Source organism: Oncorhynchus mykiss, chromosome 5, assembly GCF_013265735.2.
Source record: "Oncorhynchus mykiss isolate Arlee chromosome 5, USDA_OmykA_1.1, whole genome shotgun sequence".
In the NCBI taxonomy this organism is placed as follows: Eukaryota; Metazoa; Chordata; class Actinopteri; order Salmoniformes; family Salmonidae; genus Oncorhynchus; species Oncorhynchus mykiss.
In genome coordinates, this window is record NC_048569.1 from 4,648,980 (window position 1) to 4,721,068 (window position 72,089).

General features: G+C 44.3%; 1 protein-coding gene across 1 annotated transcript; it reads left to right on the top strand.

The window, feature by feature from the left end:
• The first annotated feature begins 5,166 nt into the window (after positions 1 to 5,166).
• On the top strand, positions 5,167 to 21,606 carry LOC110523121 (thioredoxin-like protein 1). The gene is made up of 8 exons (XM_036976633.1): positions 5,167 to 5,419; positions 6,399 to 6,495; positions 6,768 to 6,941; positions 15,400 to 15,522; positions 16,631 to 16,700; positions 16,938 to 17,110; positions 17,803 to 17,907; positions 21,142 to 21,606. Exons 1-8 carry the CDS (start codon positions 5,322 to 5,324, stop codon positions 21,169 to 21,171), a joined length of 870 nt encoding a protein of 289 aa, XP_036832528.1. The 5' UTR covers positions 5,167 to 5,321; the 3' UTR covers positions 21,172 to 21,606.
• The last annotated feature ends 50,483 nt before the right edge of the window (positions 21,607 to 72,089 follow it).

A 72,089-nucleotide genomic window follows, 5' to 3' on the forward strand; every position in this document is an offset into this window, starting at 1 on the left:
TATCGCTGCTCTGGCTAGTATCACTGCTCAGGCTAGTATCACTGCTCAGGCTAGTATCACTGCTCTGTCCTAGTATCACTGCTCAGGCTAGTATCACTGCTCAGGCTAGTATCACTGCTCTGTCCTAGTATCACTGCTCTGTCCTAGTATCACTGCTCTGGCTAGTATCACTGCTAGTATCGCTGCTCTGGCTAGAATCACTGCTCAGGCTAGTATCACTGCTCAGGCTAGTATCACTGCTAGTATCGCTGCTCTGGCTAGTATCACTGCTCAGGCTAGTATCACTGCTCTGTCCTAGTATCACTGTTCTGTCTAGTATCACTGCTAGTATCGCTGCTCTGGCTAGAATCACTCCTCAGGCTAGTATCACTGCTCTGGCTAGTATCACTGCTAGTATCGCTGCTCTGGCTAGTATCACTGCTAGTATCGCTGCTCTGGCTAGAATCACTGCTCTGGCTAGTACCACTGCTCTGGCTAGTACCACTGCTAGTATCGCTGCTCTGGCTAGAATCACTGCTCTGGTTAGTACCACTGCTCTGGCTAGTACCACTGCTAGTATTGCTGCTCTGGCTAGTATCACTGCTCTGGCTAGTATCACTGCTAGTATCGCTGCTCTGGCTAGTATCACTGCTAGTATCGCTGCTCTGGCTAGAATCACTGCTCTGGTTAGTACCACTGCTCTGGCTAGTACCACTGCTAGTATCGCTGCTCTGGCTAGAATCACTGCTCTGGCTAGTACCACTGCTCTGGCTAGTACCACTGCTAGTATTGCTGCTCTGGCTAGTATCACTGCTCTGGCTAGAATCACTGCTCTGGCTAGTATCACTGCTAGTATTGCAGCTCTGGCTAGTATCACTGCTAGTATCGCTGCTCTGGCTAGAATCACTGCTCTGGCTAGTACCACTGCTAGTACCACTGCTCTGGCTAGTATCACTGCTCTGATTTGTACCACTGCTAGTACCACTGCTCTGGCTAGTACCACTGCTAGTATCACTGCTCTGGCTAGTACCACTGCTCTGGTTAGTATCACTGCTCTGGTTAGTACCACTGCTCTGGTTAGTACCACTGCTAGTATCACTGCTCTGGCTAGTACCACTGCTCTGGCTAGTACCACTGCACTGGTTAGTACCATTGCTCTGGTTAGTACCACTGCTCTGGCTAGTACCACTGCTAGTATCACTGCTCTGGTTAGTACCACTGCTCTGGTTAGTACCACTGCTCTGGTTAGTACCACTGCTCTGGTTAGTACCACTGCTCTGGTTAGTATCACTGTTCTGGTTAGTACCACTGCTCTGGTTAGTACCACTGTTCTGGTTAGTACCACTGCTCTGGTTAGTACCACTGTTCTGGTTAGTACCACTGCTCTGGTTAGTACCACTGTTCTGGTTAGTACCACTGCTCTGGTTAGTACCACTGTTCTGGTTAGTACCACTGTTCTGGTTAGTACCACTGCTCTGGTTAGTACCACTGTTCTGGTTAGTACCACTGTTCTGGTTAGTACCACTGCTCTGGTTAGTACCACTGCTCTGGTTAGTACCACTGCTCTGGTTAGTATCACTGCTCTGGTTAGTACCACTGCACTGGTTAGTACCACTGCTCTGGTTAGTATCACTGCTCTGGTTAGTATCACTGCTCTGGTTAGTATCACTGCTCTGGTTAGTACCACTGCTCTGGTTAGTACCACTGCTCTGGTTAGTATCACTGCTCTGGTTAGTATCACTGCTCTGGTTAGTACCACTGCTCTGGTTAGTACCACTGCTCTGGCTAGTACCACTGCTCTGGTTAGTACCACTGCTCTGGTTAGTATCACTGCTCTGGTTAGTACCACTGCTCTGGTTAGTACCACTGCTCTGGCTAGTACCACTGCTCTGGCTAGTACCACTGCTCTGGTTAGTACCACTGCTCTGGTTAGTATCACTGCTCTGGTTAGTACCACTGCTCTGGCTAGTACCACTGCTCTGGCTAGTACCACTGCTCTGGTTAGTACCACTGCTCTGGTTAGTATCACTGCTCTGGTTAGTACCACTGCTCTGGTTAGTACCACTGCTCTGGTTAGTATCACTGCTCTGGTTAGTACCACTGCTCTGGTTAGTACCACTGCTCTGGCTAGTACCACTGCTCTGGTTAGTATCACTGCTCTGGTTAGTACCACTGCTCTGGTTAGTATCACTGCTCTGGTTAGTACCACTGCTCTGGTTAGTACCACTGCTCTGGCTAGTACCACTGCTCTGGTTAGTACCACTGCTCTGGTTAGTATCACTGCTCTGGTTAGTACCACTGCTCTGGTTAGTACCACTGCTCTGGTTAGTACCACTGCCCTTTATTATGTATCGACCTCAAGGCCTTAGTCAGAGCTTTTGTGAGTTTTGAAAAAATTATTAGCACCGTTATGCATACATAGCTCCACCCACATTCGTTCAATGTATCGAATGGGGGTTGGAGTCGAGGGAAAATAAGTAAGTGTTACCAAATATAACAATGTTAATTTCCTAATTATTCAAATAAAGTGTGTACATAAAACGTATTAAACACGTCTGTAAAACCACAATGAGGACATCGACCCATCAAGCAAGTTTTTATAAATCATTGGGAACAGCGCAAGAAAAACGTCAAAGTAATCTGAAATGGTGCCATTAATTCATGTTCACATTTACAACATAACATACATAGGGGTTTCATCATTAAGACCTTGAGGAAATAATGTCTGGAGGGTGAAAATCCAAAAACATTCCCTTTAACTCAGAGTATTATTAATATCACCTCCCCCTGTCTGATATCGTAACTTTCTTTATGCCACAAAATCTAAAGGTAGAAATGTAATATAATTTGGAATCGTTTCCTGTACGTGGGAGAAATATTCACACTTCATCATATTGTTGCACTGTGCGCGACCTCTGCATTTATAGCTACCATTCGGAAGAGGGCATGAAAGAGCCTGGCTCGTTTTCTTTTGTGGCTGGCAGTTGGCATGGACCAATTTATTGCGTAAATTGCGACCACTTATACGTAGAATACATTGTGGATTCCTAAATTCAGCTGGCAAAGCTGGGTCCGATGATAAAACATACCAGGGTTTCTTGACAGCATCTCCCACTTTGCGCGAGTTCAAAGTGTATGGGGTGGTGGACAAAGTAAAATCAACAATACAGCGTGTTCTTTAGCTTTAGTGGGTATTCTTTTGTATCAGTTAATCTCGTGTTTTCCCTAATGCCAAACGAAGAGCTTCATTCACACATTGTGGAGAGTAGCCTCTTCTTAGAAACCTATTGCTCATCTCCGCTTCTTTTTCTAGATACTCCTCTGTGGAGTGGCATATACGGCTCAGTCTGAAAAACGGACTTCTTGGAAGTCCTCTTTTTAATGGCTCAGGGTGGAAGCTGTCCCCCTGGAATAGAGTATTTCTGTTTGTTTCTATACACGTTATACAGACGTGTTTAATACTGTTTTGTTCACACTTTATAAGAATATTTATGAAATGCACATGGTTATATTTCGTTAAACGTAATAAAGAGCAGTGATAGTAGCAAGAGCAGTGTGCAGGTTTCTTATTTTTTCTTTCTCATAAATGTATCAGTAAAATCTAGTGAACCTGGCTAAGTAAGCCGCTAATCAGAGTGAGCAAAGACTACAAATGAAGTGTGTATTGGGCCTAATTTGAAAAAGGGGGAAAAAACTAAGTGTTTTCTAAGTGATGAAGCATTTTAAAATGGTGATGCCCCATACTCAATGACAATATATGAAATCCCCAACCAGAATCATGTTTTATATAGCTTAATTCATAACAAAGATGCTCTACAAATAACTTACATCACTGGCTTGCTTTCCTTTTACATTAGTTGCAGGATCCTTTTTAAGGAAACAAGGGAATTTCAAAAACTCCTGTCTTTCTCCTTGCCACCTCTTCTTCAATTCTTGGACCCTTGAGTCTGTGAAACCAAAACCATGATGGATATTTGGTATGACACTGAACAACTTTTGAACAATGCAGGATGGTGACTGAAGGCATGCTCTTTAAAATTCTCCCTGTTGTTCATTGGTCATTCATTTCAATGTATGTGAAATATATACCACGAACATGAGACACTATTTAACCCTATCATGACCTCGAAAAGTCTCAAGGTCAGACCAAATTAGTAAGGGCCTTTGATGGTCAAAATACATAGCTATCAGTGGAGGGTGGTGGGAGGTGCTATAGGAGGACAGGCTCATTAATGGTTGGAATGGAATGGTATCAAATAGATCAAACATATAGAAACCAAATGCTTGACTCCGTTCCATTGATTCCATTCCAGCTATTCCTATTGTTCCTCCCACCAGCCTCCACTAATAGCTAACTAGCCAGAGTCAAAAGTCAACTTACCACCTGAGTCTTTGGAGTCGGTTGTTTTCGGAGGATCTGTTAGAATAGAATTAGAATGCGTTGACATGGAAAGCTAATGTTAGCTTTGTCTTTGCAAAGACCCAAACATAGAAACAAAGATTCACCTCAACTAACACTATTTCACACGTCAAATAAACTTGTTGACCAATCAGGAACTGAATATGACCGCGCTTCATCATTTTTTTATGTAGTTAAAAACATAAATATTTATGCAAAAATAAACACTTGTCTCTCAAAGACATCGTTACAGTTTTTTTTTTTTAAATGACAGAAAGTTAGCTAGTTGGCTATGTCTACTTACCCATTGCTCTCAAATTCACGAAAACATTTGTTAAAAATACAAGTGAAATTAGTATTTTTGACACCATCTTGGACAGTTATCAAAAGCCACTGTAGAGATGTGTTGTTGCAGCTTAGCTTTTAAGCTAACTAGGTTAACTGGCTATGCTATGGGAAGAAATACAGTTGCTCAGCTGGCTGTGTTGACTGAGAGACTAGGAAATAACAAAAAATATCAAAAAAAATAACAAAAATAATATCAAATAAATAAAAAAAAATTAAATTAAAAATCCATTAAACCGTTCATTTTTGAATGACAAGTCTCGTGTGGGACATTCTATCTGAATGTTTTCTCTAAATGTTGTGTCGATATTCAATGTGTTTCTGGGTCAGATGGAATGTAAAATATGTCATCGTTAAACTACCCTTTAAGGTTTTTAAACCAGACCTTGGATCAGTACTTATTTGAGCTGTGGAGTCAAGTTGACCACACCCTGCTTGGTTTTCATTGGTTACTGGCCAACTTTCGTCAAGGAACTCAGGAAAGTGTTTTGATTCGAGAGAGGAGTTGAGTTTTGGACAGTGTCTACACAGTGTGACACTGTTTTCTATATAATCGGAAGTAAATAAAATACTATATTTACAGTTGTATTCTGTAAAAATGGTCGGGGTAAAAGTAATCGGGAATGATTCAGAATTTCAACCTGAGTTAACAGCCGCCGGTTCGAGACTTGCCGTAGTGAAGTTCACAATGGCAGGGTAAGGTTCAAAATATATTCCCAGGCCTTGGCTAGCATACTAGAACGGATCTAAACTGAAGTGGGTGATCCAATTTCATTGGCAAATGTATAATTACCTAGTAGGTCAACTGGTTTCGGGTTTTCGTAGTGTATCGGGAATACTTTCAAAGAATCTACTCAAAAACGTGAGAAAATAACTCAGGACAACACCACGCTGTTAGCTACGCCAACGTTGGCTAACTAGCTAACGGTGGTTAGCTTTAGCCAGCTATGACTTAGCAATATCAGACAGGCTAAGATAGCATGTTAAGCTAACTCCACAGAGTAGCTGCGGTTCTTAGCAACCCAGTAGTCTGACAATTACTTTGCAATAGAGTGAAATGTTTTCTGTATAATTTGTGGTACAACAATGCTAGCTATCTGTTGGTTTTGATAGGCATCTACAATGAATTTCCCAGTGAAAGGGGGACACACATCTTTTAACTAGCGGGGTGTATTCATTCCGCCAAAACAGTTGCAAACTGAAACGATAGTTTATATTGGACAAATTCAGGGGTGTATTCATTCACGCACATTCTGCGAAAAAAAAAATCCTCTGTTCCAAAACGTGCAACAGACACCGTTTACTCCAAACGGAAAACGCAAAAAACAAGAGTTTCTATTGGACAAAATCATGTAGGCCCCTCCACGTATTGTTCTGTTTGTTTCCCGTAAACAGAACAAAACGCAATGAATACACCCCAGGTAGGCACGTTTTGTTTGTTTCCGTTTAAGAAACGTTTTGCAACCAAAAAAGCCAGAAGGAATACACCCCGGGGTGAAGAACACGTACCTAGCTACTATTTTAGCTTTAGTTAATCCACGTGTATGGCTTACAACTTTTTAGTTCTAGTTTGGTTCATAAACAGCCCATTTTGATGATCGCTAACGTCAAAAATAACAACAACAACAGTAGTCGCGACAATACCAGCTTCCTAATAAACTCCTTCTCTCCCCAGGTGTCGACCCTGTGTCAGAATATCCCCTGCTTTCAACATGTTGAGTAACAAGTACCCACACGTGGTTTTCCTTGAAGTCGATGTACACGTCTGTCAGGTGAGGTTCTTTTTGCGTAAAGAGTTTTAATAATACATCCTACTGTATCGTAATCAAAACACCAGGTACTCCATTATGTTGTTGTTGTTGTTGTTGTTGTTGTCGTCGTCATAGGAGACGCTGTAAACATTTAAAAAAAAAGATTTATAGCCTCAAACATGTCAACCTCCTCATGTCATTCATTGAGCAATACAGATGAAGAAATCTAGTGTGTGTGGGGTTAGGCATGTGACTTCAATGTCAATCTCCCCTCGTTTTTTTCTCTCTCTCAGGCAACGGCTGCCGCCAACAACATCTCTGCCACGCCGACGTTTTTGTTTTTCCGTAACAAAGTGCGCGTCGACCTCTATCAGGGTGCCGATGCCTCAGGACTAGAGGAGAAGATCAAGCAGCATGTAGAAAACGACCCTGGAAGCAACGAGGACTCGGACATTCCCAAGGGATATGTGAGTATATGATGAATTGGTATCACTCAGACATTCCCAAGGGATATGTGAGTATATGATGAATTGGTATCACTCGGACATTCCCAAGGGATATGTGAGTATATGATGAATTGGTATCACTCGGACATTCCCAAGGGATATGTGAGTATATGATGAATTGGTATCACTCGGACATTCCCAAGGGATATGTGAGTATATGATGAATTGGTATCACTCAGACATTCCCAAGGGATATGTGAGTATATGATGAATTGGTATCACTCAGACATTTTTTTTTGTCTATTTTAAACTTCTGTGAATGACTGAAGCAAGGGGTCAAAGTTGTCAGTCACTGCAACAGATTTCCGTCTTATGCATTCTGGAGAGATTAGTTTTTGAGTTCAGAGTAGCAATTCACATCTCCAGGGGGTCTGACTGGTTTGGAGATGGCATAGCCTTCCTTATACATATAATTTCCAAATTAATAAATATATTAAAATCAAATCAAACTTTATTAGTCACATGCGCCGAATACAACAAGTGTGGAACCTTACTGTGAAATGCTTTACTTACAAGCCCTTAACCAACAGTGCAGTTCAAGAAGCGTTACAAAAATATTTACCAAATAAACTAAAGTAAAAAAAAATAGTGGCAAAGTAATACTGAACAAAAATATAAACGCAGCATGCAACAATTTCACCGAGTTACAGTTCATATGAGGAACTCAATCAATTGAAATAAATTCACTAGGCCATAATCTATGGATTTCACATGACTGGGCCATGGTGGAGCCATGGGTGGGACTGGGAGGGCATAGACCCACCCACTTGGGAGCCAGGCCCGCCCTCTGGGTAGCCTGGACCAGCCAATCAGAATGACTTTTTCCCCAGAAAAGGGCTTTATTACAGACAGAAATACTCCTCGGTTTCATCAGCTGTCCAGGTGGCTGGTCTCAGACGATCAGGTGAAGAAGCTGGATGTGGAGGTCCCGGGCTGGCATGGTTACACATGGTCTGCGGTTGTGAGACTGGTTGGACATACTGCCATGTTCTCTAAAACCACGTTGGAGGTTTAAGGTAGAGAAATTAACATTCAGTTATCTGGCAAAAGCTCATTCATATAGTCAGCATGCCAATTGCACTCTCCCTCAACTTGAGACATCTGTGGCATTGTGTGACAAAACTGCACATTTAGTGGCCTTCTTCCCAGCACAAGGTGCACCTGTGCAATAATCATGCTGTTTTAATCAGCTTCTTGATATCCCACACCTGTCAGGTGGATGGATTACTTGCAAGTGCTACTATTTTTATAATGTTATTAAAACAGAAATCAGACAACCTCGTAGTAAAATAGTTAATTTATTTACCTAGTTGGCTTGTTGTTGTGTTCAATGCAAGGTAAATAATATACTCTTTTAAATATTCCTCTCCACGCACATTCAAGTTGTGAGACCCATAGCGTGGGAGACACGTGTTCTCACCAGCAGTCAATGCACAACAATTGGTAATGCAATTACGTGAAAAACTCTTTTGAAATCAGTTTTGGTTTGTTAAAACAAAAAGAGGGGCGGGGCATCCCAGTTTTCCATTTCTACCACGTTTATTTCTCTACTCCTTCAATTCTGGGATCATCTTACAAAAATACAATGACAACCAGAGTTTCAAGAATGTCTTAGAGGCAACATTGCTGGTCATTTGTGCACTAAAGGCTTTTTTTTTGTTTGTTTTTGTGGTGAACGTCAGGAACCCGAATCACGTTCATTTGGCTCCCTCATCCGCATTCTGTTACTACTGCTTTATGTGCTCCAGACAGAGATGATCTGTAGATTATAATTACAAAAAACATTCTCTGAAGACGGTAATTCCTGTGAAGGAACAATATAGTATTTCTTTCTGTGCGTTTTTAAAATTGAAAAAACATTTTTGCAGGCCATCTAATCATTTGGTTAGATAAAAAATGTGTTTGAACTTGTGTTTCATGATCTGACGTCTTAGGCTTTAATTAAAGCTGAAATATGTGTACCCCTTTTTTTGGGGGGGGGGGGGGGGGGTTGACCCGACCAAATTCACATAGAAATGTGTGTTTTATAGATCTGTCATTCTCATTGAAAAGCAAGTCTAAGAAGCTCGTCGGTTGAGTTCTGTGAGCTTCTGTAGCCTACTACTTCGTGGCTGAGCTGTTGCTCCTATTTTTTATTTTGTTTATTTTTTTATTTCACCTTTATTTAACCAGGTAGGCCAGTTGAGAACACCTTTATTTAACCAGGTAGGCTAGTTGAGAACACCTTTATTTAACCAGGTAGGCTAGTTGAGAACACCTTTATTTAACCAGGTAGGCTAGTTGAGAACACCTTTATTTAACCAGGTAGGCTAGTTGAGAACACCTTTATTTAACCAGGTAGGCTAGTTGAGAACACCTTTATTTAACCAGGTAGGCTAGTTGAGAACACCTTTATTTAACCAGGTAGGCTAGTTGAGAACACCTTTATTTAACCAGGTAGGCTAGTTGAGAACACCTTTATTTAACCAGGTAGGCTAGTTGAGAACACCTTTATTTAACCAGGTAGGCTAGTTGAGAACACCTTTATTTAACCAGGTAGGCTAGTTGAGAACACCTTTATTTAACCAGGTAGGCTAGTTGAGAACACCTTTATTTAACCAGGTAGGCTAGTTGAGAACACCTTTATTTAACCAGGTAGGCTAGTTGAGAACACCTTTATTTAACCAGGTAGGCTAGTTGAGAACACCTTTATTTAACCAGGTAGGCTAGTTGAGAACACCTTTATTTAACCAGGTAGGCTAGTTGAGAACACCTTTATTTAACCAGGTAGGCTAGTTGAGAACACCTTTATTTAACCAGGTAGGCTAGTTGAGAACACCTTTATTTAACCAGGTAGGCTAGTTGAGAACACCTTTATTTAACCAGGTAGGCTAGTTGAGAACACCTTTATTTAACCAGGTAGGCTAGTTGAGAACACCTTTATTTAACCAGGTAGGCTAGTTGAGAACACCTTTATTTAACCAGGTAGGCTAGTTGAGAACACCTTTATTTAACCAGGTAGGCTAGTTGAGAACACCTTTATTTAACCAGGTAGGCTAGTTGAGAACACCTTTATTTAACCAGGTAGGCTAGTTGAGAACACCTTTATTTAACCAGGTAGGCCAGTTGAGAACACCTTTATTTAACCAGGTAGGCTAGTTGAGAACACCTTTATTTAACCAGGTAGGCTAGTTGAGAACACCTTTATTTAACCAGGTAGGCTAGTTGAGAACACCTTTATTTAACCAGGTAGGCTAGTTGAGAACACCTTTATTTAACCAGGTAGGCTAGTTGAGAACACCTTTATTTAACCAGGTAGGTCAGGCTAGTTGAGAACACCTTTATTTAACCAGGTAGGTCAGGCTAGTTGAGAACACCTTTATTTAACCAGGTAGGTCAGGCTAGTTGAGAACACCTTTATTTAACCAGGTAGGCTAGTTGAGAACACCTTTATTTAACCAGGTAGGCTAGTTGAGAACACCTTTATTTAACCAGGTAGGCTAGTTGAGAACACCTTTATTTAACCAGGTAGGCTAGTTGAGAACACCTTTATTTAACCAGGTAGGCTAGTTGAGAACACCTTTATTTAACCAGGTAGGCTAGTTGAGAACACCTTTATTTAACCAGGTAGGCTAGTTGAGAACACCTTTATTTAACCAGGTAGGCCAGTTGAGAACACCTTTATTTAACCAGGTAGGCTAGTTGAGAACACCTTTATTTAACCAGGTAGGCTAGTTGAGAACAAGTTCTCATTTACAACTGTGACCTGGCCAATATAAAGCAAAGCAGTGCGACACAAACAAACAACACAGAGTTACACATAAACAAACATACAGTCAATAACACAATAACACTTACAGTTGACCGGGGGGGGGGGGGGGGGGGTTGGAGGGCAGCTCTAGCAGGGCAGAAATTTGACGAACTGGCTTTAGAACCGGAAAGCATAGAAATAGTGCATATATAACACGTATACATACCGCTTCTCAGACTTGCTTTCAATGAGAGTGACAGATCTATAACTCACGTTTCTATGTGAATTTGGTAGCTTTAATAACAGTCAGGATGCTGTGTCCAATGGGGTGAATGCAGATGGACAAACCCCAATGCCCATTTTATGGCCACTATGCTTCATCAGTTGGGCTACAGGTAGTAATGCTAATTGCTAATAGCACATCTAATCATACAAGACCATAGGCTATGTGATCCAATATTTTAAGAAATTTATTGTAACATTTTTTTTTTTTTTTTAAACCAGTATGTTTTTGGGCTCATTACTGGAGGTGGAAATTATATTTTATATACTTTTTTTCTCAATTCATTTTTAGAATGTACTTTTTTAAAAAGTCACCAGAACTGAGCTTTTCAGTCCTTCTACAAATAAATTATCCCGTCGAGGACCAGGGTCAGATTTCTTTTACCTTGTCAGCTTCATCCAGCAACTAGTCCAAGGCTCCTACCCGCCAGGTTACCCGCCAGGTTACCCGCCAGGTTACCCGCCAGGTGAAAGCTATGATCCCTGTTAAATCCACTTCAAGCAATGTAGATTTATTTATTTTTTACCTTTATTTAACTAGGCAAGTCAGTTAAGAACAAATTCTTATTTTCAATGGCAGCCTAGGAACAGTGGGTTAGGGGGCTAGGGGGCAGGGGCAGGGGCAGAACGACAGATTTGACAGACCTTGTCAGCTCGGGGATTCGATCATGCAACCTTTCGGTTACTAGTCCAACACTCTAACCACTAGGCTACACTGCCGCCTCCCCAGATGAAGGGGAATTGGTCCAGTGCTGCAAGGATAGACCTAGTTAAGCTTGCAGCTGGTCCAGAACAGAGAGGCACATTTAGCTCTTAATTGTAATCAGAGGGCTGATATAAATACTATACAGTCAGTCTCTCTTGGCTAAGAGTTGAGGAGAGACTGACAGCATCACTTCTCTTTACAAGAAACATTGGTGTTGAAAATCCCAAATTGTTTTGCATAGTCAACTTACACACAGCTCTTGACACACACACTTCTCCCACCAGACGTCCCACCAGGGGTCTTTTCACAGTCCCCAAATCCATAACAAATTCAAGAAAACGTATAGAATTATATAGAGCCCTCATCTCATATTGCTCAAATAAACAGCAAACCTGGTTTCAAAAAACAGATAAAAGAACACCTCTCCCCCATGTGACCTAGATAGTTTGTGTGTAAACATTGGTATGTAGGCTACGTGCACTTTCTTTAAATGCATGTCGTTCTGTCTTTGATCTGTTCTTGTCTATTGATGTTCTGTATAATGTCATTCTGTATTATGTTTCATGTTTTGTGTGGAACCCAGGAAGAGTAGCTGCTGCTACTGCAACAACTAATGGGGATCCTAATAAAATACCAACAGCCAATGGGGATCCTAATAAAATACCAACAGCCAATGGGGATCCTAATAAAATACCAACAGCCAATGGGGATCCTAATAACATACCAACAGCCAATGGGGATCCTAATAAAATACCAAAAGCCAATGGTTATCCTAATAACATACCAACAGCCAATGGGGATCCTAATAACATACCAACAGCCAATGGGGATCCTAATAAAACACCAACAGCCAATGGGGATCCTAATAAAATACCAACAGCCAATGGGGATCCTAATAAAATACCAACCAGCCAATGGGGATCCTAATAAAACACCAACCAGCCAATGGGGATCCTAATAAAATACCAACCAGCCAATGGGGGTCCTAATAAAATACCAACAGCCAATGGGGATCCTAATAACATACCAACAGCCAATGGGGATCCTAATAAAACACCAACCAGCCAATGGGGATCCTAATAAAATACCAACCAGCCAATGGGGATCCTAATAAAATACCAACAGCCAATGGGGATCCTAATAACATACCAACAGCCAATGGGGATCCTAATAAAATACCAACAGCCAATGGGGATCCTAATAAAATACCAAATTGAGACATGGATTGTGTATATGTGCCATTCAGAGGGTGAATGGACAAGATAAAATATTTAAGTGCCCTTTGAGCAGGTTATGGTAGTAGGCTCCCAGGCACACTGGTTTGTGTGAAGAACTGCAACGCTGCTGGGGTTTTCACGCTCAACAGTTTCCTGTGTGTATCAAGAATGGTCCACCACCCAAAGGACATCCAGCCAACTCGACACAACTGTGGGAAGCATTGGAGTCAAAATGGGCCAATATCCCTGTAGAACTCTTTTGACACCTTGTCTTGCCCAGAATTAAGGCTGTTCTGAGGGGAGAAGGGGGGGGGGGGGGGGTTGAACTCAATATCAGGGAGGTGTTCCTAATGCTTAGTATACTCAGTGTATAAGGGGGGCAATTCCACTGTAAAATAATGATGCCGAGACTCCGAATGTTCCTATAATAAGTTACAATTTATTCACTTAGCAGACGCTCTTATCGATAGCGACTCACAGTAGAAATGAGGTTTCAGTGTCTGAACATCGACAGACTATTCACCCAGTCGGCTTGGTGATTAGTTTCGGCATCATTCTGTTTCCAGTGGAATTGCCCCATAACAGAGCGGGTTCCTTTTCCCGTTCTTCCCGAGGCGGGACGCCAATCTCAGAAGCTTCTGGACCGTACCACAGCGTACTGCGGAAGTTTCGTTAATACGACAAGCCAATTCTGGGTCCAGTATGGCAGTACTTTGGGACAGGCCTCGGGACAGGCCTCTGACTAGCTCTGATTTTGCTGATAGTTACTTCATTGAGGAAACGTGTCGTTTCTATTAGGGCTGGGATTATACCAGTATCGCTGTACAAAACAGATTTCACTTCTTTAGGAGAATACCGTGTTGGAAACAAACGTCACTATGTTGTCAGAGAGAGTCATATTTATTTATTTATCCGAGCTATAGCACAATATTTTACGTACAGCAGGTTTTTTTAAAGGACTAAAGAGTTTGGTCTGTTTCGTGTTTTCATTTTTTTGCCAGTAAAAAAAAAAAAAAGACATTGAGATTCTGGTATCGTCCCGACTCTAATCGCTATGACTTAGCTAGGTGGGACAACCACATGTCTATCTTTTTAAGATGAATTCTCTTAAAAAAACGTCAGTCGCTCTGCATTAGAACATCTGCTAAATGACTCAAATCTAAACATCTCAGAAGAGACAGAAGCAGAGCTAACCGGCCACTACAAAAGGATACTGCGTTTCTCTAAAGCAAAGTCAACATTTCAGGCAGTGCTGCTGCACGCTGTGAAGCTGCTCTTGTGTTTGTAATGTGGCCTTAACATGGCCTTGTAATGTGGCCTTAACATGGCCTTGTCATGTGGCCTTAACACGGCCTTGTCATGTGGCCTTAACACGGCCTTGTAATGTGGCCTTAACACGGCCTTGTAATGTGGCCTTAACATGGCCTTGTAATGTGGCCTTAACACGGCCTTGTCATGTGGCCTTAACACGGCCTTGTCATGTGGCCTTAACACGGCCTTGTCATGTGGCCTTAACACGGCCTTGTCATGTGGCCTTAACACGGCCTTGTAATGTGGCCTTAACACTGCCTTGTAATGTGGACTTAACACGGCCTTGTAATGTGGCCTTAACACGGCCTTGTAATGTGGACTTAACACGGCCTTGTAATGTGGCCTTAACACGGCCTTGTAATGTGGACTTAACACGGCCTTGTAATGTGGCCTTAACACGGCCTTGTAATGTGGCCTTAACACGGCCTTGTAATGTGGCCTTAACACGGCCTTGTAATGTGGACTTAACACGGCCTTGTAATGTGGCCTTAACACGGCCTTGTAATGTGGCCTTAACACGGCCTTGTAATGTGGCCTTAACACGGCCTTGTCATGTGGCCTTAACACGGCCTTGTAATGTGGCCTTAACACGGCCTTGTAATGTGGCCTTAACACAGCCTTGTAATGTGGCCTTAACACGGCCTTGTAATGTGGCCTTAACACGGCCTTGTAATGTGGCCTTAACATGGCCTTGTGGCCTTAACACGGCCTTGTGGCCTTAACACGGCCTTGTGGCCTTAACACGGCCTTGTAATGTGGCCTTAACATGGCCTTGTAATGTGGCCTTAACATGGCCTTGTAATGTGGCCTTAACATGGCCTTGTAATGTGGCCTTAACATGGCCTTAACATGGCCTTGTAATGTGGCCTTAACATGGCTTTGTAATGTGGCCTTAACATGGCCCTGTGGCCTTAACACGGCCTTGTAATGTGGCCTTAACATGGCCTTGTAATGTGGCCTTAACATGGCCTTAACACGGCCTTGTAATGTGGCCTTAACACGGCCTTGTAATGTGGCCTTAACACGGCCTTGTAATGTGGCCTTAACACGGCCTTGTAATGTGGCCTTAACACAGCCTTGTAATGTGGACTTAACGTGGCCTTAACATGGCCTTGTAATGTGGCCTTAACATGGGCTTGCCGTGTCTGAATAATTTTGATTCTGTGTGTTCAGATGGACCTGATGCCGTTTGTGAACAAAGCTGGCTGCGAGTGCCTAAACGAGAGCGACGAGAGCGGCTTTGACAACTGCTTAGTCAAGGACACCACCTACCTGGAGTCTGACTGCGATGAGCAGGTGAGTCTGAGGATGGATCGCCGTCAGCGTCTCCTTCCTTAGTTCAGAGCGGTCTGAATGTGCTGAAATTGTTCACCCCCAGTGTGGCTACTTTCTAGTAGACTTTACAGGTGAGAACTTGCATCTGTTGTCCCTTTTCTATATTTACGAGGATAAAAATATCACTCACCTGGTGAAAAACAATGTCTTGTCTGTTGGGTTACTTTTTCATATGTATGCTTCTCCTGACTGGTGTTACCTTCTGTTACCTCAGGCCAACCTGCAGGCTAAACAGTCTTCCTGACTGGTGTTACCTTCTGTTACCTCAGGCCAACCTGCAGGCTAAACAGTCTTCCTGGCTGGTGTTACCTTCTGTTACCTCAGGCCAACCTGCAGGCTAAACAGTCTTCCTGACTGGTGTTACCTCAGGCCAACCTGCAGACTAAACCGTCTTCCTGACTGGTGTTACCTTCTGTTACCTCAGGCCAACCTGCAGGCTAAACCGTCTTCCTGACTGGTGTTACCTTCTGTTACCTCAGGCCAACCTGCAGGCTAAACCGTCTTCCTGACTGGTGTTACCTTCTGTTACCTCAGGCCAACCTGCAGGCTAAACCGTCTTCCTGACTGGTGTTACCTCAGGCCAACCTGCAGGCTAAACAGTCTTCCTGACTGGTGTTACCTCAGGCCAACCTGCAGGCTAAACAGTCTTCTTGACTGGTGTTACCTTCTGTTACCTCAGGCCAACCTGCAGGCTAAACCGTCTTCCTGACTGGTGTTACCTTCTGTTACCTCAGGCCAACCTGCAGGCTAAACCGTCTTCCTGACTGGTGTTACCTTCTGTTACCTCAGGCCAACCTGCAGGCTAAACCGTCTTCCTGACTGGTGTTACCTCAGGCCAACCTGCAGGCTAAACCGTCTTCCTGACTGGTGTTACCTCAGGCCAACCTGCAGGCTAAACCGTCTTCCTGACTGGTGTTACCTCAGGCCAACCTGCAGGCTAAACAGTCTTCCTGACTGGTGTTACCTTCTGTTACCTCAGGCCAACCTGCAGGCTAAACAGTCTTAGTAGATTTAGGTGTCAGTGTGTAGTTTACACTCCTCAGGTAACCCATATTTTCGCCCCCTTCAGCTCCTCGTTACGATGGCCTTTAACCAACCTGTCAAGCTGTACTCCATGAAGCTGCAGACCTCTGACTTCGGTGAGTCCTTCCTCTCCCCGGGTGTTTCATAAATGTTTCTCCGTTTCCCTAGTAAAACACCCGTACTAGTCTAATTTTATTCAGGAAAAGCCTTTGAAATATCATCCTTTGCCCATTGAGTAGATAGATGTTGGCGTTTTATTGGAACGATCACAGTCATGTGTTGTGTTGAGTTTCCCCATGCCAGCTTGGGTTGCCTTGTTGTCTCATACGTCCCATTTGTCCCTCCCCCAACAGCCCAGGCTCCAAAGTGTGTGAAGATCTTCATTAACCTTCCTCGCTCCATGGACTTTGACGATGCCGAGCGGAGCGAGGCCACCCAGACCCTGGACCTGGCCGAGGAGGACTTCAAGGACGACGGGTTGATTCCGCTGAGATACGTCAAGTTCCAGAACGTTCAGAGCGTCACCGTAAGTAGGTCGATGCGCTGCTCGTTCATAAAGAGAACTGACTACTTCGATATCATTTATTGTTGTGTTTTATGTTGTCTCCCAGTGTAACATATATATATATACACTGCTCAAAAAAATAAAGGGAACACTAAAATAACACATCCTAGATCTTTATTTTTTTTGAGCAGTGTATATTCTACTTTCTCACTTGAAAAAGAGATGTACGTTCTCTTCTTAAATAACTGATGAATAAAAATGTTATATATATATATATATATATATATATATATATATATATATATATATATATATATATATATATATATATATATATATATATATATATATATATATATTTATATAGTTTAAGCCTTTCAGGAAACTCCTTTTAGCTCTGTTTTTGATGGAGGAGAGGGAGGAAGCCACATTTAACTATTGAGATGTTGCCCAGGTGTAATTAGTTATGTAAATATAGGACAATGCTGCCATCTAGTGGCAAAACGTGGTACTCTCCTGTTCAACTGCAGTTTATTACGCTCTAGCTGTGATATAAAGAATCTCTCTTATTGCATATAGTGAGTTTCAATACTTCTTGATTTGCAATTTAGGTTCCAACCAAACGTGCGTGAATTGAAATCCTTTCGTTTCTACTGGCTGTGTCCCCTTGTAATGATATAATCTGTGGTTCTTCCGGTTTTTTGTTCTAACAGATGTTTGTGAAGAACAATCAAGGGGATGAAGAGACGACTAAAATCAATTACCTTACTTTTATCGGGACCCCTGTACAAGCAACGAACATGAACGACTTCAAACGGGTAAGATCTGGCGTTTCTACCAACAGAGTATCGGGATGGAACCTGTCTACTACAGTATGTTCACAACGTCCTTGTCGAGATTGTACGAGATCTGCAATGATATATATATATATATATATATATAACACAAATACAAATACTGTGACTATAACCGCATAGTGTTTTTCTGAGAGTAAAGTAATTCTGTATAAATAAAAATCACGATGTCTGTGATGAAAACGGGTAGTTTTCGGTCCGATTTGATAAACGGGGACTCGGGGAAACACTGCAGTTTATTAGGCTACAGAATAAATAATTTAGAAACGTCACAGGGTGGTGAAAGTGCAGTGATCTTGATGCTCCTTTCCAATAAATATCGAGGGTCTTATTCTGGTGACATGACGATCGATGCTTGACTGCCGTTTTGACAAATAAAACCATTCTCTCTCTTATCCATAATGTCATCATGTAGGCCTGTGTCAAGACCAGAGTAGGCCCGTGACAAGACCAGAGTAGGCCTGTGTCAAGACCAGAGTAGGCCTGTGTCAAGACCAGAGTAGGCCTGTGTCAAGACCAGAGTAGGCCTGTGTCAAGACCAGAGTAGGCCTGTGTCAAGACCAGAGTAGGCCTGTGTCAAGACCAGAGTAGGCCTGTGTCAAGACCAGAGTAGGCCTGTGACAAGACCAGAGTAGGCCTGTGTCAAGACCAGAGTAGGCCTGTGTCAAGACCAGAGTAGGCCTGTGTCAAGACCAGAGTAGGCCTGTGTCAAGACCAGAGTAGGCCTGTGTCAAGACCAGAGTAGGCCTGTGTCAAGACCAGAGTAGGCCTGTGTCAAGACCAGAGTAGGCCTGTGTCAAGACCAGAGTAGGCCTGTGTCAAGACCAGAGTAGGCCTGTGTCAAGACCAGAGTAGGCCTGTGTCAAGACCAGAGTAGGCCTGTGTCAAGACCAGAGTAGGCCTGTGTCAAGACCAGAGTAGGCCTGTGTCAAGACCAGAGTAGGCCTGTGTCAAGACCAGAGTAGGCCTGTGTCAAGACCAGAGTAGGCCTGTGACAAGACCAGAGTAGGCCTGTGTCAAGACCAGAGTAGGCCTGTGTCAAGACCAGAGTAGGCCTGTGTCAAGACCAGAGTAGGCCTGTGTCAAGACCAGAGTAGGCCTGTGTCAAGACCAGAGTAGGCCTGTGTCAAGACCAGAGTAGGCCTGTGTCAAGACCAGAGTAGGCCTGTGTCAAGACCAGAGTAGGCCTGTGTCAAGACCAGAGTAGGCCTGTGTCAAGACCAGAGTAGGCCTGTGACAAGACCAGAGTAGGCCTGTGACAAGACCAGAGTAGGCCTGTGACAAGACCAGAGTAGGCCTGTGTCAAGACCAGAGTAGGCCTGTGTCAAGACCAGAGTAGGCCTGTGTCAAGACCAGAGTAGGCCTGTGTCAAGACCAGAGTAGGCCTGTGTCAAGACCAGAGTAGGCCTGTGTCAAGACCAGAGTAGGCCTGTGTCAAGACCAGAGTAGGCCTGTGACAAGACCAGAGTAGGCCTGTGTCAAGACCAGAGTAGGCCTGTGTCAAGACCAGAGTAGGCCTGTGTCAAGACCAGAGTAGGCCTGTGTCAAGACCAGAGTAGGCCTGTGTCAAGACCAGAGTAGGCCCGTGTCAAGACCAGAGTAGGCCCGTGTCAAGACCAGAGTAGGCCCGTGTCAAGACCAGAGTAGGCCCGTGTCAAGACCAGAGTAGGCCCGTGTCAAGACCAGAGTAGGCCCGTGTCAAGACCAGAGTAGGCCCGTGTCAAGACCAGAGTAGGCCCGTGTCAAGACCAGAGTAGGCCCGTGTCAAGACCAGAGTAGGCCCGTGTCAAGACCAGAGTAGGCCCGTGTCAAGACCAGAGTAGGCCCGTGTCAAGACCAGAGTAGGCCCGTGTCAAGACCAGAGTAGGCCCGTGTCAAGACCAGAGTAGGCCCGTGTCAAGACCAGAGTAGGCCCGTGTCAAGACCAGAGTAGGCCCGTGTCAAGACCAGAGTAGGCCCGTGTCAAGACCAGAGTAGGCCCGTGTCAAGACCAGAGTAGGCCCGTGTCAAGACCAGAGTAGGCCCGTGTCAAGACCAGAGTAGGCCCGTGTCAAGACCAGAGTAGGCCCGTGTCAAGACCAGAGTAGGCCCGTGTCAAGACCAGAGTAGGCCCGTGTCAAGACCAGAGTAGGCCCGTGTCAAGACCAGAGTAGGCCCGTGTCAAGACCAGAGTAGGCCCGTGTCAAGACCAGAGTAGGCCCGTGTCAAGACCAGAGTAGGCCCGTGTCAAGACCAGAGTAGGCCCGTGACAAGACCAGAGGAGGCCCGTGTCAAAACCAGAGTAGGCCCGTGACAAGACCAGAGGAGGCCCGTGACAAGACCAGAGGAGGCCCGTGTCAAAACCAGAGTAGGCCCGTGTCAAAACCAGAGTAGGCCCGTGACAAGACCAGAGTAGGCCCGTGTCAAGACCAGAGTAGGCCCGTGTCAAGACCAGAGTAGGCCCGTGTCAAGACCAGAGTAGGCCCGTGTCAAGACCAGAGTAGGCCCGTGTCAAGACCAGAGTAGGCCCGTGTCAAGACCAGAGTAGGCCCGTGACAAGACCAGAGTAGGCCCGTGTCAAGACCAGAGTAGGCCCGTGTCAAGACCAGAGTAGGCCCGTGTCAAGACCAGAGTAGGCCCGTGTCAAGACCAGAGTAGGCCCGTGTCAAGACCAGAGTAGGCCCGTGTCAAGACCAGAGTAGGCCCGTGTCAAGACCAGAGTAGGCCCGTGTCAAGACCAGAGTAGGCCCGTGTCAAGACCAGAGTAGGCCTGTGTCAAGACCAGAGTAGGCCCGTGTCAAGACCAGAGTAGGCCCGTGTCAAGACCAGAGTAGGCCCGTGTCAAAACCAGAGTAGGCCTGTGACAAGACCAGAGGAGGCCCGTGACAAGACCAGAGGAGGCCCGTGTCAAAACCAGAGTAGGCCTGTGACAAGACCAGAGGAGGCGCATTTGCAATTTAACGTTACAGTTTTATTTGCTTATTCATTGTTATTCGGTACGTGTGAACTTCAGTGAAAGTTCATTTTTGTCGGCACTACCTCATCACATACTGCTTTTATTCTGCAACACGTCTGTTGGTTGGAAACACACTGGTGGGAATTTAAAAAAAATAAATATTTACATTAAAATCTCTAGAACAATTGGATGGAAACGTATAGTTTTAATTGTTTGTTATTTTTCTTCTTTTCTCCACACGGTTTGTGTTTTTATTTGACCAGGTTGTGGGCAAGAAAGGAGAGAGTCACTGAGGCGGCGGAGAGGAGAAGAATGGCCATATTGCTGTGGTGATCGCTGTCTGTCTGCCAAGTCTGCTGGCTGGGTCCGGCTCAGAGTCAGCTCTACTGTAATACAGCACTGACCAACAACCATGTGTCCCAAATGGCAACATATTCCCTTTCATAGTGCACTGCTTTTGGACCCTTTTTTTTATAGTACAATACTTGTTTTGGACCTGGTATCCCATCCTGAAGTTAGGGCTTTGATTCGGGATCCAAAGACATGTCTGAGGTCTAAAGTAGTGCACTATATAGGGAAATAGGGTGCCGTTTTGGATGTGAAGTCTATGAGCTGTAGTCCATGTCCGCCAGTGAAATCACCAAGATGAGGCATCTCAAACAATTCATTCAAGCATTTTTATTGTAATTCAGACAAACACTGTAAATAAAAACACAAACAAAAAGGCATATATTGGTATTTGATGTCTCTTGAATAAAAAATGAAATGAAAAGTAAGGTTGCTCCGCACCACCTCCCAAAGACAAGGAGAAGAGATCTCCGACACCCAAAGACCAGGGGAAGAGATCTCCGACACCCAAAGACAAGGAGAAGAGATCTCCGACACCTAAAGACAAGGAGAAGAGATCTCCGACACCCAAAGACAAGGAAAAGAGATCTCCGACACCTAAAGACAAGGAGAAGAGATCTCCGACACCTAAAGACAAGGAGAAGAGATCTCCGACACCTAAAGACAAGGAGAAGAGATCTCCGACACCTAAAGACAAGGAGAAGAGATCTCCGACACCCAAAGACAAGGAGAAGAGATCTCCGACACCCAAAGACAAGGAAAAGAGATCTCCGACACCTAAAGACAAGGAGAAGAGATCTCCGACACCTAAAGACAAGGAGAAGAGATCTCCGACACCTAAAGACAAGGAGAAGAGATCTCCGACACCTAAAGACAAGGAGAAGAGATCTCCGACACCCAAAGACAAGGAGAAGAGATCTCCGACACCTAAAGACAAGGAGAAGAGATCTCCGACACCTAAAGACAAGGAGAAGAGATCTCCGACACCTAAAGACAAGGAGAAGAGATCTCCGACACCCAAAGACAAGGAAAAGAGATCTCTGTCACCTTAAGACAATGAAAAGAGATCTCCGACACCCAAAGACAAGGAAAAGAGATCTCCGACATCCAATGTTCCCTCAAATTTTCAGCACTGACCAAATTTCAGGTCTGCTGAGTCAAACTTGGAACGTTGTGAAATTTTTGTGCAACTTCCAGGGCACGTCTACTGTGAACACAGAAACTACCTGCTTTAAGTTACAGTTTTACTGTGAACACTGAGGCTCTACCTGCTTTAAGGTACCGTTTTAACAGTGGCCAAGTAGGATGCTGTGACTATTTGATCGTAATGTAGTAGACCTATCAGAGTGGCCTACCATCAAAAACAATGGAGAAAATGCATCCCATAATATTTTAACATGGAAATAGCTGTTCTATCAATCAGACTACAGTAGCAGCCAATGTGTGGTGTTTCAGTGTAGGCCTACAGTAGCAGCCAATGTGTGGTGTTCAGTGTAGGCCTACAGTAGCAGCCAATGTGTGGTGTTCAGTGTAGGCCTACAGTAGCAGCCAATGTGTGGTGCTAAGTGTAGGCCTACAGTAGCAGCCAATGTGTGGTGTTCAGTGTAGGCCTACAGTAGCAGCCAATGTGTGGTATTCAGTGTAGGCCTACAGTAGTGTAGGCCTACATTCCATCAGACTTCTGAAGAAAAACAACATGCAGGGCTTCACATTAAACCTGTTTATCCACTTCAGACAAGGATGTAACCGAAAATGTTCTGTTGTTTGATGCAAGAAACCACTTTCACAGAATAAAATGCAGTATTCGCATACCGTTATTACAGAGAATGAGCCACATTATTCTACCCTCTGCCTATTGGCTACTTAGATTTGAATCAGCTGTCTCAAAATACAACACTGCCACTTTAAGACAAAAAATAAAGCTCTTGGCTTTTCAAAGATGTCTAGAAATGTACACGTTTTTGTGCTCTTGTAATTCAAATCAAACTTTATTAGTCACATGCGCCGAATACAAGAAGTGTCGATCTTACAGTGGAATGCTTTACTTATAAGCCCTTAACCAACAGAGCAGTTCAAGAAGAGTTAAGGAAATATTTACCAAATTAACAAACAACAAAAAAAGTCTAATTATAATAAAAAGTAAAACAATAACATAACAATAACAGGGTGTACCGGTTCAGTGTGGAAGCTATATACAGGGGGGTACCGGTACCGGGTCAGTGTGCGGGGTTACAGGTTAGTTGAGGTAATTTGTACATGTAGGTAGGGGTGAAGTGACTATGCATAGATAATAAACAGCGAGTAGCAGCAGTGTACAAAACAAATGGAGGTGGGGGGTCAATGTAATAGTCCGGTGGCCTATTATATAGGTCCTGGATGGCAGGATGCTTGGCCCCAGTGATGTACTGGGCTGTACGCACTACCCTCTGTAGCGCCTTACGATTGGAAGCCAAGCAGTTGCAATACCAGGCGGTGATGCAACCGATCAGGATGCTCTCGATGGTGTAGCTGTAGAACCTTTTGAGGATCTGAGGACCCATGCCAAATCTTTTCAGTCTCCTGAGGGGGAAAAGGTTTTGTCATGCCCTCTTCACGATTGTCTTGGTGTGTTTGGACCATGATTGTTCGTTGTTGATGTGGACACCAAGGAACTTGAAACTCTCGACCCGCTCCACTACAGCCCCGTCGATGTTAATGGGGGCCTGTTCGGACCGCCATTTCCTGTAGTCCACAATCAGCTCCTTTGTCTTGCTCACATTGAGACACAGGTTGTTGACTTGGCACCACACCGCCAGTTCTCTGACCTCCCTATAGGCTGTCTCATCATTGTCGGTGATCAGGCCTTCCACTGTTGTGTCGTCAGCAAACTTAATGATGGTGTTGGAGTCGTTTGGCCACGCAGTCGTGGGTGAACAGGGAGTACAGGAGGAGACAAAGTACACACCCCTGAGGGGCCCCCCGTGTTGAGGATCAGCGTGGCAGATGTGTTGTTGCTTACCCTTACCATCTGGTAGCAGCCCGTCAGGAAGTCCAGGATCCAGTTGCAGAGGGAGGTGTTTAGTCCCAGGATCCTTAGCTTAGTGATTAGCTTTGTGGGCACCATGACTACAGCTCAGTGTTTAACACCAATGAACAGCATACTCACATGGTGTGTGTGTGGAGTGCAGTGTGGAGTGCGATTGAGATTACAATACCTGTGGATCTCTTGCGGAGGTATGCAAATTGGAGTGGGTCTAGGGTATCTAGGAGGATGCTGTTGATGTGAGCCATGACCAGCCTTTCAAAGCACTTCATGGCTACCGACCTGCTACGGGTCAGTAATTATTTAGGCAGGTTACCTTCGCTTCCTTGGGCACAGGGACCATGGTGGTCTGCTTGAAACATGAAGGTATTACAGACTCAGTCAGGGAGAGGTTGATAATGTCAGTGAAGATACTTGCCAGTTTGTCCACGCATGCTCAGAGTACACATCCTGGTAATCCGTCTGGCCCCGCGGCTTTGTGAATGTTGACCTGTTTAAAGGTCTTGCTCACATCAGCTACCGAGAGCATTGTCACACAGTCATCCGGAACAGCTGGTGCTCTCGTGCATGCTTCAGTGTTCCTCACCTCGAAGCGAGCATAAAAGGCATTTAGCTCGTCTGGTAGGCTCACGTCACTGGGCAGCTCGCGGCTGGGTTTCCCTTTGCAGTCCGTAATAGTTTCCAAGCCCTGCCACATCTGACAAGCGTCAGAGCCGGTGTAGTTGGATTCAATATTAGTCCTGTTTTGACTCTTTGCTTGTTTGATGGTTCGTCTGAGGGAATAGCGGGATTTCTTCTAAGTGTCCGGATTAGTGTCCTGCTCCTTGAAAGTGTCAGCTCTAGCCTTTAGCTCGATGTGGATGTTGCCTGTAATCCATGGCTTCTGGTTGGGATATGTACATTGTGGGGATGACGTCTTGATGCACATATTGATGAAGCCGATGACTGAGGTGGTATACTCCTCAATGCCTTTGGATGAATCCCGGAACATATTCCAGTCTGTGCTAACAAAACAGTCCTGTAGTGTAGCATCCGCGTCATCTGACCACTTCCGTATTGAGGGAGTCACTGATACTTCCTGCTTTAGTTTTTGCTTGTAAGCTGGAATCAGGAGGATATAATTATGGTCAGATTTGCCAAATGGAGGGCTTGGGAGAGCTTTGTATGCATCTCTGTGTGTGGAGAAAAGGTGGTCTATAGTTTTATTTTCCCCTCTGGTTGCACATGTGACATACTGGTAAAACTGATTTAAGTTTGCCTGCATTAAAGTCCCCGACCACTAGGGGGCGCCACTTCCAGATGAGCATTTTCTTGTTTGCTTATGGCCTTATAGAGTCGGTTGAGTGTGGTCTTCGTGCCAGCATCGGTCTGTGGTGGTAAATAGACGTCTTCAAATAATATAGATGAGAACTCTCTTGGTAGATAGTGTGGTCTACAGCTTATCATGAGGTACTCTACCTCAGGTGAGCAATACCTCGAGACTTCTTTAATATTAGATGTCGCGCACCAGCTGTTATTGACAAAAAGACACACACCCCCACCCCTCGTCTTACCAGACGTAGCTTCTCTGTTCTGCCGGCGCATGGAAAATCCCGCTAGCTCTATATTATCCGTGTCGCCGTTCAGCCACGACTCGGTGAAACATTAGATATTACAGTTCTTAATGTCCCCGTTGGTAGGACCTACGTAATCGTAGGTCATCAATTTTTATTTTGCAATGATTGCATGTTACCAAGTAGGACGGATGGCAGTGGGAGTTTACTCGCTCACCTATGGTTTCTCAGAAGGCAGCCCGACCTGCGTCCTCTTTTCCTCCATCTTTTCTTCACGGAAATGACTGGGATTTGGGCCTGTTCCCGGGAGAGCAGTATATCCTTCTCGTCTGACTCATTAAAGCAAAAAGCTTCTTCCAGTTCGTGGTGAGTAATCGCAGTTCTGATGTCCAGATGTTATTTTCGGTCATAAGAGACGGTAGCAGCAACATTATGTACAGAATAAGTTAAAAAATAAGTTACAAACAAGGCAAAAAAAACTAACAAAATAGCACAATTGGTTAGGAGCATGTACATGTCAGCCATCCTCTTTTACATCTTAACGATGTAGGAAGCAATCACTGCCTTATTGTGACTAAAAATGATCTATAACCAGGCTACTAACTCACTAACTAGCAAAGGATATGAACAAAATGTGCACACGTGGCTAAATGCAGCTCTCGCTTTGATCTGAAAACAAATACATTTTCTCAAGACCACTCATTCTGTAAACACAGTCCAGTTCAAAGTAAATGGCACAGATCCATAAATGGCAATGATCTATTTGCATATAGGCCTACTGCAGCTCTGATTGGTTATGCCTCACCAGTGAGTCGTGAGCAATACAATCCTACTCCTGATGTGTTCTGCCTACATCAACATCTCTTGCATAGTTTGTTTTGTTTAGGTATGTTGCACTGAAAGTGGCTAATAATTGCGTTGATCACAATTGCCACTGTAAAGGGAAACGTTGATAGTGTTAACTAACGGGGAAGTTCAATATTCGTGCTTCTCTGTGTGGGCTGATATTTCTAACGTGCTCTGCGTGGATGTCCGGGGGGAGCTGCGCGGCAGTCTTGGGGTTACTGCGTGCGTGGTTAGTGGTAACGTTGCCGGCACCTCACTTTATGCTACTTGAGTTCCTGGATCTCTTATAAAATATTGCAGTTCCGGCACAGAAACGTAAACTACCCCGCACCTATATTTCAGTTCGCTTCAAGGACGGAGCATCCCTGTGGAAATAATTTTGACTAATTCCATGTTTACAATAATGCCTGGTGAAGAAAATGGATGAGCTGCATGTGCTTTGAGTCCACTTCTAAACGGGGATGAGATGTAAATGCCATTTGTGACCGCATGATGTCACCAAAGCCTATGTTATAGCCTCTTACGCAACAGATGTAGCCGAGCTCACTCCAGAGAGCCCTTCTTTCCATTGAACGGTTGATTTCATCATTTCTCCGGTTTGGTCGTTATGAGGTTTTGGTAAACCAATATTTGTATGAAGGGTTTTCAGATATTTGTGAGCTATATTTACAGTACCCCTTCTTAAGTTTTTGTTTTTAACATAACATACAGAAAGTCCATGATTTTTAAATTTTGCAATTACACAGGATTATTTAGGAATTAAGTAACATGTATACTATGAATTAAAGCAACAAATGTTGTTTGTAATTTTTCTGTGGATACCAAAATATTGGTTTAATTATGTTTTCATTTGTTTTAAATAACAAATGTCAATATGTTTATATCACAAAAATATGATTATTGGTGATATTTCTATTAAAAACAATCTAGTATAATTATTATTTCAGCTGGAGAAAAAAATATAATAAACATAGTGGTAATATTAAAGACAATTGTTGACGATGCTTCTCTTATTCAAACCGTTGTAAAAAAAAAAAGCTGCCAGACGGCTGCATTTGTTTTTTTTGTTACTTAGGCTATTTTAGGTATATTTATTTTAATTCTTAGCTTGCCATTTTGTCTGTTAATTTATGGTGAAGATAATTTACTGTGAAAAAAGCCTTGTTGTTTTGAATAGTCGATCATCCTGCCAATTTGCATTGGCAGTCGAGGCCTATAGGTCTATTTTCTTCATCAAATTATATTTTCTCTGACTAATGTGTACCGTTCGTATTTGTCATTGTATTTAATTATTCGAATGTGATTTATAAATTGAATGATTGAAGAGGACAGTAGTAGCCTATATTATCAAGGGTTTTCATAAATTGTGTTATGACAAAAACATTATTTGGTAGCTGTGGCTGTTGCCTGAAGTCATACCAGTGCCTTCAGAAAGTATTCACCCCCCTTGACTTTTTCCCCCATTTTGTTGAGTACATCTTGAATTCAAATAAATAAATAGAGATGATTTAAAAAAAAATTATGTTTCTAGACTTTTTTTTTTTACAAATTACGAGAAAAAAAATGAAAAGCTGAAATGTTTTGAGACAAAAATATTCAACCCCTTTGTTATGGAAAGCATAAAGTTCAGGAGTAAAAATGCGCTTAACAAGTCACAATAAGTTGCATGGACACACAGCAATAATGATAGTGTTTAACGTAGTTTTTGAATGACTACCTCATCTCTGTACACCCACACATACAATTATCTGTAAGGTCCCTCAGTCCAGCAGTGCATTTCAAACACAGATTCAACCACAAAGATCAAGGAGGTTTTCAAATTCCTTGCAAAGAAGGGCACCTATTGATAGATGGGTAAAAATGTAAAAAGTAGACATTGAATATCCCGCTGAGCCTGGTGAAGTTAGTAATTACACCTTGGATGGTCTATCAATACACCCAGTCACTACAAAGATACAGGCGTCATTCCTAACCTCAGTTGCCCGAGAGGAAGGAAACCGCTCAGGGATTTCACCAAGAGGCCAATCGTGACTTAAAAACAGAGTTTAATTGCTGTGATAGGAGAACTGAGGATAGATCAACATTGTAGTTACTCCACAATACTAACTTAAATGACAGTGAAAAGAAGGAAGCCTGTACAGAATAAACATATTCCAAAACATGCTTCCTGTTTGCAATTAGACACGAAAGTAAAACTGCAATAAATGTGGCATAGAAATTATGTTTGGGGCAAATCACTCTTTATATTTTCAAGCATGGTGGTTGCATCATGTCATGAGTATGTTTGTCATTGGCAAGGACTAGGGATTTTTTTGGGGGGGTGGTGAAAAATAAACTGAATATAGGTAAGTATGGAATAAATCCTAAGAGAAAACCTGGTTCAGTCTGTTTTCCAACAGACACTGGGAGACGAATTCACCTTTCAGCAGGACAATAACCTAAAACACAAGGCCACATATACACTGGAGTTGCTTACTACGACATTGAATGTTGCTGCAAATCTATGGTAAGACTTGAAAATGGCTGTCTAGCAATGATCAACAACCAACTTGAAAGAGCTTGAAGAATTTGTAAAATAATAATGTGCAAATATTGTACAATCCAGGTGTCCAAAGCTCTTTAGACTTACCCAGAAAGACTCACAGCTGTAATCGCTGCCAAAGGTGATTCTAACATGTATTGACTCGGGGGGTGTGAATACTTATGTAAATGACATTATTTAATTTTCAAAGATTTCTAAAAACATGTTTTCACTTTGTTATTATGGGGTTTTGTTTGTAGATGGGTGAGATGCAAAAAAAAAAAGAGAAAAGATTTAATACATTTTGAATTCAGGCTGGAACAACGAAATGTGGAATAATTCAAAGGGTTAGGAATACTTAAGGCTGTGTTTTTTTTTTTTTAAGAAGAAGAGAAGAAGAAGCCAAACTGAGTTCTTCAATAAATCACAGCCATTTTAAATGGCAGAAAAGAAAACTTAATCCATATAGGCCTTAATGTGAACCACTGAGAGTAACGGAGAGTAACTGAGAGTATCTGAGACTAACGGAGAGTAACGGAGAGTAACTGAAAGTAACAGAGTAACTGAGAGTAACAGAGTAACTGAGACTAACGGAGACTAACGGAGACTAACAGAGTAACAGAGAGTAACTGAGAGTAACTGAGACTAACGGAAACTAACGGAGACTAACTGAGAGTAACTGAAAGTAACAGAGTAACGGAGAGTAACTGAGACTAACGGAGACTAACGGAGAGTAACGGAGAGTAACGGAGAGTAACTGAGAGTAACGGAGACTAACGGACTGGGAACAACGGTGAAAACTAATTATGTTCTGAAACGATCAAAAAACAACTATACCTTTTCTAAAATCTGCCATTTATTGGTATCCAGTTGTTTGACTGTTTTCCAGATGCGGCTGCTGTTAGCTACATATACAGCATTAATCCATTCATGTGGCATAATTTAGATATCCTCAAACAAAGTAAAACGTGTAGGGGCGTATGTTAGAGGCATATAAGTCTCTAATCACATCGTAAAGAATAGATCCTAATGCTCAGTAACATCCTCTCCTCACAGGTTGTACTCCTGTCTAATTTCGGGGAGAGAATGGAAGAGAATAGGATGGAAGAGAATAGGATGGAAGAGAATAGGATGGAAGAGAATAGGATGGATGAGAATAGGATGGAAGAGAATATGCTGGATGAGAATAGGATGGAAGAGAATAGGATGGAAGAGAATAGGATGGATAAGAATAGGATGGATGAGAATAGGATGGAAGAGAATAGGATGGAAGAGAATAGGATGGATGAGAATAGGATGGATGAGAATAGGATGGAAGAGAATAGGATGGAAGAGAATAGGATGGAAGAGAATAGGATGGAAGAGAATAGGATGGAAGAGAATAGGCTGGATGAGAATAGGATGGAAGAGAATAGGATGGAAGAGAATAGGATGGAAGAGAATAGGATGGAAGAGAATAGGCTGGATGAGAATAGGCTGGATGAGAATAGTATGGAAGAGAATAGGATGGAAGAGAATAGGATGGAAGAGAATAGGATGGATGAGAATAGGATGGAAGAGAATAGGATGGAAGAGAATAGGCTGGATGAGAATAGGATGGATGAGAATAGGATGGATGAGAATAGGATGGATGAGAATAGGATGGAAGAGAATAGGATGGAAGAGAATAGGATGGATGAGAATAGGATGGAAGAGAATAGGCTGGATGAGAATAGGATGGAAGAGAATAGGATGGAAGAGAATAGGATGGAAGAGAATAGGATGGAAGAGAATAGGATGGATGAGAATAGGATGGAAGAGAATAGGCTGGATGAGAATAGGATGGAAGAGAATAGGATGGAAGAGAATAGGATGGAAGAGAATAGGATGGAAGAGAATAGGATGGAAGAGAATAGGCTGGATGAGAATAGGATGGAAGAGAATAGGATGGAAGAGAATAGGATGGAAGAGAATAGGATGGAAGAGAATAGGCTGGATGAGAATAGGATGGAAGAGAATAGGCTGGATGAGAATAGGATGGAAGAGAATAGGATGGAAGAGAATAGGATGGAAGAGAATAGGCTGGATGAGAATAGGATGGAAGAGAATAGGATGGAAGAGAATAGGATGGAAGAGAATAGGCTGGATGAGAATAGGATGGATGAGAATAGGATGGAAGAGAATAGGATGGAAGAGAATAGGCTGGATGAGAATAGGATGGAAGAGAATAGGATGGAAGAGAATAGGCTGGATGAGAATAGGATGGAAGAGAATAGGATGGAAGAGAATAGGATGGATGAGAATAGGATGGAAGAGAATAGGCTGGATGAGAATAGGATGGAAGAGAATAGGCTGGATGAGAATAGGATGGAAGAGAATAGGATGGATGAGAATAGGATGGATGAGAATAGGATGGATGAGAATAGGATGGATGAGAATAGGATGGAAGAGAATAGGATGGAAGAGAATAGGATGGAAGAGAATAGGATGGAAGAGAATAGGATGGATGAGAATAGGATGGAAGAGAATAGGATGGAAGAGAATAGGCTGGATGAGAATAGGATGGAAGAGAATAGGATGGAAGAGAATAGGATGGATGAGAATAGGATGGAAGAGAATAGGCTGGATGAGAATAGGATGGAAGAGAATAGGATGGAAGAGAATAGGATGGAAGAGAATAGGATGGAAGAGAATAGGATGGAAGAGAATAGGATGGAAGAGAATAGGATGGATGAGAATAGGCTGGATGAGAATAGGATGGAAGAGAATAGGATGGAAGAGAATAGGATGGATGAGAATAGGATGGAAGAGAATAGGATGGAAGAGAATAGGATGGAAGAGAATAGGCTGGATGAGAATAGGATGGAAGAGAATAGGATGGAAGAGAATAGGATGGAAGAGAATAGGATGGAAGAGAATAGGATGGAAGAGAATAGGCTGGATGAGAATAGGATGGAAGAGAATAGGATGGAAGAGAATAGGATGGAAGAGAATAGGATGGAAGAGAATAGGCTGGATGAGAATAGGCTGGATGAGAATAGTATGGAAGAGAATAGGATGGAAGAGAATAGGATGGAAGAGAATAGGATGGATGAGAATAGGATGGAAGAGAATAGGATGGAAGAGAATAGGCTGGATGAGAATAGGATGGATGAGAATAGGATGGATGAGAATAGGATGGATGAGAATAGGATGGAAGAGAATAGGATGGAAGAGAATAGGATGGATGAGAATAGGATGGAAGAGAATAGGCTGGATGAGAATAGGATGGAAGAGAATAGGATGGAAGAGAATAGGATGGAAGAGAATAGGATGGAAGAGAATAGGATGGATGAGAATAGGATGGAAGAGAATAGGCTGGATGAGAATAGGATGGAAGAGAATAGGATGGAAGAGAATAGGATGGAAGAGAATAGGATGGAAGAGAATAGGATGGAAGAGAATAGGCTGGATGAGAATAGGATGGAAGAGAATAGGATGGAAGAGAATAGGATGGAAGAGAATAGGATGGAAGAGAATAGGCTGGATGAGAATAGGATGGAAGAGAATAGGCTGGATGAGAATAGGATGGAAGAGAATAGGATGGAAGAGAATAGGATGGAAGAGAATAGGCTGGATGAGAATAGGATGGAAGAGAATAGGATGGAAGAGAATAGGATGGAAGAGAATAGGCTGGATGAGAATAGGATGGATGAGAATAGGATGGAAGAGAATAGGATGGAAGAGAATAGGCTGGATGAGAATAGGATGGAAGAGAATAGGATGGAAGAGAATAGGCTGGATGAGAATAGGATGGAAGAGAATAGGATGGAAGAGAATAGGATGGATGAGAATAGGATGGAAGAGAATAGGCTGGATGAGAATAGGATGGAAGAGAATAGGCTGGATGAGAATAGGATGGAAGAGAATAGGATGGATGAGAATAGGATGGATGAGAATAGGATGGATGAGAATAGGATGGATGAGAATAGGATGGAAGAGAATAGGATGGAAGAGAATAGGATGGAAGAGAATAGGATGGAAGAGAATAGGATGGATGAGAATAGGATGGAAGAGAATAGGATGGAAGAGAATAGGCTGGATGAGAATAGGATGGAAGAGAATAGGATGGAAGAGAATAGGATGGATGAGAATAGGATGGAAGAGAATAGGCTGGATGAGAATAGGATGGAAGAGAATAGGATGGAAGAGAATAGGATGGAAGAGAATAGGATGGAAGAGAATAGGATGGAAGAGAATAGGATGGAAGAGAATAGGATGGATGAGAATAGGCTGGATGAGAATAGGATGGAAGAGAATAGGATGGAAGAGAATAGGATGGATGAGAATAGGATGGAAGAGAATAGGCTGGATGAGAATAGGATGGAAGAGAATAGGCTGGATGAGAATAGGATGGAAGAGAATAGGATGGATGAGAATAGGATGGATGAGAATAGGATGGATGAGAATAGGATGGATGAGAATAGGATGGATGAGAATAGGATGGAAGAGAATAGGATGGAAGAGAATAGGATGGAAGAGAATAGGATGGAAGAGAATAGGATGGATGAGAATAGGATGGAAGAGAATAGGATGGAAGAGAATAGGCTGGATGAGAATAGGATGGAAGAGAATAGGATGGAAGAGAATAGGATGGATGAGAATAGGATGGAAGAGAATAGGCTGGATGAGAATAGGATGGAAGAGAATAGGATGGAAGAGAATAGGATGGAAGAGAATAGGATGGAAGAGAATAGGATGGAAGAGAATAGGATGGAAGAGAATAGGATGGATGAGAATAGGCTGGATGAGAATAGGATGGAAGAGAATAGGATGGAAGAGAATAGGATGGATGAGAATAGGATGGAAGAGAATAGGCTGGATGAGAATAGGATGGAAGAGAATAGGCTGGATGAGAATAGGATGGAAGAGAATAGGATGGATGAGAATAGGATGGATGAGAATAGGATGGATGAGAATAGGATGGATGAGAATAGGATGGAAGAGAATAGGATGGAAGAGAATAGGATGGAAGAGAATAGGATGGATGAGAATAGGATGGAAGAGAATAGGCTGGATGAGAATAGGATGGAAGAGAATAGGATGGAAGAGAATAGGATGGAAGAGAATAGGATGGATGAGAATAGGATGGAAGAGAATAGGCTGGATGAGAATAGGATGGAAGAGAATAGGATGGAAGAGAATAGGATGGAAGAGAATAGGATGGAAGAGAATAGGCTGGATGAGAATAGGATGGAAGAGAATAGGCTGGATGAGAATAGGATGGAAGAGAATAGGCTGGATGAGAATAGGATGGAAGAGAATAGGATGGAAGAGAATAGGATGGAAGAGAATAGGATGGAAGAGAATAGGCTGGATGAGAATAGGATGGAAGAGAATAGGCTGGATGAGAATAGGATGGAAGAGAATAGGATGGAAGAGAATAGGATGGAAGAGAATAGGATGGAAGAGAATAGGCTGGATGAGAATAGGATGGAAGAGAATAGGATGGAAGAGAATAGGATGGAAGAGAATAGGCTGGATGAGAATAGGATGGATGAGAATAGGATGGAAGAGAATAGGCTGGATGAGAATAGGATGGAAGAGAATAGGATGGAAGAGAATAGGCTGGATGAGAATAGGATGGAAGAGAATAGGATGGAAGAGAATAGGATGGATGAGAATAGGATGGAAGAGAATAGGCTGGATGAGAATAGGATGGAAGAGAATAGGCTGGATGAGAATAGGATGGAAGAGAATAGGATGGAAGAGAATAGGATGGAAGAGAATAGGCTGGATGAGAATAGGATGGAAGAGAATAGGATGGAAGAGAATAGGATGGAAGAGAATAGGATGGAAGAGAATAGGATGGAAGAGAATAGGCTGGATGAGAATAGGATGGAAGAGAATAGGCTGGATGAGAATAGGATGGAAGAGAATAGGATGGATGAGAATAGGATGGAAGAGAAATGGGTCATATGCATTAGTGCACACCCGAATAAAACATTTTGCAACGGAAAACGAAAATAAGAGTTTCTTATTGGTCAAGTTCAGATGAACCGTCCTTGTTTCGGGCCTATTTTTTTCTGTTTGGTGTCTGATGAATGTGTCCCTGGACATAAGGACCAGAGAGCTATGTTTTGAAATTTGGGAGGCAGCCAGCCATCAACCATCTACTGTCCTCTGGTGGTCTTGATGAATTCCTCAGATTGGGGTGACCCGAGATTTATACATGGGATGGGATTTTGTCTGAAACAGGTTGGTCAATTCAACAGCTGTATGGTGGGATCAAGTAGTGGTGTGACTCTGATCAGAGTATTGCATCGTGATCGTGTTCAACTGATTTTAATGATACTGAAACATTTTCTTGTATCCATTTTGTTCTCACTTTCAGGTGCTGAAATAAAAAAAACGACGCTTTAGAAAAGTACTTTCATCTGCAGAGGCTAACATTATCTATTAACATTATCTATTAACATTATCTATTAACATTATCTATTAACACTACATATTAACATTATCTATTAACATTATCTATTAACATTATCTATTAACACTACATATTAACATTATCTATTAACATTATCTATTAACATTATCTATTAACATTATCTATTAACACTATCTATTAACACTACATATTAACATTATCTATTAGCATTATCTATTAACATTATCTATTAACACTACATATTAACATTATCTATTAACATTATCTATTAACACTACATATTAACATTATCTATTAACATTATCTATTAACACTATCTATTAACACTATCTATTAACATTATCTATTAACATTATCTATTAACATTATCTATTAACACTATATATTAACATTATCTATTAACATTATCTATTAACATTATCTATGAACACTATCTATTAACACTATCTATTAACATTATCTATTAACATTATCTATTAACATTATCTATTAACATTATCTATTAACACTATATATTAACATTATCTATTAACATGATCTATTAACATGATCTATTAACATTATCTATTAACATGATCTATTAACACTATCTATTAACACTATCTATTAACACTATCTATTAACATTATCTATTAACATTATCTATTAACACTATCTATTAACACTATCTATTAACACTATCTATTAACACTATATATTAACATTATCTATTAACACTATATATTAACACTATATATTAACACTATCTATTAACACTATCTATTAACACTATCTATTAACACTATCTATTAACATTATCTATTAACACTATCTATTAACATTATCTATTAACACTATCTATTAACATTATCCATTAACACTATCTATTAACACTATCTATTAACATTATCTATTAACATTATCTATTAACACTATCTATTAACATTATCTATTAACACTATCTATTAACATGATCTATTAACATTATCTATTAACACTACATATTCACATTATCTATTAACATTATCTATTAACATTATCTATTAACACTATCTATTAACACTATCTATTAACACTATCTATTAACACTACATATTCACATTATCTATTAACATTATCTATTAACACTATCTATTAACATTATCTATTAACATTATCTATTAACATTATCTATTAACACTATCTATTAACACTATCTATTAACATTATCTATTAACACTACATATTCACATTATCTATTAACATTATCTATTAACATTATCTATTAACACTATCTATTAACACTATCTATTAACACTACATATTCACATTATCTATTAACATTATCTATTAACACTATCTATTAACACTATCTATTAACATTATCTATTAACACTACATATTCACATTATCTATTAACATTATCTATTAACATTATCTATTAGCATTATCTATTAACACTATCTATTAACATTATCTATTAACACTACATATTCACATTATCTATTAACATTATCTATTAACACTATCTATTAACATTATCTATTAACACTACATATTCACATAATCTATTAACATTATCTATTAACATTATCTATTAACACTATCTATTAACACTATCTATTAACATTATCTATTAACACTACATATTCACATTATCTATTAACATGATCTATTAATATTATCTATTAACACTATCTATTAACACTATCTATTAACATTATCTATTAACATTATCTATTAACACTATCTATTAACATTATCTATTAACACTATCTATTAACACTATCTATTAACATTATCTATTAACATTATCTATTATCACTATCTATTAACACTATCTATTAACATTATCTATTAACATTATCTATTAACACTATCTATTAACACTATCTATTAACATTATCTATTAACATTATCTATTAACATTATCTATTAACACTATCTATTAACACTATCTATTAACACTATCTATTAACATTATCTATTAACACTATCTATTAACACTATCTATTAACACTATCTATTAACACTATCTATAAACACTATCTATTAACATTATCTATTAACATTATCTATTAACATTATCTATTAATTACCATTGTAAACATCCATCTCATCCAGAGAAATGGTGTTTCTCCAAACCACAAAGGTATGTGCGCTGTCTGTTACACAGCCCAAGAGATCAAACAAGTCCCTTCCAAACAAGACTATATCTCTCAGACCAAGACAACCACTCAAACCGAGTCACCTTTTGTCTCTGATGTTTCGTCAGGAGTACGGCATCGGAGACACAACAAGTAGAACGTCTTTGTTCTGTTCCTGCCACCATTCCTCTCCCGTGTCTCTAGAGCTCTTTGTGTTGCTCTGAGAACATGGCCTTTCACATCACTCTGTGTGTTGTGTGTGTGTGTGTGTGTCTCTCTACCTCTGCCCACACAGGAGTCCACTGGAATGTGTCCATGACAGGATAATGCACAGACCTTTCAGGGGGCAGGTGGTCAAAATGAAAAAAAAATGGCAACTGCCCACCATCCCTCCCTTATTTTGTTGAGCATAGGCCTATTGATTTAAGCAACAACACACTCGTCATCACAACTTTTAAGCAAGCTAGTTACAGTGCCTCCTAAAGACGCGATTGCCATCGGGGGAAAAACGGTGCCTACTGGGTTTGATTTATATTTGGTTGAGTTGTCAACCAACCCCTAGTCCACATTTCCTATAAGACTCCAATAATACACATTTTAAAAATCCTATCAGATTTTAGAACCTATATTCTTTGATTGTATCGTATATATTAGTATCCTATAGATAGTCCCCCAGGAGGACTGGTAATTACCACAGGAGGACTGGTAGTTACCCCAGGAGGACTGGTAGTTACCCCAGGAAGACTGGTAGTTACCCCAGGAGGACTGATAGTTACCCCAGGAAGACTGGTATTTACCACAGGAGGACTGGTAGTTACCACAGGAGGACTAGTACTTACCCCAGGAGGACTGATAGTTACCCCAGGAAGACTGGTATTTACCACCGGAGGACTGGTAGTTACCACAGGAGGACTAGTACTTACCCCAGGAGGACTGGTAGTTGCCCCAGGAGAACTGATAGTTACCCCAGGAGGACTGGTAGTTACCCCAGGAGGACTGGTAATTACACTCAGGAGGACTAGTAGTTACCCAAGAGGACTGATAGTTACCCCCAGGAGGACTAGTAGTTACCACAGGAGGACTGATAGTTACCCCCAGGAGGACTAGTAGTTACCCCAGGAGGACTGATAGTTACCCCCAGGAAGACTGATAGTTACCCCCAGGAGGACTAGTAGTTACCCCAGGAGGACTAGTAGTTACCCCAGGAGGACTAGTAGTTACCCCAGGAGGACTAGTAGTTACCCCAGGAGGACTGATAGTTACCCCCAGGAGGACTAAGGACTAGTAGTTACCCCAAGAGGACTGATAGTTACCCCCAGGAGGACTAGTAGTTACCCCAGGAGGACTGATAGTTACCCCCAGGAGGACTGATAGTTACCCCCAGGAGGACTAGTAGTTACCCCAGGAGGACTGATAGTTACCCCCAGGAAGACTGATAGTTACCCCCAGGAGGACTAGTAGTTACCCCAGGAGGACTAGTAGTTACCCCAGGAGGACTAGTAGTTACCCCAGGAGGACTAGTAGTTACCCCAGGAGGACTGATAGTTACCCCCAGGAGGACTGATAGTTACCCCCAGGAGGACTAAGGACTAATAGTTACCCAAGGAGGACTGGTAGTTACCCCCAGGAGGAATGGTAGTTACCCCCAGGAGGACTAGTAGAGTTCCCTACCTCTCCCTACATAAACAGGGTTAAGGAAACATATTGATATGCATAGCTGACTATTACATATTAAATAAAATAAATGCTCATATCTTTGTACTATTCTACCTAAAAATATATTTTATTTGTACTTTTTATTTGTGTATAAAGCGTGATAAAGATTCTCGGAAACCCCCAGATAACGTCTTTCCAATTCAAAGACAAGAAGTTGCATGAATAAGAATCAGATCAAATACCTCTGTTTTGTTGAGAAAGGTGTACTGTACTGGTGCTCGTACTGAAAATAACTTGTCGCAGCACTCTCTAGTGGTGAATAAAACCACAATGAATAAATAACTGTTGTTTCCAATCTACAAAAAATGTTGTAGTTAAGGATGTTGTATTGTAATGGAACAAATTACAACAAACTATCATTTAATGGGTTCTATTAACAAAAAAAAACACTTCTAATAGGATTCTGATTGGGGTGACAATATCCTACAAGACTCCAATAGGAAAAAATGAGTCCAATAGGATTCCGATAGGATTCCGATAGGATTCCGATAGGATTCCGATAGGATTCTGATAGGATTCCGATAGGATTCCGATAGGATTCTGATAGGATTCCGATAGGATTCTGATAGGATTCTGATAGGATTCCGATACGATTCTGATTGAGGTGACACAGAATTCTACAGGATCCAATAGGATTACTTTTGAATTTCGATAGGATTCTGATAGATGTTTTGACTAGGGATGTGAATTCAACGTGAAATCAACAAAAATTTAATTGGATTTGGGTGAAAAAAGTAAAATTCCCTTGGTCCTGTTGTGGTGGGTGATTCTGTAACGGTTTTCCTGTGGTGAAGTAGAGGCGGACCAAAATGCAGCGTGGTTATATTGATTCATGTTTAATAAAAAGATAAACACGAACACTACAAAACAATAAACGTGGAAAACCAAAAACAGCCCTATCTGGTGCAAAACACAGAGACAGGAACAATCACCCACAAAACTCAACACCAAACAGGCTACCTAAATATGGTTCCCAATCAGAGACAACGACTAACACCTGCCTCTGATTGAGAACCATATCAGGCCAAACACAGAACTAGACAAACTAGACATGTAACATAGAATGCCCACTCAGATCACACCCTGACCAACCAACACATAGAAACAAACAAAGCAAACTATGGTCAGGGTGTGACATGAACATAACAATATTCAACAACTGAGACATAAACTGAACAAGTTCCACCGACATGTGATTAACACAAATGGAATAATGTGTTCCTGAACAAAGGGGGGTCAAAATCAAAAGTAACAGTCAGTATCGGGTGTGGCCACCAGCTGCAGTAAGTACTGCAGTGCATCTCCTCCTCATGGACTGCACCAGATTTGAGGACTGGCCCTAGCCCTCACCCTCCAATCTAACAGGTCTCAGACATGCTCAATGGGATTGATATCCGGGCTCTGGCCATGGCACAACACTGATATTCCTGTCTTGCAGGAAATAACGCACCGAACGAGCAGTATGGTTGGTGGCATTGTCATGTCGGAGGGTCATGTCAAGATGAGCCTGCAGGAAAGGTACCACATGAGGGAGGAGGATGTCTTCCCTGTAACACACAGCGTTGAGATTGTCCTCGATGACAACAAGCTCAGTCTGATGATGCTGTGACACACCGCCCCAGACCATGACGGACCCTCCTCCTCCAAATCGATCCCGCTCCAGAGTACAGGCCTCGGTGTAACGCTCATTCCTTTGACGATAAACGCGAATCTGATCATCTCCCCTGGTGAGACAAAACCGCGAGAGAGCACTTTTTGCCAGTCCTGTCTGGTGCAGCGATGGTGGGTTTGTGCCCATAGACAACGTTGTTTCCGGGGATGTCTGGTGAGGACCTGCCTACAACAGGCCTACAAGCCCTGAGTCCAGCCTCTCTCAGCCTATTGAGGACAGTCTGAGCACTGATGGAGAGATTGTGCGTTCCTGGTATAACTCGGGCAGTTGTTACTGCCATCCTGTACCTGTCCCGCAGGTGTGATGTTCGGATGTACCGATCGTGTGCAGGTGTTGTTACACGTGGTCTGCCACTGCGAGGATGATCTGCTGTCCGTACTGTCTCCCTGTAGCGCTGTCTTAGGCGTCTCACAGTATAGACTTTGCAATTTCTTGCCCTGGCCACATCTGCAGTCCTAATGCCTCCTTGCAGCATGCCTAAGACACGTTCACACAGATGAGCACGGACCCTGGGCAGCTTTCTTTTGGTGTTTTTCAGAGTCAGTAGAAAGGCCTCTTTAGTGTCCTAAGTTTTAATAACTGTGACATTAATTGCCTAATAAGCTGTTAGTGTCTTAACGACCGTTCCACAGGTGCATGTTCATTAATTGTTTATGGTTCATTGAACAAACATGGGAAACATTGTTTAAACCCTTTACAATGAAGATCTGTCAAGTTATTTGGATTTTTACGAGTTATCTTAGAAAGACAGGGTCATGAAAAAGGGACCTTTCTTTTTTTGCTGAATTTATATAGTACATTTTCAGAACTCTTAGTACAAAACTTCAATCAGGTCGCACTTGTAACACAGACAGTTTCAAATTCATTTTACATTAATTCATTTGGATTGTAAACATTTCTCACCACACAACCATTAATTCAAAATATAAGTTTCACCAAAAACACAATATAATGATATCTTTTGAATTGAGCCGTTTTAACTACCAGTTAATCCAATAGCAAGCAATGCAACATACGTGTTTCAAATCGCCCTTAGAAGTGCTGAAAGTAACATGCTACAGTACTGTAACAGTAGATTATAGTTTTCACATTAGGCAATACACTTACAGTGGGGAGAACAAGTATTTGATACACTGACGATTTTGCAGGTTGTCCTACTTACAAAGCATGTAGAGAGGTCTGTAATTTTTATCATAGGTACACTTCAACTGTGAGAGACGGAATCTAAAACAACAATCCAGAAAATCACATTGTATGATTTTTAAGTAATTAATTTGGATAGGGCTTCCAGACAGATATGTACCTGGAGGAGAGGGCTTCCAGACAGATATATACCTGGAGGATAGGGCCTCCAGACAGATATATACCTGGAGGAGAGGGCTTCCAGACAGATATATACCTGGAGGAGAGGGCTTCCAGACAGATATATACCTAGAGGAGAGGGCTTCCAGACAGATATATACCTGGAGGAGAGGGCTTCCAGACTGATATATACCTGGAGGAGAGGGCTTCCAGACAGATATATACCTGGAGGAGAGGGCTTCCAGACACATACAGTAGATACCTGGAGGAGAGGGCTTCCAGACACATAGATACCTGGAGGAGAGGGCTTCCAGACACATATATACCTGGAGGATAGGGCTTCCAGACAGATAGATACCTGGAGGAGAGTCCAAATGGAAAAATAAGATACAGTGCCTTGCGAAAGTATTCGGCACCCTTGAACTTTGCGACCTTTTGCCACAGTTCAGGCTTCAAACATAAAGACATAAAACTGTATTTTTTTGTGAAGAATCAACAACAAGTGGGACACAATCATGAAGTGGAACGACATTTATTGGATATTTCAAGCTTTTTTAACAAATCAATAACTGAAAAATTGGGCGTGCAAAATTATTCAGCCCCCTTAAGTTAATACTTTGTAGCGCCACCTTTTGCTGCGATTACAGCTGTAAGTCGCTTGGGGTATGTCTCTATCAGTTTTGCACATCGAGAGACTGAATTTTTTTCCCATTCCTCCTTGCAAAACAGCTCGAGCTCAGTGAGGTTGGATGGAGAGCATTTGTGAACAGCAGTTTTCAGTTCTTTCCACAGATTCTCGATTGGATTCAGGTCTGGACTTTGACTTGGCCATTCTAACACCTGGATATGTTTATTTTGGAACCATTCCATTGTAGATTTTGCTTTATGTTTTGGATCATTGTCTTGTTGGAAGACAAATCTCCGTCCCAGTCTCAGGTCTTTTGCAGACTCCATCAGGTTTTCTTCCAGAATGGTCCTGTATTTGGCTCCATCCATCTTCCCATCAATTTTAACCATCTTCCCTGTCCCTGCTGAAGAAAAGCAGGCCCAAACCATGATGCTGCCACCACCATGTTTGACAGTGGGGATGGTGTATTCAGGGTGATGAGCTGTGTTGCTTTTACGCCAAACATAACGTTTTGCATTGTTGCCAAAAAGTTCAATTTTGGTTTCATCTGACCAGAGCACCTTCTTCCACATGTTTGGTGTGTCTCCCAGGTGGCTTGTGGCAAACTTTAAACAACACTTTTTATGGATATCTTTAAGAAATGGCTTTCTTCTTGCCACTCTTCCATAAAGGCCAGATTTGTGCAATATACGACTGATTGTTGTCCTATGGACAGAGTCTCCCACCTCAGCTGTAGATCTCTGCATTTCATCCAGAGTGATCATGGGCCTCTTGGCTGCATCTCTGATCAGTCTTCTCCTTGTATGAGCTGAAAGTTTAGAGGGACGGCCAGGTCTTGGTAGATTTGCAGTGGTCTGATACTCCTTCCATTTCAATATTATCGCTTGCACAGTGCTCCTTAGGATGTTTAAAGCTTGGGAAATCTTTTTGTATCCAAATCCGGCTTTAAACTTCATTCAGATATCCTCACTGAACTTCTGGAGAGAGTTTGCTGCACTGAAAGTAAAGGGGCTGAATAATTTTGCACGCCCAATTTTTCGGTTTTTGATTTGTTAAAAAAGTTTGACATATCCAATAAATGTCGTTCCACTTCATGATTGTGTCCCACTTGTTGTTGATTCTTCACAAAAAAATACAGTTTTATATCTTTATGTTTGAAGCCTGAAATGTGGCAAAAGGTCGCAAAGTTCAAGGGGGCCGAATACTTTCGCAAGGCACTGTATCTTATCAAATTAAGTAAGGGACATATCCTGACACAAGGCGAGACCCAGATTCAGACACAACTAAATAGGCCAAAACACAACACGGAAACTCAAAAAGCACTGTGATATTCTGTAAAAAGAGAACAACACATTAGAACAGATGACAGATATTGTAGCAGACCGCTGCTCTGAAATGGTGTCCCTCTCAGAGAACAGACTGGTCCCATGTTGTAACAGACTGGTCCCATGGTGTAACAGACTGGTCCCATGGTGTAACAGACTGGTCCCATGGTGTAACAGACTGGTCCCATGGTGTAACAGACTGGGTCTCTCCTCTCAGAGAGCAGACTGGTCCCATGGTGTAACAGACTGGGTCTCTCCTCTCAGAGAGCAGACTGGTCCCATGGTGTAACAGACTGGTCCCATGGTGTAACAGACTGGGTCTCTCCTCTCAGAGAGCAGACTGGTCCCATGGTGTAACAGACTGGTCCCATGGTGTAACAGACTGGTCCCATGGTGTAACAGACTGGTCCCATGGTGTAACAGACTGGTCCCATGGTGTAACAGACTGGTCCCATGGTGTAACAGACTGGTCCCATGGTGTAACAGACTGGTCCCATGGTGTAACAGACTGGTCTCATGGTGTAACAGACTGGTCTCATGGTGTAACAGACTGGTCTCATGGTGTAACAGACTGGTCCCATGGTGTAACAGACTGGTCCCATGGTGTAACAGACTGGTCCCATGGTGTAACAGACTGGTCCCATGGTGTAACAGACTGGTCCCATGGTGTAACAGACTGGGTCTCTCCTCTCAGAGAACAGACTGGTCACATGGTGTAACAGACTGGTCTCATGGTGTAACAGACTGGTCCCATGGTGTAACAGACTGGTCCCATGGTGTAACAGACTGGTCCCATGGTGTAACAGACTGGTCTCATGGTGTAACAGACTGGTCCCATGGTGTAACAGACTGGTCCCATGGTGTAACAAACTGGTCTCATGGTGTAACAGACTGGTCTCATGGTGTAACAGACTGGTCCCATGGTGTAACAGACTGGTCTCATGGTGTAACAGACTGGTCCCATGGTGTAACAGACTGGTCCCATAGTGTGAATGATTGTAGAGGATGTCTTCATTGATAACACATTGGATGGATATAATGGAAAACGTGTATTTTCTGTCACTGTTGTTGGGTAATATACAGTGGGGAGAAGAAATATATGGTCCCATGTTTAATGAGCTAACATTAAAGATCCCAGAAATGTTCCATATGCACAAAAAGCTTATTTCTCTCAAATGTTGTGCACAAATTTGTTTCCATCCCTGTTAGTGAGCATTTCATCTTTGCCAAGATAATCCATTCACCTGACAGGTGTGGCATATCAAGAAGCTGATTAATGATCATTACGCAGGTGCACCTTGTGCTGGAGAAAAGGCCACTCTAAAATGTGCATTTTTGTCAGACAACACAATGCCACAGATGTCTCAAGTTTTGAAAAAAAAACAAAAACTGGGCAAAAACTGGTTAAATCAACGTTGTTTTCACACAATGTCAACCCACCCATAAATCTACGTCATGACGTTGAAACGATGTGTAACCGTGATTTGGATTTGCAAAAAAAAAAAAAAGTAATCAACGTAAGACCGTTTAGTCTTTCGTTTTTAAAAAAATCCAACTTTTTAACCTAAATCCATCGAAATGGTGACGTTTTTTTTTTGTTTGTTTTTTTAGGTCGATTTCACAACGTATTCACGTTAGTTGACAACTCAATCAAATGTAAATCAAAACTAGACGTTGAACTGACGTCGGCGCCCAGTAGGTTAATTAACATCGTTAAGATGAATCAAGGGACCTGATCACTGATTTAGCAAACTTATACAATTTTTATAAAATGTATTTATAAAATATAAACGGATTATCAACTGATTTATTTAAAAACACTGATGCTATTAAGATCTGCGCTGTGGAACAAAAGTATCATATTTCAGTAGACGGGGGGGGGGGGGTGGGGGGGGGGGGGGGGGGGGGGTGGGGAGGAGGTCATTACACACGTACCCTGAGAGAATACTTCAGCTTCATTCATCCTTTTAAACCTCTTAAATATCAACACTGCATCTTGGTGATAATATATGTACATGATAATATGCAGCAACAGTGCATTTTAAACGGATATCACTTGTATGTAAACACAAAATTAATACGAGATTGAATGTTTTACATAATGGATTTGTTTGGCAATGTGTTTCATATAAACATATATATATATATATTTATATATTTTTTTAATCTACAGTGTATCTAGGGACAACAGGGAATGACAGAGACATTATTACATCTGTGGATTTAAGGAATTATTACCTCCTTCAAGTGATGAAATGTTACTACTTCACTGTATGTGAAAATGCACGTCCCATGGGAAATGTCTCCAGGTCGCAGTTGTAAATGAGAACTTGTTCTCAACTGGCCTACCTGGTTAAATAAAGGTGAAAAACAGAAATATATCTCCTCTCCTTCTGTCTGAGGGTACTGTACTCAGGCTTTCCTCGAGTCAACGAGGAGACATTTGGAAGGATGGCCTTGCGAGACTCACAATTACCAGTCTATAAGTTACCAGACTGATTACCGCTGAGCAGCGAACCATCCATGTAGGCTCACGAGATCAGGCGGCTTGCGAGGCTATCGTGAGACTACCTGAGGGAGCTGACCTCCGCTGAAAGTCAGAGTCTCCCTACTGTAAGTAGCTGTATAATATAATATAATATATAATGATGATTCAATTGGTTTTCTGCTCATCAGAATGGGGCCAGAACCTCTTTCTGTCAATGTATTATCAGTTCAGCCTTAATAGCCTTGTGAACTCCCTCTGATTCGCTTGTCAGATTAGAGTCAGGCATTACTGTGAGAGGATAGGCCAGCGGAGCACAGAGAATAAACCAATGGTGGACCATCACAGCCATGGTGGACCCTCCTCCTCTCTACCATCACAGCCATGGTGGACCCTCCTCCTCTCTACCATCACAGCCATGGTGGACCCTCCTCTCTACCATCACAGCCATGGTGGACCCTCCTCTCTACCATCACAGCCATGGTGGACCCTCCCCCTCTCTACCATCACAGCCATGGTGGACCCTCCTCCTCTCTACCATCACAGCCATGGTGGACCCTCCTCCTCTCTACCATCACAGCCATGGTGGACCCTCCTCTCTACCATCACAGCCATGGTGGACCCTCCTCCTCTCTACCATCACAGCCATGCTGGACCCTCCTCCTCCCTACCATCACAGCCATGGTGGACCCTCCTCCTCTCTACCATCACAGCCATGCTGGACCCTCCTCCTCTCTACCATCACAGCCATGGTGGACCCTCCTCCTCTCTACCATCACAGCCATGGTGGACCCTCCTCCTCTCTACCATCACAGCCATGGTGGACCCTCCTCCTCTCTACCATCACAGCCATGCTGGACCCTCCTCCTCTCTACCATCACAGCCATGCTGGACCCTCCTCCTCTCTACCATCACAGCCATGGTGGACCCTCTTCCTCGCTACCATCACAGCCATGGTGGACCCTCCTCCTCTCTACCATCACAGCCATGGTGGACCCTCCTCCTCTCTACCATCACAGCCATGGTGGACCCTCCTCTCTACCATCACAGCCATGGTGGACCCTCCCCCTCTCTACCATCACAGCCATGGTGGACCCTCCCCCTCTCTACCATCACAGCCATGGTGGACCCTCCCCCTCTCTACCATCACAGCCATGGTGGACCCTCCCCCTCTCTACCATCACAGCCATGGTGGACCCTCCTCCTCTCTACCATCACAGCTATGGTGGACCCTCCCCCTCTCTACCATCACAGCCATGGTGGACCCTCCTCCTCTCTACCATCACAGCCATGGTGGACCCTCCTCCTCTCTACCATCACAGCCATGCTGGACCTTCCATCTCTCTACTATCACAATGCTTTCATCTTGGGGCGGCAGGTAGCCTAGTGGTTATAGTGTTGGACTAGTAACTGAAAGGCTGCTGGATCGAATCCCCGAGCTGACAAGATAAACATCTGTCGTTCTGCCCCTGAACAACACAGTTAACCCACTGTTCCTAGGCCGTCATTGTAAATAAGAATTTGTTCTTGACTGACTTGCCTAGTTTAAAAAAAAAGGTTTAAAAAAAAATCTCCAATGGCACCCTATTCCCTATGTAGTTCACCAGGTTTCACCAGAGCCGTGTGGATCAGGGCTGAGCAAGATTGAGCTTTTTAACACATCCCAGTATGGATTTGTTAATATTTTATTTTACCTTTATTTAACCAGGCAAGTCAGTTAAGAACAAATTCTTATTTTCAATGACGGCCTGGGAACAGTGGGTTAACTGCCTGTTCAGGGGCAGAACGACAGATTTGTACCTTGTCAGCTCGGGGGTTTGAACTCGCAACCTTCCGGTTAATAGTCCAACGCTCTAACCACTAGGCTACCCTGCCGCCCCTGTTCTATAAAGGTATAAAACTATACATTGCTAAATAAATACACAACCCATAAAACATCTTTTTACAACTTTTGTTATTCAGAAACATAAAATACTGTAAAATGTTTAAAAATAATAATAATAATGAGAAACAATATTGTGATATTACATTGTGGATGTCAACATAAAACATGACTGAGTCTAGGATTCGTATATCTGCTTAAACACCTAACCCAGGCACCAGCTGCTCTTTCCCCTGTCTCATAGAAACGTCAGTTGGAATCATAGAATTGGAATCAGAGAATTGGAATCATAGAATTGGAATCATAGAATTGGAATCATAGAATTGGAATCATAGAATTGGAATCAGAGAATTGGAATCATAGAATTGGAATCAGAGAATTGGAATCACAGAATTGGAATCATAGAATTGGAATCATAGAATTGGAATCAGAGAATTGGAATGATAGAATTGGAATCATAGAATTGGAATCATAGAATTGGAATGATAGAATTAGGAATTACAATACATAAATGTAATTTAATAGGATCTCTATGTTTGGAATCCTATTTTATTATTAATGATTTAGGAACATGTTAAATGTGTTTAGTGAGAAGTTGTGACCCCCCACGGACCAGTCCCCCTCCTGTACTCCCTGTTCACGGACCAGCTGTAACAGGCTGGGGTGGGTTTCAGACAAAAGAACAAGCAGATGTCTCGCTGTTACTTAATATATTTACAAGAACCCAGGAAGACACCCAAAGGAAGAATAGCTTCGGCTTTATGCAACAACTAATGGAGATCCAAAATAAACAAAACATTTATTGAGGAAATATATTTAACAAATCAGCAACATTACTCTCTTATACAGTACATTATACTACTCATATGCAACAGATTCTCATAAACTGATACCAACGTACAGTACATTCTCAGTATGAAAAATCATCTTTTTTTTTCTATGCTCAGACCATCATTGCAATAAATGTACTTTGGTTAATATTTCTGCGAGATTAGGAAGAAGAAGGAAAACACAAACATGATCTGTGTTTTTTCATCTGAGGCTCTGGGAAAATGACGTTGTTAGGGAAAACTCCTCTTAGGGGGTACAGTGCTGTTTCCCGAGAGAGGACTTCTCCTTCACCCTAGGAAAGAAAATATACATCTCATTTGGACATGAAATTCCCTATGAGATGCACTACTTCCCTATAGGGTATTTGGTCAAAAGTAGTGCCACTATCTAGGTAATAAGTTGCAGTTTGGAATGCGCCCTCTGTTTTGGGGAAGCCACTCTTGCTACTACAACGTTGTCCCAAGAAAGTGTTGCTTTTTCCACCGAAATGAAAAACGTCTTGACCGGTGAAGGAATTGCAGCAGACATGCGATAGGAAGATAGGAAGATAAGAAGATAGGAAGATAGGAAGATAGGAAGATAGGAAGATAAGAAGATAGGAAGATAGGAAGATAAGAAGATAAGAAGATAAGAAGATAGGAAGATAGGAAGATAGGAAGATAGGAAGATAGGAAGATAGGAAGATAAGAAGATAAGAAGATAGGAAGATAGGAAGATAAGAAGATAGGAAGATAGGAAGATAGGAAGATAGGAAGATAAGAAGATAGGAAGATAGGAAGATAGGAAGATAGGAAGAAAAGAAGATAGGAAGATAGGAAGATAGGAAGATAGATAAGAAGATAGGAAGATAGGAAGATAGATAGGAAGATAGGAAGATAAGAAGATAGGAAGCTAAGAAGATAGGAAGATAGGAAGATAGGAAGATAGGAAGATAGGAAGATAGGAAGATAGGAAGATAAGAAGATAGGAAGATAAGAAGATAGGAAGATAAGAAGATAAGAAGATAGGAAGATAAGAAGATAGGAAGATAGGAAGATAGGAAGATAGGAAGATAAGAAGATAGGAAGATAAGAAGATAGGAAGATAGGAAGATAGGAAGATGGGAAGATACGAAGATAGGAAGATAGGAAGATAGGAAGATAGATAGGAAGATAAGAAGATAGGAAGATAGGAAGATAAGACGATAGGAAGATAGGAAGATAAGAAGATAGGAAGATAGGAAGATACGAAGATAGGAAGATAGGAAGATAGATAGGAAGATAGGAAGATACGAAGATAGGAAGATAAGAAGATAGGAAGATAAGAAGATAGGAAGATAAGAAGATAGGAAGATAGGAAGATAAGAAGATAGGAAGATAGGAAGATAGGAAGATAGATAGGAAGATAGGAAGATAGGAATATAAGAAGATAGGAAGATAAGAAGATAGGAAGATAAGAAGATAGGAAGATAAGAAGATAAGAAGATAGGAAGATAGGAAGATAGGAAGATAGGAAGATAGGAAGATAGGAAGATAGATAGGAAGATAAGAAGATAGGAAGATAGGAAGATAAGACGATAGGAAGATAAGAAGATACGAAGATAGGAAGATAGGAAGATAGGAAGATACGAAGATAGGAAGATAAGAAGATAGGAAGATAGGAAGATACGAAGATAGGAAGATAGGAAGATAGGAAGATAGGAAGATAGGAAGATACGAAGATAGGAAGATAGGAAGATAGGAAGATAGGAAGATAGGTCTCTTGGCAGAGAGAACAAACGCCCGTGCCATAATTTATGACATAAATGTTTCACTACACAATGTGGAATAGCACTTCATGTTTACTGCAATAATTTCCTTAAATTATGTATGAAAAGAAGACTTTTACGGAACAAACGATAACATTAGCAATTATGTTTGTTTCTAGACTTTACACCCAACTGTAATATCCACAGTATATCCACAGTTTAACCACAGTGGGTTGTAGAAACGCAGCCTCCTGTGTGATGTTGTTGCGTCGTCACGATCCATACAGTTATCGCAGAACAGAACAGAGCTGTGAGGTTGGGATTTCAAAATGGCTGCCTTGACCCCCCCCCCCCCCCCACACACACACACATTAGCTATTTACGACGACCCTGAAACTCCAAACTACAGCCTTTTAACTGCTGTTTTCCTGTTTATTTACTGTCGTTCTGGAACCAAATAGAGAATCAAAAGAAAACGTGTGAGCCAATCATTGGCCAAAGCCTCCTGGACAGACCAACCTATGTAGTTATCTTGTTGCAGGGTATCAAATCTAATTGATTTCCAAGACATGATTTCCCCCATTGCTTTTAAGCTTCTTTTAAGTGTCTCTTTAAAAAAAAATGTTTTTAAATAAATGTAATTTGGGTTTAAAAAAAGGTTTCCAAATTATATTTTATATTATATCCATATACTTAAAAGCAGATGACAAAAAAATAAAATAAACCTTGCATCATAAATCGTTTTAAATTGTTTTTTTTTGTTTTTTTTATTTACATTTGACGCAAAACACAGACAAGCTCAATGATTTCCAATTTCAGACACTGGTTCAGGGTTGAAGGGTTTCACAGAGAGACATCCACAGGGGATAAAGTACAAAAGAGCAAAGTCAGAGAGAGATGTGAGATATTCACAGCAGATATCCTCCCTCTACACCTGTATGGTAATAGGACAGACAGACCAACCAAAACAATTGTTTCAGAGTTTTTTTTATATATTTTTTATATATATTCAAATTCAACTCATAGATTTGGATTTTGTCAGCTTGGACACCAAGCCCTTTGAGATACGGTCTGATTCTAGTCTAACGCCACGCTTCCTTTTTATTAACGTGTGATGTTATGGTCTGTTAGAGCAGGGACCTCACATCACCACTGCTACTGTGGACATCTCTGTTTGACGATCTATTCCTACACAGAGAGAGACAGAGAGAGAGACAGACAGACAGACAGACAGACAGACAGACAGACAGAGACAGACAGACAGACAGACAGACAGACAGACAGACAGACAGACAGACAGACAGACAGACAGACAGACAGACAGACAGACAGACAGACAGACAGACAGACAGACAGACAGACAGACAGACAGACAGACAGACAGACAGAGAGAGAGAGAGAGAGAGAGAGAGAGAGAGAGATCCTGTAACGGGATTCTTCTGTTGAAGGAGAGGCGGACCAAAACGCAGCGTGGTTATTTAGATAGCTATACATACCTTGGCCTAAACATCAGCGCCACAGGTAACTTCCACAAAGCTGTGAACGATCTGAGAGACAAGGCAAGAAGGGCATTCTATGCCATCAAAAGGAACATAAAGTTCAACATACCAATTAGGATCTGGCTAAAAATACTTGAATCAGTCATAAAGCCCATTGCCCTTTATGGTTGTGAGGTCTGGGGTCCGCTCACCAACCAAGACTTCACAAAATGGGACAAACACCAAATTGAGACTCTGCATGCAGGATTCTGCAAAAATATCCTCTGTGTACAACGTAGAACACCAAATAATGCATGCAGAGCAGAATTAGGCCGAAAAGAGCCGTTAAATTCTACAACCACCTAAAAGGAAGCGATTCACAAACCTTCCATAACAAAGCCATCACCTACAGAGAGATGAACCTGGAGAAGAGTCCCCTAAGCAAGCTAGTCCTGGGGCTCTGTTCACAAACACACAAAAAAACCCCACAGAGCCCCAGGACAGAAGCACAATTAGACCCAACCAAATCATGAGAAAACCAAAAGAGAATTACTTGACACATTGGAAAAAATTAACAAAAAAAACAGAGCAAACTAGAATGCTATTTGTCCCTAAACATAGAGTACACAGTGACAGAATACCTGACCACTGTGACTGACTCAAAATTAAGGAAAGCTTTGACTATGTACAACCTAGTAGTTGTACTTATTTGTACGTATTATGGATCCCCATTAGCTGCTGCCAAAGCAGGAACTTTTCCTGGGTGTCCGAGCTGTGTGCCAGTAGTATAGACAGACAGTTTGGTGCATTCAACATGTCAATACCTCTCATAAATAAAAGTAGTGATGAAGTCAATCTCTCCTCCACTTTGAGCCAGGAGATACTGACATGCATATTATTAATATTAGCTCTCTGCATACATCCAAGGGCCAGTTGTGCTGCTCTGTTTTGAGCCAATTGCAATTTTACTATGTCCTTTTTTTTGTGGCATCTGTGCACACGACTGAACAGTAGAAACATTTTAGAAATATTTAGGGCTTATTCCTTGCCACCCATATGATCAATAATGTCAAAAGCTGCACTGAAGTCTTACAAAAACAGCTTTAGCTTCCCTCCAGGCCTGAGAGCAAGCACTTTCTAGTCGGTTTAGATTGAAGATGGCTTTATGGAATTCAAAATACAAATCTTGTCTTTTATAATTTGGTCCGATATATCTGGATGTGTAGTGTGAGTGTTTGTTGCCGGCATATCATTCCTTAGTTTGCTTAGGGATGACATGACTATCTCTGTCTCTCTGTCTTTCTGTCTCTCTCACTCTCTCTCTGTCTCTCTTTCTGTCTTTCTCTCTCTCTCTCTCTCTCTCTCTCTCTCTCTCTCTCTCTCTCTCTCTCTCTGTCTCTCTGTCTTTCTGTCTCTCTCTCTCTCTCTCTCTCTCTCTCTCTGTCTCTCTCTCTCTCTCTCTCTCTCTCTCTGTCTCTCTCTCTCTCTCTCTCTCTCTCTCTCTCTCTCTCTCTCTCTCTCTCTCTCTCTCCCTCTCTCTCTCTGTCTCTCTCTCTCTCTCGCTCTCTCTCTCTCTCTGTCTCTCTCTCTCTCTCTCTCTCTCTCTCTCTCTGTCTCTCTGTCTCTCTCTCTCTCTCTCTCTCTCTCTCTCAGTTTACATAGCCAGTACTGTAACAAGAATATTATAATGCCAGTGATTGACAATTTAACGTACCGTGTCAGTCACAGACTTTCACATACAAGACTGAAATTGTTATCATTGTAGAAATTAGCATCATGATAAAAATGTAATTGAAAAAACCCTATCATGTCATGGTGGAATTGTTTATTTATTCTTTGATTGTGAAGTCGACTGTTATCTGGTGCGTTGTGTCACACTCGGACGCATCAATGTCCCCTCTTATCTATCTCCTGTTTTCCTTACAATTGACATGAATCTAATCTAGCCGCAGATACAGAGACAGTCCTCACTGTCGTGGTGGAGCACAGTGTGAGGGCCAGACATCGGGACTATCTACGATCATCGGCCTCGTGTCTTTTCGAGGCCCCTCCTGCGTAGCCGTCTGAGCTCTAGCCTTTTGTTGCGATTGTTGTACGGAGCTGTACAGCCGTGATGAAACCTTGGCTACACCACTGTTTCTGTAGTATCCTAGTTCACACGGTTCAGTTCCTGTAGTCCAAACAGCTGTTCCACACATCGTCCTCCCCGCAGGTAGCTGTTTAGGGATTAGCTCTGCTTCACGTGCTCCTGCATCGCAAGAAGTCCATGTGTAATTATATTAAACATGCTCCATCTCCTAATCTGCAGTTATTTTTTAAGGCAAGCGGTCGGGGCGGTCACGCTGGAGAGAGAGAGAGAGAGGAGAGAGGGGAGGAAGGAGAGGAGAGAAAGAGAGAGAGAGAGAGAGAGAGAGAGGAAAGTGAGGAGAATAAGCGCTCTGGGAGGGCAGGATAAGAGAGAGCGTCGGTTCCCAGAGTGAACCATCCGGAATGGGATCATGCCTCACGCATCATTTCCTTGCACCAGGGGGCGGCTGTGGAGAATGGCCCCCAGGGTTTAGCCTCCTTCCGACACCTACGGGATTCCTCCACCCCCAACCTCAATTCCCCACCATGGAGACTCTAGACCCTCTCCTCCCATAGAGAGACTCTGGATCCCCTCCTCCCTGAGAGATACTCTGGATCCTCTCCTCCTAGGGAGAGACTCTGGATCCTCTCCTCCTACGGAGAGAGACTCTGGATCCTCTCCTCCCATAGAGAGAATCTGGATCCTCTCCTTCCATAGAGAGACTCTAGATTCTCTCCTCCCAAAGAGAGACTCTGGATCCTCTCCTCCCAGAGAGAGACTCTGGATCCTTTCCTCCCAGAGATAGACTCTGGATCCTCTCCTCCTAGAGAGAGACTCTGGATCCTCTCCTCCCATAGAGAGACTGGATCCTCTCCTCCTAGAGAGAGACTCTGGATCCTCTCCTCCCAGAGATAGACTCTGGATCCTCTCCTCCTAGAGAGGGACTCTGGATCCTCTCCTCCCATAGAGGGACTCTGGATCCTCTCCTCCCATAGAGAGACTCTGGATCCCCTCCAACCAAGGATGAGACTCTGGATCCTCTCCTCCCAGAGAGAGACTCTGGATCCTCTCTTCCCAGAGAGAGACTCTGGATCCTCTCCTCCCATAGAGAGACTCTGGATCCCCTCCTCCCAGAGAGAGACTCTGGATCCTCTCCTCCCATAGAGAGACTCTGGATCCTCTCCTCCCACAGAGAGACTCTGGATCCTCTCCTCCTAGAGAGAGACTCTGGATCCTCTCCTCCCATAGAGAGACTGGATCCTCTCCTCCTAGAGAGAGACTCTGGATCCTCTCCTCCTAGAGAGAGACTCTGGATCCTCTCCTACCGTAGAGAGAAACACTGGATCCTCTCCTCCTAGAGAGGGACTCTGGATCCTCTCCTCCTAGAGAGAGACTCTGGATCCTCTCTTCCCAGAGAGAGACTCTGGATCCTCTCCTCCTAGAGAGAGACTATAGATCCTCTCCTCCCATAGAGAGACTCTGGATCCTCTCCTCCCATAGAGGGACTCTGGATCCTCTCCTCCCATAGAGAGACTCTGGATCCTCTCCTCCCACAGAGATACTCTGGATCCTCTCCTCCTAGAGAGAGACTCTGGATCCTCTCCTCCCATAGAGAGACTCTGGATCCTCTCCTCCCACAGAGAGACTCTGGATCCTCTCCTCCCATAGAGAGACTATGGATCCTCTCCTCCTAGAGAGAGACTCTGGATCCTCTCCTCCTAGAGAGAGACTCTGGATCCTCTCCTCCTAGGGAGAGACTCTGGATCCTCTCCTCCTAGAGAGACTCTGGATCCTCTCCTCCCATAGAGAGACTATGGATCCTCTCCTCCTAGAGAGAGACTCTGGATCCTCTCCTCCTAGAGAGAGACTCTGGATCCTCTCCTCCTAGGGAGAGACTCTGGATCCTCTCCTCCTATGGAGAGACTCTGGATCCTCTCCTCCTAGGGAGAGACTCTGGATCCCCTCATCCTAGGGTGCAGCAGAAAGCAGATGATGTCATACTCAGGTCTAGGATTGCAACATTCCGGTAACTTTCTCCCAAATTCCCAGGTTTTCCAGAAATCCTGGTTGGAAGATTCCCGGAAACAAGATGGAATAAACAGGAAATCCAGGAATCCTCCAACCGTGATTTCTGGAAAACCTTGGAAAACCTTATCGGAATGTTGCAACCCTATTCTAGTGATTCTGTTCCACACATACTATAGGCTTCTCCTCTCTCCCCCGTCTACTCTCCTCTCTCCCCTTTCTACTCTCCTCTCTTCCCTCTGTACTCTCCTCTCTCCCCTCTCTACTCTCCTCTCTACTACAGGCTTCTCATCTCTCCCCTTTCTACTCTCCTCTCTCCCCTCTGTACTCTCCTCTCTCCCCTCTCTACTCTCCTCTCTCCCCTCTCTACTCTCCTCTCTACTACAGGCTTCTCCTCTCTCCCCTCTCTATTCTCCTCTCTCACCTCTCTACTCTCTTCTATCCCCTCTCTAGAATCCTCTCTCCCCTCTCTACTCTCCTCTCTTCCCGTCTCTACTCTCTTCTATCCCTTCTCTAGTCTCCTCTCTCCCCTCTCTACTCACCTCTCTCCCCTCTCTACTCTCCTCTCACCCCCTCTCTACTCTCCTCTCTCCCCTCTCTACTCTCCTCTCTCCCCTCTCTACTCTCTTCTATCCCCTCTCTACTCTCTTCTATCCCCTCTCTAGTCTCCTCTCGTCCCTCTCTACTCTCCTCTCTCCCCTGTTTACTCTCCTCTCTCCCCTCGCTACTCTCTTCTATCCCCTCTCTATAGTTTCCTCTCTCCTCTCTCCCCTCTCTACTCTCCTCTCTCCCCTCTCTACTCTCCTCTCTCCCTTCTCTGCTCTCCTCTCTCCCCTCTCTACTCTCCTCTCTCCCCTCTCTACTCTCCTCTCTCCCTTCTCTGCTCTCCTCTCTCCCCTCTCTACTCTCCTCTCTCCCCTCTCTACTCTCTTCTATCCCCTCTCTAGTCTCCTCTCTCCCCTCTCTAGTCTCCTCTCTCCCCTCTCTACTCTCCTCTCTCCCCTCTCTACTCTCTTCTATCCCCTCTCTAGTCTCCTCTCTCCCCTGTCTACTCTCCTCTCTCCCCTCTCTACTCTCCTCTCTACTTCAGGCTTGACCTTAAACAGCGACTTTGACATTTGACCTGATGTTGTGAGCAAAAGCTGCTGATCTGCTGTCTCATCCAAGAGGACGTTTATTCTCCAATGAATAAATTAAATGGATAAGTATCATTATGTAAATTCAGACGTGACAGTGAAACTCTTCACTATCCGTGTGTGAGTAGCATGCTGCATATTTACAGTTATTCCAGTTAGCTGTTGTGCACAACAAGACATTATGCTGAAACTCATGGTTGTACTGCCAGCTGGGGCCCTCCCTCCCTCCCCCCACCACATCTCTGGAGCTGCAGGCCTCAGCTTACCCCCTCCCCCTTTCTCCTCTCTTTCATATACAACCTCCTGTCTCGCTTTCTCCCCCTCTCTCCTCTCCTCTCTCCCCTCTCTCTTCTCTCTCTCCCCCTCTCTACTCTCCTCTCCCCCTCTCTACTCTCCTCTCTCCCCTCTCTACTCTCCTCTCCTCTCCCCCTCTCTACTCTCTTCTCCCCCTGTCTCCTCTGCTCTCTCCCCTCTCCCCTCTACCCTCTCTACTCTCCTCTCTCCCTTCTCTGCTCTACTCTCACCCTTCCCTACTCTCCTCTCTCCCCTCTCTACTCTCCTCTCACCCTTCCCTACTCTCCTCTCTCCCTTCTCTACTCTCCTCTCTCCCCTCTCTACTCTCCCCTCTCCCCTCTCTACTCTCCTCTCTCCCTTCTCTGCTCCACTCTCACCCTTCCCTACTCTCCTCTCTCCCCTCTCTACTCTCCTCTCACCCTTCCCTACTCTCCTCTCTCCCTTCTCTACTCTTCTCTCTCCCTTCTCTACTCTTCTCTCTCCCCTCTCTACTCTCCTCTCTCCCCTCTCTACTCTCCTCTCTCCCTTCTATGCTCTCCTCTCACCCTTCCCTACTCTCCTCTCTCCCCTCTCTACTCTCCCTCTCACCCTTCCCTACTCTCCTCTCTCCCTTCTCTACTCTCCTCTCTCCCCTCTCTACTCTCCTCTCTCCCTTCCCTGCTCTCCTCTCACCCTTCCCTACTCTCCTCTCTCCCCTCTCTACTCTCCTCTCTCCCCTCTGTACTCTCCTCTCTCCCATCCCTGCTCTCATCTCACCCTTCTCTACTCTCCTCTCTCCCCTCTCTACTCTCCTCTCTCCCCTCTCTACTCTCCTCTCTCCCCCTTATTGACATTGTGCTCTTCTGAGATGTTTTCCTGTCTGGTTGTGGTGATAATGGTGATGCAGGGCCGGACTGGCCATCTGGCATTTTTGGCAAATGCCAGAAGAACTGGTCAATTTTTTGCCGTGTGGGCCTGTCTAACTTTTTTTTCTTTAGCAAAATTATCATTATCTTGCTGATATTGGGGGCTTCAAGGGGGAAAAAACATGGGCCACTGTGTTGGAAATGCCATAGACGATTTCTGACCCCAGTCCGCCCCTGGGTGGTGAAGTTGGGGAACACTGGATGTGATGATGGGGAAGGTTGTGTGGGCTGATTCACACACAATGGCGTATCACAGTTCCACTTGTAAGAAGCCATATTTGCTCAGGCAAGAAAGGTACACAGAGTCAAATCTGTCATGTCAGTCTGTGACAGCTGCTGTCTACCGGGAAAGAGTTAGGCCAGCCCTGCTTCCTCAGTCACCCTCTCCTCTCCTCTCCTCTCCTCTCCTCTCCTCTCCTCTCCTCTCCTCTCCTCTCCTCTCCTCTCCTCCTCTCCTCTCCTCTCCTCTCCTCTCCTCTCCTCTCCTCTCCTCTCCTCTCCTCTCCTCTCCTCTCCTCTCATCCCTCTCTCCTCTCCTCCACAGTGCTACAGACAGCTGCAGCTCATTAGGAGGGCAGGTATGGATTCCACCCGCCTGCCGCCCACCATTCCCCTCACAGAGGTGCCCACTCCAGGGAGAGAGAGCTGTGCTTGGCTGGCACACACCTGGGGTATGGCATATATTATATCAACACTAATACATACTAGACATTTATCTGTGTCTGTCTGTCTGTCTGTCTTTCTGTCTCCCTCTCTCTCTGTGTCTCCCTCTCTCTCTCTCTGTGTCTCTCTCTCTCTCTCTCTCTCTCTCTCTCTCTCTCTCTCTATCTGTCTCTCTCTCTCTCTCTCTCTCTGTCTCTGTCTCTCTCTCTCTCTCTGTCTCTCTCTGTCTCTGTTTCTCTCTTTGTGTGTGCATTCTCCCCAATTTGTACCTATATCATTCTGACCAGAGATTAATGTTGTGCCCAGCCGAGGTGCCTGCTCCTCTCTGCCGTGCTGCCAACAGAGACTGTCTGTCACCATCCCTTCCACCAGAGACTGTCTGACACCATCCCTTCCATGAAGAGACTGTCTGACACCATCCCTTCCACCAGAGACTGTCTGACACCATCCCTTCCATGAAGAGACTGTCTGACACCATTCCTTCCATGAAGAGACTGTCTGACACCATCCCTTCCATGAAGAGACTGTCTGACACCATCCCTTCCATGAAGAGACTGTCTGACACCATCCCTTCCACGAAGGGACTGTCTGACACCATCCCTTCCATGAAGAGACTGTCTGACACCATCCCTTCCATGAAGAGACTGTCTGACACCATCCCTTCCATGAAGAGACTGTCTGACACCATCCCTTCCATGAAGAGACTGTCTGACACCATCCCTTCCACCTGACACCATCCCTTCCATGAAGAGACTGTCTGTCACCATCCCTTCCACCTGACACCATCCCTTCCACGAAGGGACTGTCTGACACCATCCCTTCCACCTGACACCATCCCTTCCATGAAGAGACTGTCTGTCACCATCCCTTCCATGAAGAGACTGTCTGACACCATCCCTTCCACCTGACACCATCCCTTCCATGAAGAGACTGTCTGACACCATCCCTTCCATGTAGAGACTGTCTGTCACCATCCCTTCCATGTAGAGACTGTCTGACACCATCCCTTCCATGAAGAGACTGTCTGACACCATCCCTTCCATGTAGAGACTGTCTGACACCATCCCTTCCATGAAGAGACTGTCTGACACCATCCCTTCCATGAAGAGACTGTCTGACACCATCCCTTCCATGAAGAGACTGTCTGACACCATCCCTTCCATGAAGAGACCGTCTGTCACCATCCCTTCCACCTGACACCATCCCTTCCATGTAGAGACTGTCTGACACCATCCCTTCCATGAAGAGACTGTCTGACACCATTCCTTCCATGAAGAGACTGTCTGACACCATCCCTTCCACCTGACACCATCCCTTCCATGAAGAGACTGTCTGTCACCATCCCTTCCATGAAGAGACTGTCTGACACCATCCTTTCCATGAAGAGACTGTCTGACACCATCCTTTCCATGAAGAGACTGTCTGACACCATCCCTTCCATGTAGAGACTGTCTGACACCATCCCTTCCATGAAGAGACTGTCTGACACCGTCCCTTCCATGTAGAGACTGTCTGACACCATCCCTTCCATGAAGAGACTGTCTGACACCATCCCTTCCATGAAGAGACTGTCTGACACCATCCCTTCCATGAAGAGACCGTCTGTCACCATCCCTTCCACCTGACACCATCCCTTCCATGTAGAGACTGTCTGACACCATCCCTTCCATGAAGAGACTGTCTGACACCATTCCTTCCATGAAGAGACTGTCTGACACCATCCCTTCCACCTGACACCATCCCTTCCATGAAGAGACTGTCTGTCACCATCCCTTCCATGAAGAGACTGTCTGACACCATCCTTTCCATGTAGAGACTGTCTGACACCATCCCTTCCATGAAGAGACTGTCTGACACCGTCCCTTCCATGTAGAGACTGTCTGACACCATCCCTTCCATGAAGAGACTGTCTGACACCATCCCTTCCATGTAGAGACTGTCTAACACCATTCCTTCCATGAAGAGACTGTCTGACACCATCCCTTCCATGTAGAGACTGTCTGACACCATCCCTTCCACCAGAGACTGTCTGACACCATCCCTTCCATGAAGAGACTGTCTGACACCCTCCCTTCCATGTAGAGACTGTCTGACACCATCCCTTCCACCAGAGACTCTCTGACACCATCCCTACCACCAGAGACTTTCTGACACCATCCCTTCCATGTAGAGACTGTCTGTCACGTGCTGCACACACACCACACACCACACACTACACACACACACCACACACCACACACTACACACACACACCACACACCACACAACACACAACACACCACACACACTACACACACACCACACACCACACACTACACACTACACACTACACACCACACACACCACACACTACACACCACACACTACACACCACACACTACACACCACAAACCACACACTACACACTACACACCACACACCACACACACTACACACACACCACACACACTACACACTACACACCACACACTACACACCACACACCACACACACTACACACCACACACCACACTCACCACACCACACACCACACCACACACACCACACACCACACAACACACACAACACACCACACATCACACTATACATCACACACCACACCACACACACCACACACACCACACAAGGCACACAACACACACCACACACTACACACCACACATTACACATCACACTACACACCACACACCACACACCACACACACTACAAACCACACACTACACACCACACTACACACTACACACCACACACCACACACACTACAGACCAACTATCTGCTGACTGATGCACTTCTCATTGTGTGTGTCATTTATGCTAAATATGCACATCTTAATTGCACTATTCAAAATAATTAATAATTAGCTAATATATATATTTTCTCATAATGACAAGGTAAGCAAATAGCTGTGTAACAGTACTGACGGGCTCTGGGCCTGAGGAAGTTTGGAGAATTAAATAACAGACTCCCCATTTCCTAATGATCTGTTTTACATTTTGTAACCCAAACAAAAAGCTACTATCACATCCTTTTTCCTCCTGGGCGCTGCACGCTTTAAACACTCTTTATGGGGGCTGCGTGGGATGAAGGGATGGGGAGGTGGAGAGAGAGGTGGAAGGGATAGAGGGATGGAGGGATAGAGGGATGGAGGGATAGAGGGATGGAGGGATAGAGAGGTGGCGGGATAGAGGGATGGATGGATAGAGAGATAGAGAGGTGGAGGGATAGAGGGATGGAGGGATAGAGAGGTGGAGGGATAGAGGGATGGAGGGATAGAGAGGTGGAAGGATAGAGGGATGGAGGGTCAGAGAGGTGGAGGGATGGAGGGATGGAGGGATGGAGGGATAGAGGGATGGAGGGATAGAGAGGTGGAGGGATAGAGAGGTGGAGGGATAGAGAGGTGGAGGGATAGAGAGGTGGAGGGATGGAGGGATGGAGGGATGGAGGGATAGAGGGATGGAGGGATAGAGGGATGGAGGGATAGAGAGGTGGAGGGATAGAGGGATGGAGGGATAGAGAGGTGGAAGGATAGGGGGATGGAGGGTCAGAGAGGTGGAGGGATGGAGGGATGGAGGGATGGAGGGATGGAGGGATAGAGGGATGGAGGGATAGAGAGGTGGAGGGATAGAGAGGTGGAGGGATAGAGAGGTGGAGGGATAGAGAGGTGGATGGATGGAGGGATGGAGGGATGGAGGGATAGAGAGGTGGAGGGATAGAGGGATAGAGGGATGGAGGGATAGAGAGGTGGAGGGATGGAGGGATGAGGGATAGAGAGGTGGAGGGATAGAGGGATACAGGGATGGAGGGATGGAGGGATAGAGAGGTGGAGGGATAGAGGGATGGAGGGATAGAGGGATAGAGAGGTTGAGGGGTAGAGGGATGGAGGGATAGAGAGGTGGAAGGATAGGGGGATGGAGGGTCAGAGAGGTGGAGGGATGGAGGGATGGAGGGATGGAGGGATGGAGGGATAGAGGGATGGAGGGATAGAGAGGTGGAGGGATAGAGAGGTGGAGGGATAGAGAGGTGGAGGGATAGAGAGGTGGAGGGATGGAGGGATGGAGGGATAGAGAGGTGGAGGGATAGAGGGATAGAGGGATGGAGGGATAGAGAGGTGGAGGGATGGAGGGATGAGGGATAGAGAGGTGGAGGGATAGAGGGATAGAGGGATGGAGGGATGGAGGGATAGAGAGGTGGAGGGATAGAGGGATGGAGGGATAGAGGGATAGAGAGGTTGAGGGGTAGAGGGATGGAGGGATAGAGAGGTGGAGGGATAGAGGGATGGAGGGATAGAGAGGTGGAAGGATGGAGGGATGGAGGGATAGAGGGATGGAGGGATAGAGAGGTGGAGGGATGGAGGGATGGAGGGATGGAGGGATGGAGAGGTGGAAGGATGGAGGGATGGAGGGATAGAGGGATGGAGGGATAGAGGGATGGAGGGATAGAGAGGTGGAGGGATGGAGGGATGGAGGGATGGAGGGATGGGGGACTGAGGGATGGAGGGATGGGAGACTGAGGGATGGAGGGATGGGAGACTGATGGATGGAGGGATAGAGGGATGGAGGGATAGAGAGTTGGAGGGATGGAGGGATAGAGGGATGGAGAGGTGGAGGGATGGAGGGATAGAGGGATGGAGAGGTGGAGGGATGGAGGGATGGAGGGATGGGGGACTGAGGGATGGAGGGATGGGGGACTGAGGAATGGAGAGATGGAGGGATGGAGGGATGGGGGACTGAGGGATGGAGGGATGGGGGACTGAGGGATGGAGGGATGGGAGACTGAGGGATGGAGGGATGGGAGACGGAGAGATGGAGGGATGGAGGGATGAGAGACTGAGGGATAGAGGGATGGAGGGATGGAGGGATAGAGGGATGGAGGGATAGAGGGATAGAGGGATGGGAGACTGAGGGATAGAGGAATGGAGGAATGGAGGGATAGAGGGATGGGAGACTGAGGGATGGGGATGGGAGACTGAGGGATGGAGGGATATAGGGATGGAGGGATATAGGGATGGAGGGATGGGAGACTGAGGGATAGAGGGATGGAGGGATAGAGGGATGGGAGACTGAGGGATGGAGGGATAGGAGACTGAGGGATAGATGGATGGAGGGATGGAGGGATAGAGGGATGGAGGGATGGAGGGGTGGGAGACTGAGGGATGGAGGATAGAGGGATGGAGGGATGGAGGGGTGGGAGACTGAGGGATGGAGGGATAGAGGGATGGAGGGATTGGAGACTGAGGGATGGAGGGATGGAGGGATAGATGGATGGGAGACTGAGGGATGGAGGGATGGGAGACTGAGGGATAGATGGATGGAGGGATGAAGGGATGGAGGGATGGAGGGATGGAGGGGTGGAGGACTGAGGGATGGAGGGTTGGGAGACTGAGGGATGGAGGGATGGGAGACTGAGGGATAGATGGATGGAGGGATGAAGGGATGGAGGGATGGAGGGGTGGAGGACTGAGGGATGGAGGGTTGGGAGACTTAGGGATGGAGGGATGGGAGACTGAGGGATAGAGGGATGGAGGGATGGAGGGATGGAGGGATAGAGGGATGGAGGGATGGAGGGATGGAGGGATGGAGGGATAGAGAGGTGGAGGGATAGAGAGGTGGAGGGATAGAGAGGTGGAGGGATGGAGGGATAGAGAGGTGGAAGGATAGAGGGATGGAGGGATAAAGAGGTGGAGGGATGGAGGGATGGAGGGATAGAGGGATGGAGGGAGATCGGGATGGAGGGATGGAGGGAGAGAGAGGTGGAAGGATAGAGGGATAGAGAGGTGGAGGGATGGAGGGATGGAGGGATGGAGGGATAGAGAGGTGGAGGGATGGAGGGATAGAGGGATGGAGGGATAGAGAGGTGGAGTGATGGAGGGATGGAGGGATAGAGGGATGGAGGGAGATAGGGATGGAGGGATGGAGGGAGAGAGGGATGGAGGGATGGAGGGATAGAGAGGTGGATTGATAGAGGGATGGAGGGATGGGGGATAGAGGGATGGAGGGATGGAGGGATAGAGAGGTGGAGGGATGGAGGGATAGAGGGATGGAGGGATGGAGGGAAGGAGGGATAGAGAGGTGGAGGGATGGAGGGATAGAGGGATGGAGGGATGGAGGGATGGAGGATAGAGAGGTGGAGGGATGGAGGGATAGAGGGATGGAGGGATAGAGGGATAGAGGGATAGAGGGATAGAGGGATGGAGGGATGGATAGAGGGATGGAGGGATGGAGGGGTAGAGGGATGGGAGACTGAGGGATGGGGATGGGAGACTGAGGGATGGAGGGATATAGGGATGGAAGGATATAGGGATGGAGGGATGGGTTAACTGCCTTGTTCAGGGGAGCAGTGGGTTAACTGACTTGCTCTCAGGGGAACAGTGGGTTAACTGCCTTGTTCAGGGGAGCAGTGGGTTAACTGCCTTGTTCTCAGGGGAACAGTGGGTTAACTGCTTGTTCAGGGGAGCAGTGGGTTAACTGCCTTGTTCTCAGGGGAACAGTGGGTTAACTGCCTTGTTCTCAGGGGAACAGTGGGTTAACTGCCTTGTTATCAGGGGAACAGTGGGTTAACTGTCTTGTTCTCAAAGGAGCAGTGGGTTAACTGCCTTGTTCTCAGGGGAGCAGTGGGTTAACTGCCTTGTTCTCAGGGGAACAGTGGGTTAACTGCCTTGTTCTCAGGGGAACAGTGGGTTAACTGCCTTGTTCAGGGTAACAGTGGGTTAACTGCCTTGTTCTCAGGGGAACAGTGGGTTAACTGTCTTGGTCTCAGGGGAGCAGTGGGTTAACTGCCTTGTTCTCAGGGGAGCAGTGGGTTAACTACCTTGTTCTCAGGGGAACAGTGGGTTAACTGCCTTGTTCTCAGGGGAACAGTCGGTTAACTGCCTTGTTCTCAGGGGAGCAGTGGGTTAACGTCCTTGTTCTCATGGGAACAGTGGGTTAACTGCCTTGTTCTCAGGGGAACAGTGGGTTAACTGCCTTGTTCTCAGGGGAGCAGTGGGTTAACTGTCTTGTTCTCAGGGGAACAGTGGGTTAACTGCCTTGTTCTCAGGGGAACAGTGGGTTAACTGCCTTGTTCTCAGGGGAACAGTGGGTTAACTGCCTTGTTCTCAGGGAAACAGTGGGTTAACTGCCTTGTTCTCAGGGGAACAGTGGGTTAACTGCCTTGTTCAGGGGAGCAGTGGGTTAACTGCCTTGTTCTCAGGGGAGCAGTGGGTTAACTGCATTGTTCGCAGGGGAACAGTGGGTTAACTGCCTTGTTCTCAGGGGAACAGTGGGTTAACTGCCTTGTTCTCAGGGGAACAGTGGGTTAACTGCCTTGTTCTTGGGAGCAGTGGGTTAACTGCCTTGTTCTCAGGGGAAAAGTGGGTTAACTGCCTTGTTCAGGGGAGAAGTGGGTTAACTGCCTTGTTCTCAGGGGAACAGTGGGTTAACTGCCTTGTTCAGGGGAGCAGTGGGTTAACTGCCTTGTTCTCAGGGGAACAGTGGGTTAACTGCCTTGTTCTCAGGGGAACAGTGGGTTAACTGCCTTGTTCTCCCAGGGAACAGTGGGTTTACTTCCTTATTCAGGGGAGCAGTGGGTTAACTGCCTTGTTCAGGGGAACAGTGGGTTAACTGCCTTGTTCAGGGGAACAGTGGGTTAACTGTCTTGCTCAGGGGAACAGTGGGTTAACTGCCTTGTTCTCAGGGGAACAGTGGGTTAACTGCCTTGTTCTCAGGGGAACAGTGGGTTAACTGTCTTGCTCAGGGGAACAGTGGGTTAACTGCCTTGTTCAGGGGAACAGTGGGTTAACTGCCTTGTTCAGGGGAGCAGTGGGTTAACTGCCTTGTTCTCAGGGGAGCAGTGGGTTAACTGCCTTGTTCTCAGGGGAACAGTGGGTTAACTGCCTTGTTCTCAGGGGAACAGTGGGTTAACTGCCTTGTTCAGGGGAACAGTGGGTTAACTGCCTTGTTCAGGGGAACAGTGGGTTAACTGCCTTCTTCTCAGGGGACCAGTGGGTTAACTGCCTTCTTCTCAGGGGACCAGTGGGTTAACTGCCTTGTTCTCAGGGGACAAGTGGGTTAACTGCCTTGTTCAGCGGAACAGTGGGTTAACTGCCTTGTTCAGGGGAACAGTGGGTTAACTGCCTTGTTCAGGGGAACAGTGGGTTAACTGCCTTGTTCTCAGGGGAACAGTGGGTTAACTGCCTTGTTCTCAGGGGAGCAGTGGGTTAACTGTCTTGTTCTCAGGGGAACAGTGGGTTAACTGCCTTGTTCTCAGGGAAACAGTGGGTTAACTGTCTTGTTCTCAGGGGAACAGTGGGTTAACTGCCTTGTTCTCAGGGGAACAGTGGGTTAACTGCCTTGTTCTCAGGGGAACAGTGGGTTAACTGCCTTGTTCAGAGGCAGAACAACAGATTATTTTACTTTGTCAGCTCAGGGATTTGATCTAGCAACGCTCCCGGTTACTAGTCCAACACTCTAACCACTAGGCTACCTGCTGGTTACTAGTCCAACACTCAAACCACTAAGCTACCTGCTGGTTACTAGTCCAACGCTCTAACCACTAGGCTACCTGCTGGTTACTTGTCCAACATTCTAACCACTAGTCTACCTGCTGGTTACTAGTCCAACGCTCTAACCACTAGTCTACCTGCTGGTTACTGGCCCAACGCTCTAACCACTAGGCTACCTGCTGGTTACTAGTCCAACGCTCTAACCACTAGGCTACCTGCTGGTTACTAGTCCAACGCTCTAACCACTAGGCTACCTGCTGGTTACTGACCCAACGCTCTAACCACTAGGCTACCTGCTGGTTACTAGTCCAACACTCTAACCACTAGGCTACCTGCTGGTTACTGACCCAACACTCTAACCACTAGGCTACCTGCTGGTTACTAGTCCAACACTCTAACCACTAGGCTCCCTGCTAAAACTTTGTAGGACTCGATCCCAGCAGCCATCCTCCTCCTCCTCCCTGACTTCTTCAATATAGATCCCTGTTACGCACGCCTCTATGAAGAGGGAACGCAACACCCTGCTACAACTAAACTCTCCGTGAAGTGAAAGAGGTATGGACTGTAGGTGCGAGTAAGGATGACAACAGACAGAATGTGGTACTGTTTACAAGGACTTTATTCCTTTGCACGGTAATATGGGGAAAAGGGGCTGGACGGAACCAAAGCAAAGAAAGTAAATCTCAAAGCCCCTCCTTTCCTATCTTACCTGCCTACCCACTACTTACTTAATTTAGCACCACCTGGTGCCCTAACCAAAATACAGGGGGTGGTCGCCCAGGTCTTACCTAGCGTGCCTAGACAGTGAATATACTACGGGTATATGTATGCCCGCGGGCCTCTTGCCTAAGCACTCCCAAGGTGCCTTCCCCTTCCCCCAACTTCCCAGCAATGAACTCCCATCAAAATCAACCTCTAGCAAAATCTCTCTGCAATGACCTCCAAGCAAATCTCTCTATCACAAACAATCGCTTTGCAATGACCTCCCAGCAAATCTCTCTCAGTAATCCCTACCTCCAAAAAAATCTCTCTCTCTGGAACAGAACACTGGCTTTTATATAGCTTTAGAAGGAATGTGTAACTGGAGACAGCTGTGTCTTGACGAGGGGGCGGGGTCAGCTCTAACAAAAGCCATCGCTTCCCCAGTTAGTAAACCTGTGATAGAGCGTCAGCAACCACGTTCGCCGAGCCCTTCACACTTGGAATGTCCTGAAACACACTGAGAAAACTGTTTATCAATAGGATAAGATCCTTAGTTTGATCATTATCCAAATGTTCCATTTGAGAGGGTAACTTCTTCAGCATCTCTGAATTACATAGGCGTTCACCTTGCTGTAATGTATGGCGTAACTCCAACCCGTCCTCCTTATCCTCATCTAGGTCCCAGCCAGCACCACCGCAGCCACACTGGAGACGGCGGGCTGGACCGGCTTACTTGAGGAGCTGTCGGGAGAATCGCGCACATAATATGTTTTCAGCATGTTAACATGACACACACGGGAAGAACGCCTTCGATCTGGTGTCTTTATCACATAATTGGTGTCATTGATTTTCTTTTCCACCAGATATGGTCCAGAAAAACGTGCTGACAGAGATGAGCCAGGGATTGGCAACAAAACTAAAACTTGATCCCCTGGTGCAAATGAACGGCCAACAGCCTTTTTGTCATAATGCAACTTCATGCGTTTTTGAGACGAGGAGAGAGACTTTTGGGCTAACGCACATGCGGTGTGCAGTCTCTCCCGCATCTTACTGACATATTCCAACACATTTTTAGGGGCGCTACTGGGTGTAGGAGATAAGATATGCTCCTTCAAAACTTTAAGCGGACCCCGTGGGGTGTGTCCAAACACAAGGTCAGCAGGGCTGAACCCTAAGGACTCTTGTATCGTTTCCCTTATAGCAAATAGGACAAAGGGCACCCCCTCATCCCAATCAGTACTGGTATCCATACAATACTTGCGTAGCATTGCCTTCAGCGTCTGATGCCAGCGTTCTAGAGCCCCTTGACTCTCTGGATGATACGGACTAGAGACCTGATGGGAAATACACAATGTCTTTAACACATTTGAAAACAGTTTAGACATGAAGTTGGATCCCTGATCAGTTTGGATTACTTTAGGGAGTCCAAACGTAGAGAAGAACTTCACTAGTGCCTTCACCACAGTCTTAGCCGTTATAGTACGGAGAGGAATAGCCTCTGGGTATCGAGTAGCACTGCACATTATTGTTAGTAGGAACTGGTTACCTGACCTGGTTTTCAGCAATGGACCTACACAATCAATTATCACTCTTTCAAACGGTTCCCCCACCACAGGAATCGGGCAGATTGGCGCTCGTGGAACTGTTTGATTCACTTTCCCAGTGAGTTGACATATGTGACATGTTTTACAAAATTGGACCACGTCAGACTTCAAACCTGGCCAGAAGAAATGACGAAGGACCCGGTTATAAGTCTTTGTGATCCCCAAGTGTCCAGACCACGCCTGGTCATGGGCGAGTGACAGCACCTGCTATCGGAACGGTGTAGGAACAACCACTTGACACACTTCACTCCAGTCATTAATGGTGTCATGAGATGCCCATTTACGCATCAAAACTCCTGCTTCCATAAAGTAGGCGGTCTCTCTAGTTTTAGCTTCCTCAATGGAAATTACCGAAGCAAAACACTTGCGAAGACTGGTGTCTTCTTTTTGACATTCAATCACCTTCTCAAGGGTGACAGACAAAAGAATGTCATGTAATTGGGGCACAATTTAGTTTTCCCCTGCCTTAGTTTTTACGGGTGTAAAAACTGTCGCCATTGCAGAAGGCATACTCGGTGCATGATCTTCTACCTCAACATTCTCAAAAATGGAACTAGCCAAATCCACCACATCTCCTAGCTTGCGAGATTGTGCCCTCGTTAACACACAAGCAGGAAAAACATGTGGAAATGCTTGAACCAATTTCTCATCTGTAGTTCTGATTTCTGGATTGTCTACTACCTCTAACACAGGAATGACATTACCACCAGCAATATCATTCCCTAGTAGCAATGTGACTCCTTTTACTGGCAGTGTAGATACTACACCAACACGGAAACGTCCTGATACCAAGTCTGACACTAAGTGGACCCAGTGTAATGGTACAGGTACGGTTTTTGACTCTATCCCCTGTAATATGACATGTGAGCCACAATATGTTTCAGGAGACCAGGGTAAAGCATCAGTAATGATTACTGACTGTGCCGCCCCAGTGTCTCGTAGGATTTGGATAGGCTTTTGATCAGCTTGTTCTCCTGTTAAGGAAACACAACCAGCAGAGATAAACGGAGCATAGACAGGATCCGGTTTCTCAAATGCTGAATCAATAACTCGATCCAATGGACGAGCCAAAGACTTGACTAAACCCAAACTTTTCATTTTTGGGGACGGTGACTGGGACTGTTTCGGTTTATTTTTCAAAACTGGGCAGTCCGCAATCACGTGACCCTTTTGGTGACAGTAAAAACATTCACGGATTTCATGAAAAGGCTTAGGGTTGTCAGAGGAAAAGCGACCTGAACGAGGAACTGATGACGTAATCGTCCGGCCTTCAAAACGCGGAGCACCAAAGACAGTCTTGTGTGTCAAAGCGTACTCATCTGCCAACATTAGAGGCAGCATTGAAGGGGGTTTCTTATAGAGCTTTCCTCACAGTTTCAATTTGAAGAACCCCTAAAATATCTTCCAGGAACCTTTTCTTTTTAGAGTGTAGGGTGCCATTTGGAACAAGACCCAGGCTAAAGGGGGTTTCCTGGCCCAGGGTA

Coding starts and splice junctions, on each gene's coding strand:
- LOC110523121 (XM_036976633.1), top strand. CDS start 5,322: ATGGTCGGGGTAAAAGTAATCGGGAATGATTCAGAATTTCAACCTGAG. Junction 15,523..16,630: donor AGTCTGACTGCGATGAGCAG/GTGAGTCTGAGG, acceptor CGCCCCCTTCAG/CTCCTCGTTACGATGGCCTT. Junction 17,111..17,802: donor AGAACGTTCAGAGCGTCACC/GTAAGTAGGTCG, acceptor TTGTTCTAACAG/ATGTTTGTGAAGAACAATCA.